Source organism: Oncorhynchus keta, chromosome 35, assembly GCF_023373465.1.
Source record: "Oncorhynchus keta strain PuntledgeMale-10-30-2019 chromosome 35, Oket_V2, whole genome shotgun sequence".
Lineage (NCBI taxonomy): Eukaryota > Metazoa > Chordata > Actinopteri > Salmoniformes > Salmonidae > Oncorhynchus > Oncorhynchus keta.
In genome coordinates, this window is record NC_068455.1 from 65,294,530 (window position 1) to 65,364,027 (window position 69,498).

The window sequence follows — 69,498 nt, forward strand, 5'->3', positions numbered from 1 at the left end:
TGTTGTCTCATGTCTGAGCCGTTGAATTGCAACTCTACTTTGTCTCTGTACTGACGTTTTGCCTGTTTGATTGTCTTACGGAGGGAATAACTACACTGTTTGTATTCAAACATATTCCTAGTCACCTTTCCGTGGTTAAATGCGGTGGTTTGCGCTTTCAGTTTTGCGAATGCTGCCATCTAACCACAGTTTTTGGTTTGGGTAGGTTTAATTAGTCACAGTGAAAACAACATCCCCTGTACACTTACTGATGAACTCAGCCACCGTGTCTATGCGCATGTCAATGTTATTCTCAGAGGCAACCCGGAACATATCCAAGTCCGCGTGATCAAAACAAAACTTAAAGTTTTCCGATTGGTCTAACAGTAACTGATACAGACCTTTTAATATGGGAATAAACCACACACAAGGGGGCCGTTTCCTGGACACATTAAGCGTGAAAGAATGACAAACTGAATTGCTTTTATGGAGGACTGGCTTGAATTGTGTGATGACCACACAATGTACTTCAATCATGAGCTAAATCTATTGGTTTTCTACCCAAAGTTGCAAAGGAAATGTTGTGATATATATAATACACACAAGAGACCAGCCAAATGGATAAAAGAGTGTGGCGGTATTGTTGCAACAGAGGCATCTAGTGGTCAACACCAGATACTTTTACATTACTTTATGTCAAATAAAGCAAGTCATTTCAGTGACAAATGTATCTTTACAGGGGGAAAACAACTCCACATTCACAGGGAATACATTACATAGTATGGAGAAGCAATACTCCAAGCCACAGCTTCATACTACTTGTCAAGCATAAATAACTGATACTATATACTGATTGTTGTGGTATGATTGGTATAGGGTTTGAGGGGTCTGTGGTTGGCATTTGGTTTGGTACAAATCGGATGTTGGGTACTACTTTTTATCAAATATCATCTGGATCCCACAAATTAAAATGGATCATTTGGGTGGAATCATTTATATTGATTTCTCTGAGATCAAATTACATTTCAACAAATAATGTTTCAGGAATGATAATCTTACCTTTTCCTAACTAGATAAACTATTTCAGAACAATCTGGTGGGTGTCATGGCTTGCTGAAATGACATGGAATGACTATTCGACTACTCCTCTGTCTACTCCCAGCCTCTTCTCTCTCTGTCTGTTCCAGCCTATCTGACATGACAGTACCAGCTGGGCGGCTGGCAGAGAGAGGGAAGGAGGGAGGAGAAAATGGGTAGAGGAGAGGTGAGGGGTTGAGAAGGTAGGGCGGACGTGCTTATTTTATGTTATAACGTCTGTTCCCTGCGAGATCTGAGTCACGCCTGAGTGATACTTTTTTGGGGGTGAGGTTGAGAGTTATATTTTATTTCTATGAAGACAGCTGTCAACGCTATGTGCTAGGAGCTTTCTGGCTGTTGCAATAGTGGCTGACTCATTGGACACAATTAATGCCCCTTTTTTGGGAAGTGTGTGTGTGTGTGTGTGTGTGTGTGTGTGTGTGTGTGTGTGTGTGTGTGTGTGTGTGTGTGTGTGTGTGTGTGTGTGTGTGTGTGTGTGTGTGTGTGTATACACACCTGAGTATGTGGACGTGTGCACATCTGTGTTTGTTGGAACATGGTTTATGAACACTGATATAAAAAGAAAGAAAAACACTCAGTACCCCACTCCCCTCTCCCAACACACACACACACACACACACACACACACACACACACACACACACACACACACACACACACACACACACACACACACACACACACACACACACACACACACACACACACACACACACACACACACACACACACACACACACACACACGGTTAGCTTTGTCCACTTGTACAGGCCTGCAGGAAACATTTGAGACGTACAGCAGATGTGTCTGTGATTTCAGCACCACTAAACAAGCTCTCCCTTTCCCCCTTCTCTACCCTCTCTTGGACCAGCTCTTTGGCAAGCCAGAGCAGACACACCAGAGCTCCTGGTCTTCAGGTTTGGCTGAAAGAAGACAACCTGGGAGGCGGGCCCACTACACATCAGCCACTAGGAGGTATTGAATCGTTGACTCTGTCCAGATAGATGTGTAAAACTAGACACTGTTGTTTCTATATGGGCAGCTGCTGACAGACAGACAGATGGACAAACACCCACACACACTGTGACACACTCCAAAAAGCCGCCTATGAGCCTCAGGAGTAAGGGGTGGAGGGAGGAGTGGAGAGGGGAGCAGAGGGAGAGAGAGAGAGGGATGGTGGTGTAGGGATTTCTTTTATGTATTCATAAGGAAAGTCAATTAAGTTTTATGGCGAAGGTCTTTTACTTGCTTTATGTCTCGTGTCGCTGGCACGTGGCTACGCTGGATTATGAGATTGGATTTGCCACCAAGAAAGAGAGAGAGAAAAAAGATGGAATGAGAGAAATGGAGGGAGTAGTGGAGGGTCCCTGTAGCTTGGGCGGAGGTCAGAGAGAACTAGACTTTAGGTGCACTGAGATGGAGTGACGGAGGGACAACGGAATGGGGGGAGGTGGTGGACAAGGTGATGAGAGATGGGGCTAGACTGTAAGGGAGGAATGGACAAACAGATTCACTGGAGAAAGATGACAGCGGGAAGTTGGAGAGAATGGTTGTGTTTTCTACAGAGACAGAGAGAGAGGGAGGGAGAAATGGAGAGAATGGTTGTGTTTTCTACAGAGAGGGAGAGAGAGGGAGGGAGAAATGGAGAGAATGGTTGTGTTTTCTACAGAGAGGGAGAGAGAGGGAGGGAGAAATGGAGAGAATGGTTGTGTTTTCTACAGAGAGGGAGAGAGAGGGAGGGAGAAATGGAGAGAATGGTTGTGTTTTCTACAGAGAGGGAGAGAGAGGGAGGGAGAAATGGAGAGAATGGTTGTGTTTTCTACAGAGAGGGAGAGAGAGGGAGGGAGAAATGGAGAGAATGGTTGTGTTTTCTACAGAGAGGGAGAGAGAGGGAGGGAGAAATTGAGAGAATGGTTGTGTGCTCTACAGAGACGGAGAGAGAGGGAGGGAGAAATGGAGAGATGAAAGGAGAGAGAAATAGAGAGCGCAAGAAGAGAGAGGGAGGGAGAAATAGAGAGCGCAAGAAGAGAGAGGGAGGGAGAAATAGAGAGCACAAGAAGAGAGCGGGAGGGAGAAATAGAGAGCACAAGAAGAGAGAGGGAGGGAGAAATAGAGAGCACAAGAAGAGAGAGGGAGGGAGAAATAGAGAGCACAAGAAGAGAGAGGGAGGGAGAAATAGAGAGCACAAGAAGAGAGCGGGAGGGAGAAATAGAGAGCACAAGAAGAGAGAGGGAGGGAGAAATAGAGAGCACAAGAAGAGAGAGGGAGGGAGAAATAGAGAGCACAAGAAGGAGAGAAAGAAATAGAAAGAAGAAGGCAGAGGGAGGGAGAAATAGAGCACAAGAAGTCCTAGGGAGGGAGAAATAGAGAGCACAAGAAGAGACGTCATTCTGAGGGAGATTTAGATTCACAAGAAGAGAGGGGAGGGAGCTATAGCTCCATTTAACCCCAGGGAGGGAGAAATAGAGAGCACAAGAAGGGTAGGGAGGGAGAAATAGAGAGCACAAGAAGTGAGAGGGAGGGAGAAATAGAGAGCACAAGAAGGGAGAGGGAGGGAGAAATAGAGTCCATCAAAAGAGAGCGGAGGGAGAAATAGACACCTCGTAGAGGGAGGGAGAAATAGGCTGAAGGCAGAGGGAGGGAGACAGACACAAGAAGACAGGGGAGGGAGAAATAGAGATAGGTGAAGGGGAGGAGGGAGCACAAGAAGGTTTAGGGAGAAATATGCAAGAAGGGGAGAGGGAGGGAGAAAGGGAAGTCAGAGGGAGGGAGAAATAGAGAGCACAAGAAGGGGAGGGGAGGGAGAAATAGAGAGCACATGAAGGGAGAGGGAGGGAAATAGAGTAACAAGAAGACAGGGAGAACAGGGTGAAGAAGAGAGAGGGAGGGAGAAATAGAGCATATGCACAAAAAGGGAGAGGGAGGGAGAAATAGGACAGCAGAGAAGGGAGAAGGGAGAAATAGGAGCGCAAGAAGAGAGAGGGAGGGATATGCAGTACAAGAAGAGAGCGGGAGGGGAAATAGAGAGAGCAAGAAGAGAGAGGTAGGGAGAAATAGAGAGCGAAGAAGGGAGAATGTTTAGAGATATGCAGAAGAAAGGGAGGGAGTCAGAAATGGACAGCAAGAGAGAGAAAAAGAAAGAAAGGAGAAAGGCACGGAGGGGTACTACAGCTAAAGTCCTAGTTGACATTACCAGTAATAGACGTCATTCTGACGTGGAGATTTACATTCTACCAATTGTGGCCCTCAGCTATAGCTCCATTTAACCCCAGTTACAGCCAAGAACGGTATACTTAACAGCCTTCTAAATGTGAAGAGAGAGCTGTCCATCTCCCCAAAGAGTAACACCTCGTAGGGGAAGACCAAGGCTGGAGGCAATGGGAGACAGACACATGGACAGGAGTGTATAGGGTGAAGGGGAGAGGGGAGAGTGTTTAGAGCATATGCAGTAAGAAAGGCATAGTCAGAGTAATGGACAGGAGAGTACAGGGTGAAGGGGAGAGGGGAGAGTGTTTAGAGCATATGCAGTAAAAAAGGGATAGTCAGAGTAGTGGACAGGAGAGTACAGGGTGAAGGGGAGAGGGGAGAGTGTTTAGAGCATATGCAGTAAGAAAGGGATAGTCAGAGTAATGGACAGGAGTGTATAGGGCGGAGTGTGCGCTAAAGGTGGGCATGAAGATACACTGGTGGTCAAAGTGTAACCCCCTATAGGGCTCTAAAGGATGTCAACGCCTGATCTTTAGTTCCCGCTGACTGACTCTCGGGTTTCCATCTGTGTTTCCCTGGGGACTCGTTTTAGCTTGGCGTGGCCTGACCCTTTATGAATCACCTGGTGTTCAAATGTGCGTCGGCGCTCATTATGAACATTGCTGACCGTGATCCGCTGTGAGGTCCCCAGGCACCGCTGGATGGTCCCCAAGGGCGTGTTAAGACCTCTCATGTTACACTCATCCCACCCGCGGCCTGCGGCTTCTCTCTCACACACAAACCATCTTCCGCCCCACAGGGTGGGCTCATCATCATTAGGGTGTTGATGTTCTGTGTGTGTGTTTGTGTCTGTGTGGTCATGCAGTGTAAGCAGCAGTACGTTTGGATGATATCTTGCCTTGTGTGTGCCTGTGAGGCTGTAAGTAAGGTGACACTAAACCATCCTAGACGTGCGAGGAGATTCTAGATCTATAAATTGTAGCGGTAGTTTATCTTCAAGTAACAATACGTGCCTGCGGTCGGATCTGATATAGATGTGAGTGTGCTCCAGAGGGTTTGTACACGTGTATTCTAGTGTGAGTGTGTGGTATAGTGATTGTGCTGCTGATGGCTATCTCGGGGAGTGCTCTATTGATTAGACAGAGGTAAATAATTGGCTGGGTTCTACAGGCTGTCATGTCCAGGCTGATTGCTCTGCCATGGTTGTCAACAGGCAGGCAGCTCTGCTGTTATCACTATCATCCACCATCTCCATGCCCCTCAACCACTTCTCTCCTTCTTAGACCATCTCTAGATCTATCGATTTTACACCTATATTTGTAGCCTACATCCATTTATCAATTTACTGTTTGACTACAAGCTATGGTTACTATGTCGTCTCCATATTGACGGATACAAGTCAAATCTATGTACCCGTGTTTTCCTTGCTGTCTGGCGTTTTACAGTGGTAAGAACAAGGAAACCGAGGCCAGTGGGGGGAAAAAAGAGAGTTAAGAAAATACAGAAGGACGAGGTTTGGGAGGTCGGGCTGGAACAGCACTATAAAACAGTGCTTGGGTTTCTCGGCAGGCAGATGTAGACATGGGCGCATGGGGCCACTTAAGTGAGACAAAGCAGAAAAGGCCGTTAGCGACCCCGCACGACTGGGACCGGAACTGCAGCTCCAGCTGTGTTCGAACTTGGGAGACCCATTGGGAATTTATCGTAGGCTATGGATTTAATTGTATTAATCTACTTCAATAAAGTTGACTGTATCCTGTATGCTTTGAAATTAGTTAGATAGTTGTTCTGCAGATATGTGCAATAGAAATGCATAAGAACACAGAATATGTTATTTTTCTTTTACCAGTCAAAGGTTTGGACACACCTACTCATTCAAGGATTTTCTTTATTTTGACTATGTTCTACATTGTAGAATAATAGTGAAGACATCAAAACTATGAAATAACACATATGGGATCATGTTGTAACCAAAAAAAGTGTTAAACAAATCAAAAGATATTTTATATTTGAGATTGGTCGAAGTAGCCACCCTTTGCCTTGATGACAGCTTTGCACACTCCTCATGAGGTAGTCACCTGGAATGCATTTCAACGATCAGGTGTGCCTTGTTAAAAGTTCATTTGTGGAATTTCTTTCCTTCTTAATGCGTTCAAGCCCATCAGTTGTGTTGTGACAAGGTAGGGGTGGTATACAGAAGATAGCCCTATTTGGTAAAAGACAAAGTCCATATAATGCCAAGAACAGCTCAAATAAGCAAAGAGAAATGACAGTCCATCATTACTTTAAGACATCAAGGTCAGTCAATCTGGAAAATTTAAAGCGGAGTACAAACTTTGCAAGTTTCTTCAAGTGCAGTCGCAAAAACCATCAAGCGCTATGATGAAACTGGCTCTCATGAGGACCTCCACAGGAAAGAAAGACCCAGAGTTACCTCTGCTGCAGAGGATCAGTTCATTGAGTTACCAGCCTCAGATTGCAGCCCAAATAAATGTTTCACAGAGTTCAAGTAACACATCTCAATATCAGCTATTCAGATGAGACAGCGTGAAATCAGGCGTTCACGGTTGGTTTGCTGCAAAGAAACCACTGCTAAAAGGACGCCAATGAGAAGAGACTTGCTTGGGCCAAGAAACATGAGCAATGGATATTAGACCAGTGGAAATGTGTCCTTTGGTTTGATGAGTCCAAATTTGAGATTTTTGGTTCCAACCACCACGTCTTTTGAGAACGGATGATCTCCGCACGTGTGGTTCCCACTGTGAAGCATGGAGGAGAAGGTGTGGTGATTTATTTAGAATTCAAGGCACACTTAACCAGCTTGGCTACCACAGTGATGCACCACCCCATCTAGTTTGGGCTTAGTGGGACTATCATTTGTTTTTCAACAGGACAATGACTCGACACACCTCCAGGCTGTGTAAGGTCAATTTGACCAAGAAGGAGAGTGATGGAGTGTTGTCATCAAGGCAAAGGGTGGCTACTTTGAAATCTAAAATATATTTTGATTTGTTTTACACTTTTTTTGGTTACTTTTTTTGGTTATTCTACAGCGTAGAAAATAGTCAAAATAAAGATAAACCCTTGAATGAGAAGGTGTGTCCAAACTTTTGACTGGTGCTGTATATGTTTTATGATATGGGCTACATTTATAGCCTACAGACAGACATAACTTCCCAAACCGTGAAACAATTGTTGATTGTTTGCTTGAGGCTTCATTGCCATGCCACTGTGGAATGTGAGACATTACTGGAAAAGGGAAAGCGCCTGGACTTGAGTGTGCTGCTCTGGGTTGGAAACAAGCTATCCAAATGACGGACAGACAGACTTCCAGAACTCTCCTTGCCATGTCTGAGCAAAGAGAAAAAGCCACAGTTATACAAGCCAGAGGAAAGTGGTGGAGAGAGACCTAAAGAAACTAATTAATTTGCTGTAAAAATCAAACAAATTACTTTTCACTTTCGCCCTTCAATTCACATCAGCATAGACAAACAGATGTTGCCGTCATTCTTTTATCTACTCCGTAGGCTGATAATGAACTGTGGTTTTGTGTTGGAAGAAAAGGAGCGCTTTCTCAATAAAAGATGTTCGTAAGAAAGCTAATTAAACAGATTTTAGAAATTGCATAATCACAGGTTAATGTCAATCCAATTTGTCTTGGTCACAATCGCAGAATACAACAGGTGTAGAATTTACCGTTAAATGCTTACTTACGAGCCTATTCCCAACAATGCAGAGTTAAAAAGTAAGAGAAATATTTCCCTCCACAAAAACAAAACAGCAATGAACAGCCGGTACCACTTGCCGTGCGGCAGCACAGAAAACCGTATATGAATTAGGTGACTGGTGTCTTTACTATTTGTAGGTCTTTCCTCTGACACCCCCTTGTATAGAGGTCTTGGATGGCAGGGAGTTCAGCTCCAGTGATGTACTGGGCCGTACGCACTACCCTCTGTAGCGCCTTGCCGTCAGATGCCAATCAGTTATCATAACAAGAGGGGATGCAGCCAGTCAAGGTACTCTCAATAGTGCAGCTGCATAACATTGAGGATCTGAGGGCCCAAGCCAAATCTTTTCAGCCTAGGAGGGAAGTGGGGTAAAAGGAGCGTGTGTGCCCTCTTCACAACTGTGCTGGTGAGTTAGGACGATGATAGGTTCTTAGTGATGTGGACACCGGGGGAACTTGAAGTTCTCGTGGCGGATGCGTTGTTGCCTACCCTCACCAACTGGGATGGCCCGTCAGGAAGTCCAGGATTCAGTTGTAGACGGTGTTGTTCAGTCCAAGGGTCCTTAGCGGAGTGATGAGCTTGGATGGCACTATGGTGTTGAACGCTGAGCTGTAGTCAATGGACATCGTTCTCACATAGGTGTTCCTTTTGTCCAGGTGGGAAAGGGCAGTGTGGCGTACAATAGGAAATGCATCATCTATGGACCTGTTGCGGCAGTATGTGAATTTGAGTGGTTCCAGGGTTTCTGGGTGTTGATGTGAGACATGATCAGCCTTTTAAAGCATTTCATGGCTACAGATGTGAGTGCTATGTGGCGATAGCCATTTAGACAGGTTACCTTTGCACTCTTGGGCACAGGGACTATGGTGGTTTGCTTGAAACATGTAGGTATTACAGATGGGGTCAGGGAGAGGTTGAAAATGTCAGTGAAAACACTTGCCAGCTGGTCAGCTCATGCTCGGCGTACGATTCCTGGTAATCCGTCTGACCCTGCGGCCTTGTGAATGTTAACCTGTTTAAAAGGTCTTACTCATGTCAGCTATGGAGAGCGAGATCACACAGTTGTCCGGAACAACTGGTGTCCTCACGCATGGTTCAGTGTTGCTTGCCTCGAAGCAAGCATAGAAGGCGTTTAGATCGTCTGGTAGGCTCGTGTCACTGGGCAGCTCTCAGCAAGCCCTGCCACATCAGAGGAGCATCAGAGCTGTTGTAGTTGGACTCGATCTTCATCCTGTTGTGACACTTTGCCTGTTTGATGGGATTTCTTATGTGTCCGAATTAGTGTCCCGCTCCTTGAACACAGCAGCTCTAGCCTTTAGGTCTGTGTGGATGTTGCCTGTAATCAATGGTTTCTGTTTGGGATATGTACTGTACGTACGATCACTGTGGGAATGATGTCATCAATGCACTTATTAATGAACCCGGTGACTGATGTGGTCATACAATCGGATGAATCCCAGAACATATTCCAGTCTGCACTAACGAAACCGTCCTGTAGCTTAGTATCAGCTTCATCGCACTTCCGTATTGAGCACATCACTGGTACTTTCTGTTTGAGCTTTTGTTTGTCTTCTATATACACCACAGAAATATAGTAATTCAATGTATCGAATGAGATATGCCTCTTGCATGTGTGTAGATCTTTGTTTCAGTCGCACTGTCATCTACTTCCATGTCGCATAGAAATGTCTAGTTCCAGCAAAGATGCTGGGAAATTCTAGATGTGCTGCAGCTAAGATGAAGAACCTCCTCATGCGGTACAAAACATGGATTTACTGTCTGAGTTCTCTCTGGGTTTGTAGAACCACCTGCAACCAACATTTATAAGATAAGTATTTTTTTCAGAATCAAGAATGAAGAGAGTATCGCCAATACCAGGTTAGTTGAATAATCTATGGTAGCGTTTTGTCTGCCTCCAAACCTGTAACATCCAGTAATGGACACCAGCAATCTTTGTCTATATCACATTATTAGTTGTACAAACTGTAGCTAGGCCAAGGGGGGCATTGGCAGGAACACTGCTGGAGGGTGACATTCAGGCTAAAGGTCTGATCCTAACCAACGCCCTACACTTTAAAGGTGCTGAAGAAATTATAATATGGAGATATCATTCATTATTGGGGTAGTAACCATGGTAATAGTGGTTAATTCATAATAAATGGAGATGGATTGAGATTTAAATTAGGTTTGTGTGGGGCATCATTTAGAATCACACTGGATCTGCCAAACGATCATTTATATTGGTACACTCGCAAACCTGCTGGAGGTCTTTAGATTGGGTAAACCATGTGGTTGGTTGTCCATGACAACATTTGATTATAATTTATGATTATTTGCGTTTATGTGTGTGTGTGCGTGCCAGCATGGCCACCTGTGAGTGTGTGTGAGCATGAGCATGCATGTTTCAGAGTGTGTGTTCGCGAACCAGTGTGTGTGAGAGAAAGCTGGTGGTCGCAGCAGATAAAGGATGATTCTTTGGTTCATCACTGAGAGCTTATTTATGTACCGGTTGGTGGTGATGTCATCCTAAATAATTGAGTAACAAGAAACCAGTCCCAGTGTGTGTATCTCAGATTATGCAGTGGAGAAGCACTGGCTAGGTCTCAACACCTAGGATTCACACTCGACACTGGTACCTCTCTCTTACTCTATATACAGTGCATTTGGAAATTATTCAGACTCCTTGACTTTTCCACATTGTGACAATACAGTCTTATTAAAAGCAATACACACACATACACACACACACACACACAAAACCCCATAATGACAAAGCAAAAACAAGTTTAGAAAAGTGTGCACGTGTATTAAATAGAAAACTGAAATATCACATTTACATAAGTATTCAGACCCTTTACTCAGTACTTGGTTGAATCACCTTTGGCAGCAACTACAGCGTCGAGTCTTTTGGGGTTTGACGCTATAAGCTTGGCACACCTGTATTTGGAGAGTTTCTCCCATTCTTCTCTGCAGATCCTCTCAAGCTCTGTCAGGTTGGATGGGGAATGTCGCTGCAGAGCCATTTTCAGGTCTCTCCAGAGTTTTTCGATTGGGTCAACTCCAGGCTCTGGCTGGGCAACTCAAGGACATTCAGAGACTTGTCCCGAAGCCAATCCTATGTTGACTTGTCTATGTGTTTAGGGTTGTGCTTCTGTCCCAGTCTGAGGTCCTGAGTGCTCTGGAGCAGGTTTTCATTAAGGATCTCTCTGTACTTTGCTCTGTTAATCTTTCCCTCAATCCTGACTAGTCTCTGGGTCCCTGCCACAGAAAAACATCCCCCACAGCATGCTGCCACCACCACCCAGCTTCACCATAGGGATGGTGCCAGGTTTCCTCCAGACATGATGCTTGGCGTTCAGGCCAAAGAGTTTAATCTTGGTTTCATCAGACCAGAGAATCTTGTTTCTCATGGTTCGAGAGTCCTTTAGGTGCCTTTTGGTAAACTCCAAGCGGGCTGTTATATGCCTTTTACTGAAGAGAGGCTTCCGTCTGGCTACTCTACCATAAAGTCCTGATTGGTGGAGTGTTGCAGAGATGGTTGTCCTTCTGGAAGGTTCGCCCATCTCCACAGAATAACTCTGAATAACTCTGAGTGACCATCAGGTTCTTGGTCACCTCCCTCACCAAGGCCCTTCTCCCCTGATTGCTCAGTTGGCCGGGCGGCTAGCTCTAGGAAGAGTCTTGGTGGATCCAAACTTCTTCCATTTAAGAACGATAGAGGCCACAGTATTCTTGGGGACCTTCAATGCTGAATAAATTTTTTTGGTACCCTTCCCCAGATCTGTGCCTCGACACAATCCTGTCTCGGAGCTCCAAGGACAACTCCTTTCGGCCTCATGGCTTGGTTTTTGACAGGTGTGTGTCATCCCAAATCATGTCCAATCAATTGCATTTACCACTGGTGGACTCCAATCAAGTTGTAGAAACATCTCAAGGATGATCAATGGAAACAGGATTCACCTGAGCCCAATTTATAGTCTGATATCAAAGGGTCTGAATACTTATGTAAATATGGTATGTTTTTTTATTTAATACTAAAATGTTTAAAAACCTATTTAATACTAAAATGTGTAAAAACCTGTTTTCACTTTGTCATTATTGTGTATTGTGTGTAGATTGATTAAATAAACACAATAATCATCAGCAATTTTCGAATAAGGCGTGTACGCACTTTATATGCCTACTCGGTCTCATTCAAGTTGCCTCTCACGCTTTCCATCTCTTCCCCCTTTCTCTCTTCCTCCTCCTCCACTTTCTCGCTAAGTTATTGTCTTTTTCAGGTGAGGGGAGAAGGGGGGCTGTTTGAAAAAAAGGGCTTATAGACAGCCTACCGTCAGAAAAACACATTCATGACTGACGGTAGATTGATAAGCAATCTAATTAATTTTCTTTGTTTGATGTTTTGACTTCATTACGAAATTCGTTTTTATGTTAATCCCTCGTTGGTTAGTTCATTAATTTGGGGGATGAAATACACAAATTAGATTAGACAATTGATAACAGCAAATCAATTAGATTACGCAAATTGGATTCTTAGTTTTGATTTATAATTTGAAAAGTAGTCAATGTTTTTTTGTGCTGGCCACTGTTTTGTTCTTGTTCTTTAGTAATTCATTTATTTGTCTGTAATTTTCTGGCCCGGGGCTTTTCTTACCGTCTGGTAATGTAATGGTCTCCAAAACAGTTCCTCTGTCATTGTTGCAGGAGGAATCCGTTGGCGTGGCATCAGCATCTGCTTGTATCTCCCTTGTTTTTGTTAGTTTCCATTTGGTTCCTTTTAGTTAATTATTGAAAGCACTTCCGGCAGCCCTCCCTCTCTGTTCTGTACAAGAGAGAGAGAGAGACCTGAACGAGGGGGAGAAAGAGATGGGGAAAGGAGGGAGGGAGGGAGAGGGGCAATTAGTGGGAGAGGGCAAAGAGAACACAGAGAGGAGTAAGGAGTTAGGGAAATGTAGAGAGGGATGATGGGTTTGTAGGGGGGGTAGAGAAAGAAGAGAGGGAACTGTAAAAAGAGAAGGCACAAGGAAGTGAGGGAGTGAGAAAAGTACATTAAGTGGAAAAAGTGGTGGCCTGCTTAGAGAAAAAGAGAGAAAATAGAGAGATTGAGCGACATGGTGGAGAGATGTAAAAGGTCTACCTAGGGAGATCCAGTCCACACATGTTAATTCAGCCTTTGTTCCTGACATTAAACAAACGAGAGAGAGAGGTGGGTGGGTGGGGTGGGAGAGAGGGTGAAAAAAATCTGATCTCAAAACAGCCACACAAAAAACCCACATACATGTACACAGATAAGGCAACAAAAGGAAGCGAGAAAAAAACAAAAAAACAAATGAACATTTGACCTCTATTAATATATTCTGGAATAGAAAACCACAACGACCTGTCATCACATAGCTGGGTTTATGTTGCTGGGAAGAGGAAGATGGCTTCATTGATTTAATTGATTCTCAGTTTCACTCGGATGTTTTGGCTATGAATCAGAAGGAACCGACTGGTTTTCACTGCTGCACACTTGTCTCGTTTTTATCATTGATATGAATGGCTGGTTATAAACTGTGTGTGTATAGACATAGGATAATTCCATCTAAGTTCAGAGGAGGACTACTTGTCTTGACACACACGTACAGATTCACTCACATCTCAGTCTCCTCCCTAGGTTTGTCTGATAACACTGATGACACACACGGCATGCAGGCACACACACAGGCAAACAAATGCGCACACACATACACACTCATTGGGGAATTCACCCATAACACCATGATACTGTCATTCCATAGACCTGTGCCACCCCAGGTGTCCACACCACAATTTGTTTTTGAACTCCACCATGATCAGATAGATGTCTTTCACCATGAGTGACATAACCCTGAGTCATTACCTTGTTTATTTTCTGGAGAACAGAGCTCCCCTCTATCAAATAACAGCCTCTATGGAAAGGGGCAGGAAGGTCTCGTTATATCATATATAGTGTAGTTTATTACTGTGGTGGTGCAATGCTAGTTCTGGTCTGTTCTAAATTGACAGCAGTGAGGTGAGCTGAATGGTGTGTGTTTGTGAGTTGGTGAGATGAGAGAAGGTGAGGTAAGGGGAGCTGGATAGAATGAATGAGAAGTGTAAGTGATGGGAGCCTGACCTTCTGAACTCTATAACAGACTCTCCGCTGTGTCCCAAATGGCACCCTATTCCTTAATTAGTGCACTAAACACTCTTGGCTGTCACCATAAGATATTCATTTTAGATTCCAGGTAGAACCCTTTTGAGAAGCAAAAAGGGTTTTTCAAAGGGTTCTTCTATGGGGACAGCCAAATAACCCTTTTAGGTTCTAGATAGCATCTTTTTTGACAAAGGCCTCTGATCAAAAGTAGTGCACTATATAGGGAATAGGGTGCAATTTGACATGTAGACTCAATGGCTCTGAGATGTGAGCAAATGACACTGCTGTGATGAGGAGAGCCAGGAGGTTTTCAATGGACCATGGATCAATGGTTTGACTCTTTGTGTCTAGGGTTTAGTCTTGACTCAATATTTTGGGACTCCACAGTGCATTGTTTGCATATTTGAGGATTTTTGTGTGTGTGCAAATCCTTATAAAAATACATTACAATGTAGTAAGCATGCTCTGCTCCGTAGGACTGTGGGAAGGACACTTCATAGAAGAGGCAGCTGGCCTACACAGCTTCCCTGCAACTAAGCACACCAAGTAGTCCAAGTTGCACCACGTAGGTGCATTGTCCACACTACTAACTCATCAATACACACAAGCTCACAACCACTTCTCCATTCTACTTCCATTTATTCAATGTGCCATTTAAAATGAAGTTCATGGTAATTCACTTTCCTGAACGGACAAAATCAAAATACAATTAACCCCTAACTTGCTTATAAGCCATTCTCTCACAACCCATTATTATGTGCCCACACTCCTATTCCTTTCATTTACTAATTTATCCACCCACCCATCCATTCTCTCCTCCCTAGGTGTGTACAATTACCATGAGGACATGGTGAACATGTTGCAGGTGTTGGAGCTGGGACTGTGGGGAGGCAGGGCCAGTAGAGTGTTGGAGCTGGGACTGTGGGGAGGCAGGGCCAGTAGAGTGTTGGAGCTGGGACTGTGGGGAGGCAGGGCCAGTATAGTGTTGGAGCTGGGACTGTGGGGAGGCAGGGCCAGTAGAGTGTTGGAGCTGGGACTGTGGGGAGGCAGGGCCAGTAGAGTGTTGGAGCTGGGACTGTGGGGAGGCAGGGCCAGTACAGTGTTGGAGCTGGGACTGTGGAGAGGCAGGGCCAGTAGAGTGTTGGAGCTGGGACTGTGGGGAGGCAGGGCCAGTAGAGTGTTGGAGCTGGGACTGTGGGGAGGCAGGGCCAGTAGAGTGTTGGAGCTGGGACTGTGGGGAGGCAGGGCCAGTACAGTGTTGGAGCTGGGACTGTGGGGAGGCAGGGCCAGTACAGTGTTGGAGCTGGGACTGTGGGGAGGCAGGGCCAGTACAGTGTTGGAGCTGGGACTGTGGGGAGGCAGGGCCAGTACAGTGTTGGAGCTGGGACTGTGGGGAGGCAGGGCCAGTACAGTGTTGGAGCTGGGACTGTGGGGAGGCAGGGCCAGTACAGTGTTGGAGCTGGGACTGTGGGGAGGCAGGGCCAGTGTTGAGCTGTTGGGAGGCGGGCCAGCTGGGACTGTGGAGAGGCAGGGCCAGTACAGTGTTGGAGCTGGGACTGTGGGGAGGCAGGGCCAGTACAGTGTTGAGCTGGGACTGTGGGGAGGCAGGGCCAGTACAGTGTTGGAGCTGGGACTGTGGGGAGGCAGGGCCAGTACAGTGTTCGAGCTGGGACTGTGGAGAGGCAGGGCCAGTACAGTGTTCGAGCTGGGACTGTGGGGAGGCAGGGCCAGTACAGTGTTGGAGCTGGGACTGTGGGGAGGCAGGGCCAGTACAGTGTTCGAGCTGGGACTGTGGGGAGGCAGGGCCAGTACAGTGTTGGAGCTGGGACTGTGGAGAGGCAGGGCCAGTACAGTGTTGGAGCTGGGACTGTGGAGAGGCAGGGCCAGTACAGTGTTGGAGCTGGGACTGTGGAGAGGCAGGGCCAGTACAGTGTTGGAGCTGGGACTGTGGGGAGGCAGGGCCAGTATAGTGTTGGAGCTGGGACTGTGGAGAGGCAGGGCCAGTATAGTGCTGGAGCTGGGACTGTGGGGAAGCAGGGCCAGTACAGTGTTGGAGCTGGGACTGTGGGGAGGCAGGGCCAGTACAGTGTTGGAGCTGGGACTGTGGAGAGGCAGGGCCAGTACAGTGTTGGAGCTGGGACTGTGGGAGGCAGGGCCAGTACAGTGTTGGAGCTGGGACTGTGGGGAGGCAGGGCCAGTACAGTGTTGGAGCTGGGACTGTGGAGAGGCAGGGCCAGTACAGTGTTGGAGCTGGGACTGTGGAGAGGCAGGGCCAGTACAGTGCTGGAGCTGGGACTGTGGAGAGGCAGGGCCAGTACAGTGTGGGACTGTGGAGAGGCAGGGCCAGTACAGTGTTGGAGCTGGGACTGTGGAGAGGCAGGGCCAGTATAGTGCTGGAGCTGGGACTGTGGGGAAGCAGGGCCAGTACAGTGTTGGAGCTGGGACTGTGGGGAGGCAGGGCCAGTACAGTGTTGGAGCTGGGACTGTGGAGAGGCAGGGCCAGTACAGTGTTGGAGCTGGGACTGTGGGGAGGCAGGGCCAGTACAGTGTTGGAGCTGGGACTGTGGGGAGGCAGGGCCAGTACAGTGTTGGAGCTGGAACTGTGGAGAGGCAGGGCCAGTACAGTGTTGGAGCTGGGACTGTGGAGAGGCAGGGCCAGTACAGTGCTGGAGCTGGGACTGTGGAGAGGCAGGGCCAGTACAGTGTTGGAGCTGGGACTGTGGAGAGGCAGGGCCAGTACAGTGTTGGAGCTGGGACTGTGGGGAGGCAGGGCCAGTATAGTGTTGGAGCTGGGACTGTGGAGAGGCAGGGCCAGTATAGTGTTGGAGCTGGGACTGTGGGGAAGCAGGGCCAGTACAGTGTTGGAGCTGGGACTGTGGGGAGGCAGGGCCAGTACAGTGTTGGAGCTGGGACTGTGGGGAGGCAGGGCCAGTACAGTGTTGGAGCTGGGACTGTGGAGAGGCAGGGCCAGTACAGTGTTGGAGCTGGGACTGTGGAGAGGCAGGGCCAGTACAGTGTTGGAGCTGGGACTGTGGAGAGGCAGGGCCAGTACAGTGTTGGAGCTGGGACTGTGGAGAGGCAGGGCCAGTACAGTGTTGGAGCTGGGACTGTGGGGAGGCAGGGCCAGTACAGTGTTGGAGCTGGGACTGTGGAGAGGCAGGGCCAGTATAGTGTTGGAGCTGGGACTGTGGGGAGGCAGGGCCAGTACAGTGTTGGAGCTGGGACTGTGGAGAGGCAGGGCCAGTACAGTGTTGGAGCTGGGACTGTGGGGAGGCAGGGCCAGTACAGTGTTGGAGCTGGGACTGTGGGGAGGCAGGGCCAGTAGAGTGTTGGAGCTGGGACTGTGGGGAAGAAGGGCCAGTACAGTGTTGGAGTTGGGACTGTGGGGAGGCAGGGCCAGTACAGTGTTGGAGCTGGGACTGTGGGGAGGCAGGGCCAGTACAGTGTTGGAGCTGGGACTGTGGAGAGGCAGGGCCAGTACAGTGTTGGAGCTGGGACTGTGGAGAGGCAGGGCCAGTACAGTGTTGGAGCTGGGACTGTGGGGAAGCAGGGCCAGTACAGTGTTGGAGCTGGGACTGTGGAGAGGCAGGGCCAGTACAGTGTTGGAGCTGGGACTGTGGGGAAGCAGGGCCAGTACAGTGTTGGAGCTGGGACTGTGGAGAGGCAGGGCCAGTACAGTGTTGGAGCTGGGACTGTGGGGAGGCAGGGCCAGTACAGTGTTGGAGCTGGGACTGTGGGGAGGCAGGGCCAGTAGAGTTTGGAGCTGGGACTTTGGGGAGGCAGGGCCAGTACAGTGTTGGAGCTGGGACTGTGGAGAGGCAGGGCCAGTACAGTGTTGGAGCTGGGACTGTGGAGAGGCAGGGCCAGTACAGTGTTGGAGCTGGGACTGTGGAGAGGCAGGGCCAGTACAGTGTTGGAGCTGGGACTGTGGGGAGGCAGGGCCAGTACAGTGTTGGAGCTGGGACTGTGGGGAGGCAGGGCCAGTACAGTGTTGGAGCTGGGACTGTGGAGAGGCAGGGCCAGTACAGTGTTGGAGCTGGGACTGTGGAGAGGCAGGGCCAGTATAGTGTTGGAGCTGGGACTGTGGGGAGGCAGGGCCAGTATAGTGTTGGAGCTGGGACTGTGGAGAGGCAGGGCCAGTACAGTGTTGGAGCTGGGACTGTGGAGAGGCAGGGGCAGTACAGTGTTGGAGCTGGGACTGTGGGGAGGCAGGGCCAGTATAGTGTTGGAGCTGGGACTGTGGAGAGGCAGGGCCAGTATAGTGTTGGAGCTGGGACTGTGGGGAAGCAGGGCCAGTACAGTGTTGGAGCTGGGACTGTGGGGAGGCAGGGCCAGTAGTGTTGGAGCTGGGACTGTGGAGAGGCAGGGCCAGTATAGTGTTGGAGCTGGGACTGTGGGGAGGCAGGGCCAGTATAGTGTTGGAGCTGGGACTGTGGGGAGGCAGGGCCAGTATAGTGTTGGAGCTGGGACTGTGGGGAGGCAGGGCCAGTACAGTGTTGGAGCTGGGACTGTGGAGAGGCAGGGCCAGTACAGTGTTCGAGCTGGGACTGTGGGGAAGTAGGGCCAGTACAGTGTTGGAGCTGGGACTGTGGGGAGGCAGGGCCAGTACAGTGTTCGAGCTGGGACTGTGGGGAGGCAGGGCCAGTACAGTGTTGGAGCTGGGACTGTGGAGAGGCAGGGCCAGTACAGTGTTGGAGCTGGGACTGTGGAGAGGCAGGGCCAGTACAGTGTTGGAGCTGGGACTGTGGGGAGGCAGGGCCAGTACAGTGTTGGAGCTGGGACTGTGGAGAGGCAGGGCCAGTACAGTGTTGGAGCTGGGACTGTGGAGAGGCAGGGCCAGTATAGTGTTGGAGCTGGGACTGTGGGGAAGCAGGGCCAGTACAGTGTTGGAGCTGGGACTGTGGGGAGGCAGGGCCAGTACAGTGTTGGAGCTGGGACTGTGGGGAGGCAGGGCCAGTATAGTGTTGGAGCTGGGACTGTGGGGAAGCAGGGCCAGTACAGTGTTGGAGCTGGGACTGTGGGGAGGCAGGGCCAGTACAGTGTTGGAGCTGGGACTGTGGGGAGGCAGGGCCAGTACAGTGTTGGAGCTGGGACTGTGGAGAGGCAGGGCCAGTACAGTGTTGGAGCTGGGACTGTGGAGAGGCAGGGCCAGTACAGTGTTGGAGCTGGGACTGTGGGGAGGCAGGGCCAGTATAGTGTTGGAGCTGGGACTGTGGAGAGGCAGGGCCAGTACAGTGTTGGAGCTGGGACTGTGGAGAGGCAGGGCCAGTACAGTGTTGGAGCTGGGACTGTGGAGAGGCAGGGCCAGTACAGTGTTGGAGCTGGGACTGTGGGGAGGCAGGGCCAGTACAGTGTTGGAGCTGGGACTGTGGGGAAGCAGGGCCAGTACAGTGTTGGAGCTGGGACTGTGGAGAGGCAGGGCCAGTACAGTGTTGGAGCTGGGACTGTGGAGAGGCAGGGCCAGTACAGTGTTGGAGCTGGGACTGTGGGGAGGCAGGGCCAGTATAGTGTTGGAGCTGGGACTGTGGAGAGGCAGGGCCAGTACAGTGTTGGAGCTGGGACTGTGGGGAGGCAGGGCCAGTACAGTGTTGGAGCTGGGACTGTGGAGAGGCAGGGCCAGTACAGTGTTGGAGCTGGGACTGTGGAGAGGCAGGGCCAGTACAGTGTTGGAGCTGGGACTGTGGAGAGGCAGGGCCAGTACAGTGTTGGAGCTGGGACTGTGGGGAGGCAGGGCCAGTACAGTGTTGGAGCTGGGACTGTGGGGAGGCAGGGCCAGCATGGTGCTCCTACTGCCAATAATGACCAGCATGCACAGCCTACAGGTAAATACTGGAGATCTAACACATACATTTATGCTGTAGTTATGGAGTATAGTTATGGTCTAGATGTTGATCAAGTCAGTAGTGTTTTACCATTAATGGTTCAGTGATTCAGGTTAGGATTGGTGAGAGAATAAGCTGATACTGGATCTTTGCCTACTTCTACCCAGAGCCTCAGTTAGGACAATACAATGTGTTAACCTACACAATATAATGTGTTAAACTAAACAATTTCATATGAGCTAAACCAGGTTTCTTTACATTTGTTTATTGGTCAATCTAAACTTCAATCATCTACTTCTCAATCCCTGAAGAAGTCTTGTATGTGGAGTGTCTATGGAGGCAGTGAAGGGAGCCATGCCTGTTCTGTGGTAACTGGGAAGAAGATTTTGGTCTTGTCCTCCTCCGTCGCTATCTGGCTCAGGAGTTCAGTGAGGACAGCTAGTGAGGCCTTTGTAGCTTTCTCTATGGCACTAGCCTTACACCCTAGCCTGTCCAACACACCTCGATACGCTCCCTTGGTCCCGTCCATTTTGCCCTTCCATCGCCGTTTGTATCCTCTCAGCACGGCCAGTTCCGCAGGGGTCCCTCCATTCTCTCCCAGGGCTTTGACTGGCTCCAGCAGGGCCTGGGCGAAGGCATGAACGGCCAGCTGCTCCATGCCCACCAGGGTTAACCCATTCTGGGTCAGCCCCGCGGCCAAGCCCACTTCAGAGGCTCCAGCCCCGGGGACCACCCGGGGCTCTGCTAGGAGGGAGCAGTAAACCTGCAGGGAGGCACGTAAAGCAGCCTCTGCGCTAATCAGCAGGGCCTGGTTTGGGCTACGGACAGTCACTGTGACCTTACAGCAGGCCTCCTCGTCCAGGGGCTCCTCCACCACTACGCTGGCCCATAGAGGGATACTGGTGGGGGTTTTCCTGGGTGACTGGCGGGTCTTTTTGCGTGAGTGGTGGTGGTGGGTTGTTGGGCTTGTCAGATGCCCTTTAGGCCTGTGTAGTCGTCGCCTGCGTTGGGCAGAGCGAACCGAGGTGATATGCTTGTAAATCTGTCTCTGAGTGGAGCAGTGGGAAATGAGCTTGGCAAAGCTGCCATGGATCAAGACCTCATACAGACCTCCTCTTCTGTCACTTCTGTTCCTCTCCTCTCCTCTGCCCTTCTGAACCTCTGGCTCCACTGTCTCTCCCTCTCTCCATACCTCCCCTTCTCCTTCTGACCTCCCTCTCCATATCTCCAGGCCCAGATCCACCCAGTCGTCAGACGCATTTTCTTCCTTACCTTCATCATCCTCCGTTTCTTCATCATCCATTTGTTTCATAGCATCCTCCATTTTCTGACATATTCTCCGCTTAACTGGGTTCTCTACCTCTTCCTCTCTTTCTTCCTCTCTGAGTGACTCATTATTGTTGGTCTCGTTTTCTCCCTCCTCCACTTCACTAGCCTCTGCAGTCCTTTCACTCTCCATCTCTTTCCCCTCCTCCTTCATCATCTGAACTTCTTCAACTCCAGTCCTCTCCTCCCCCTCTCCCTTGGTCTGTATCAGCTCCTCTCCATCTGTTTCTATCTGTCTATCCTCGGTCTCTGAACCCTGGTCTGGTATAGCCTTCTCTAGCACCGTACACACTCTGACACAGCTGGGGTCAAAGGTAACTCCTTCCCACACCTCTCCTCGGTCACCAGAAGTTATGGGTCTCCAGCTGTGAACACAGCACCGGGCCACCACCCCCGACAGCAGGGCTTCGAACCCTGGCTGCCAGGAGGAGAGGAAGGGTCCCAGGATGGCCCTCACATCCAGCTCCTCCCTGGGGTCCTTTAGGGCCCCACAGGCCATCCCCTCTAACAGAGCCAGGGCCCTGCCACACGCCTGGCGGTAGCCCCCCTGGATCTCAGCCCCAGTCACCCCCAGGGTTAGTAGGTCCTTGGCCTGGGTCAGGAGAGAGGCGGCCAGGAGGAGGACCATCCCTGCCCCATCACCGTGCTCTCTGGCCTGGGTAGAGGCTGCGGAGGCCAGGGTGAGGGCAGAGGGGTCCTCCAGAGCCATGTGGGTTAGGACGGAGAGGGTGTCAGGGCTGGTGACTGGGGAGCTGGAGAAGCCATGGGGGAAGCGGAAGAGAAGGGATTTTACTAAGCCCCTGGGACCGTAGCATGGGCGGAGACGCTGGCCCAGGGCCACAAAGGGCTCTACATGGAGGGCCTCCTGGGGACGTTGCTTTGGGATCCCGGGCCAACTGGGGATCTTAGGGATTTTGGGAGTGTCTGTTGCTGGGGTGTGGTCGTCAATTATCATGTTGAGTCTGTAAAGAGGGACAGAGAGCGAGAGGTTAGCAGGCATTTTATTACAGTTCTCCACTTTGCCATTAAAAATATTCAACTTCAACTCACCAGGCAGAGAGAAAGAAGAGTTGGTAGGAAGTATACAGATGGATTTGAAGTTAGAGAGAGGGGAGGAGAATGATCATGTTGTGAGAGGGGGGGGGGTCTAAAGAGATAGAGAGGGAGGTTAGTTTGACATGACAGTTAGAGAAAACCGAATAAAAAACATTTTCCCTTGAGTGAACTGGTAGTGGATCCCATCATGACGACGGTGGTGTAGCGTAGCGCTGTGACGGAGGAGTGAACCCTAAAGCTCTCACAGGCCATCCACTCCACACACAATCACACGCAAACCCCCCAGTCTAACATATGTCCACAGAACGTGGCTGCCATGTACCTCTGCTCAGCTCTGCCTGGAGGAACAAGGGTTTGACATTAACATGGAGTGGAAGGGCTCTCTGACAGACAGGCACAGGAGAGGAGGCTGTCCTAGACTGCGTCCCATAACACCCTATTCCCTGTATAATGTTCTACTCTGACCAAGGCTCAAAAGTAGTCTGGCCAAAAGTAGTGCACTAATCACGACTTCAATACCATCATTAAGTTTACCGATGACACAACAGTGGTAGGCCTGATCCCCGACAACGACGAGACAGCTTATAGGGAGGAGGTCAGAGACCTGGCCGTGAGGTGCCAAGACAACAACCTCTCCCTCAATGTGATCAAGACAAAGATGATGATTTTGGACTACAGGAAAAAAGGAGGGCCGAGCACACCACTGTTCTCGTCAACGGGGCTGTAGTGAAGTAGGTTGAGAGCTTCAAGTTCCTTGGTGTCCACATCAAACTAACATGGTCCATGCACACCAAGACAGTCGTGGAGAGGTCACGACAAAACCTATTCCCCTTCAGGAGAATGAAAAGACTTGGCATGGGTCCTCAGATCCTCAAAAGGTTCTACAGCTGCACCATCGAGAGCATACTGGCTGGTTGCATCACTGGCTGGTAATGGCAACTGCTCAGCCTCTGACCCGCAAGGCACCTGAGAGGGTGGTGCGTGTGGCCCAATACATCACTGGGGCCAAGCTTTCTGCCATCCAGGACCTCTCCATACCAGGCGGTGTCAGAGGAAGGCTCTCAAAATTGTCTAAGACTCCAGCCACCCTAGACTGTTCTCTCTCCTACCGCACGGCAAGCGGTACCGGAGTGCCAAGTCTAGGTCCAAGAGGCCTCTAAACAGCTTCTACCTCCAAGCCATAAGACTCCTGAACATCTAATCAAATGGCTACCCAGACTATTTGCATTGCACCCCCACCCTCTCCACTGCTACTCTGTTATTATCTATGCATAGTCAGTGGGTACCGGTACAGAGTCAATGTGCGGGGGTACCAGTTAGTCAAGTTAATATGTACATGTAGGTAGAGTTATTAAAGGTACTATTAGTCAATTTAATAACTCTACCTACATGTCATAACTCTACTCACATACAATTTGATATGGGAAGTAGGGTGCCACTTACCCTCCGCAATTTCGGAGGTTGTCCTAGACTAAAGACCAGAACATCTCTCTGGGACCATGGCTATTTGGATAGGAATAGGAAGCCAACAGAGAAGGCTACACATTGCTTTGGGGCTAGGATTTCACGCAATGCAAATACGCTACATATTGCCTATGGTACAGTGCATTCCGAAAGTATTCAGACCCCTTGAATTTTTCCACATTTTGTTACGTTACAGTCCTTATTCTAAAATTGATTAAATTGTTGTTGTTGTCTTTTTACCTCAATCTACAAACACAAAACCCCATGACAAAGCGAAAACAGGTGTTTAGACATTTTATGAAAATACCTTATTTACATAAGCATTCAGACCGTTTCCTATAAGACTCGAAATTGGATGTCAGGTGCATCCTGCTTCGATCGATCATTCTTGAGATGTTTCTACAACTTGACTTCGAGTCCACCTGTGGTAAATTCAATTGATTGGACATGATGATGATTGGACATTGGAAAGGCACAAACCTGTCTATATAAAAAGGTCCCACGTTTGACAGTACATGTCAGAGCAAAAACAAAGCCATGAGGTCAAAAGGAATTGTCCGTAGAGCTGTGAAATAGGATTTTGTCAAGGCACAGATCTGGGGAAGGGTACCAAAAAATGTCTACCACATTGAAGGTCCCCAAGAACACTGTGGCCTCCATTATTCTTAAATGGAAGAAGTTTGGAACCACCAAGACTCTTCCTAGAGCTGGCCGCACTGCAAAACTGAGCAATCAGGGGAGAAGGGCCTTGGTCAGGGAGGTGACCAAGAACCTGATGGTCACTCTGACAGAACTCTGTAGAGATGGGAGAACCTTCCAGAAGGACAACCATGTCTGCAGCACGTCACCAATCAGGCCTTTATGATAAAGAGTGGCCAGACGGAAGTCTGTAAAAGGCACATGACAGCCCGCGTGGAGGTTGCCAAAAGGCATCTAAAGGACTCAGACTTGATCTAATGAAACCAAGATTGCCAAGCGTCACCTCTGGAGGAAACCTTGCATTGAGGGAAAATGAAAGGAGCAAAGGATCCTTGATGAAAACCTGCTCCAGAGTGCTCAGGACCACAGACTGGGGCGAAGGTTCACCTTCCAACAGGACAACCACCCTAAGCACACAGCCAAGACAAATGCAGAAACTTCCCAAATACAGGTGTGCCAAGCCTGTAGCATCATACCCAAGAAGACTATAGGCTGTAATAACTACCAAAGGTGCTTCAACAATGTACTGAGTAAAAGGTCTGAATACTTACTTACTTATTTTTAATACATTTGCTTTGTCATTATGGGTTATTTTTTGTATATGCTTTTTTCCCCTCAATTTAATCTTAGAATAAGGCTGTAACAAAACAAAATACTTTCCAAATGCACTGTGTATTTCCTACCTTCAGGTTAATGAAGTTGACCCCCCCCCAATCCAATTGGGTCGAGCAAGTATTGCTCATCACACCGCATTAATACTGTTCATCTCTCCGCCTGTCATCAGTCAGGACAGCCCCAGATTCTAAGAGGGGGAGGAGAGAGGAGCGGGAGAACATCAGGAAACAAAAACAGTGACATTTTCTATGATCAGACTCAGAGAGCTGATTCGTTCACTGTCATTCTGTCACTAGTCTAGTAGCGTAAGTTAGATGTTGTGTTCTAGCATTCCCTCTGCATCATTATAGGAAGAGAACCCATACTGATGCAGGGGGTAGCCTGTCACTGACTAACCATTCAGGCCTAAGGCGCCATACACACACACACACACACACACATGTACACACACACACACACACACACACACACACACACACACACACACACACACACACACACACACACACACACACACACACACACACACACACACACACACACACACACACACACACACACACACACACACACACACACACACACACACACGTCTCCTGACTCATGTATGATTCTTTCTGGCCCATCATCCCATCCCCAGCCTGTGTAGTCATCCTTATCTCTTGATAAGGATGAGTCCTCCTAGTCCTGTCCCGGTCGGGGCTCCCATCACATGACACGTGTGCTAATGTGGCATCGCTCAGCGGCCTGCCTACCGCCCAAGTGAGGGCCCTGCTGACCTAAATAGGAGTGACATTCAGCAGGCAAGGGGATAGAAGGTGAAGGGAGAGAAGGATGGAGAAGAGGGAGGAGTGCTGGGTCGAGCACTGGGGGACAAGCGACTAAAAATAACTATTGGTTCTCTCTCCTGGTGGAGAGCACACTGTGATGGAGGAGCCATGGCAAAGTGGTGGAGGCCACAGAGAGAGAGAGAGAATCCTCTCTGATGAGCCTGGCCTAGAGGTCACTGACACACATTCCCCAGTGTACCAGTCTGAGCTACACTCCATAATGAAGACATATGAGTAGACACAGGAGAGCCCAGTCATGTCTAATGAGGTCAAAAGGTCATCAAATATTTACAGCACCACACTCTGCTGTGTACAGTATCACAACCACTGGAGCGCTCCCTGTACCTTTTACCATAGGTCAAGCATTAATCCATATGAATTAATTAGGTGGAGAGGGGAGGTGGAGGGCCATGTAAAGAAGACATTATTGGTGGAGGGAGGGAGGGAGGCGCAGGCAGCTGATTAGATGTGGAGTAACTTTGAGGCTTTCAGGGTGTTCTGAAGTGAGCTTTGACTTTACAGGGTTGACTTAAACATCTCTCTCTGTAGGCTGAGACATAACATAGACAACAGTGATACACGTTCTATAACTTTGTATTCCCACACACTCCACCATTACAGACGTACATAACACAGGATGTGTGTGTGTTGCACTGCTCTCTTTCATGCAAAATGCAACTTTTTGTTTTATATTTTTCGTTTGATGCCATTGTTATTTATGCTGTTAAAAACCTCTTGGTGTTAGGGGGCGGTATTTTCATTTTTGGAAAAAAAACGTTCCCGTTTTAAATGGGATATTTTGTCAGGAAAAGATGCTAGAATATGCATATAATTGACAGCTTTGGATAGAAAACACTCTAACGTTTCCAAAACTGTAAAGATATTGTCTGTGAGTATAACAGAACTGATGTTGCAGGCGAAAGCCAGAGAAAAATCCAATCCAGAAGTGCCCCAGGTTTTGAAAGCGCTGTGTTCCAATGACTCCCTATTCACCTGTGAATGTACCATCAACGAGTTTACGCTTTCTAGGTATTCCCCAAGGTGTCTACAGCATTGTGACGTAGTTTTACGCATTTCTGTTGAAGAAAAGCCATAGGCGGCCACATTGCATAAGTGGTCACATTGTGGCTCCGAGAGAGATTCTCGCGTAAAATATAGAGGTAGCCATTATTCCAATCGGTCCTAGGTGAAAAACGAATTGTCCCAACGGATATATTATCGAATAGATATTAGAAAAACACCTTGAGGATGGATTCTAAACAACGTTTGCCATGTTTCTGTCGATATTATGGGGCTAATTTGGAATATTTTTCGGAGTTGTGGTGACCGCAATTTCGGGCGATTTCTCAGCCAAATGTGAAGAACAAATGGAGCTATTTCTCCTAAAAAATTATATTTTGGGAAAAAATGAACTTTGGCTGTCTACACACACACACACACACACACACCCACACACACCTCTGAAGAGATTCAGCATGCCACCCCCGGTCCTCTCCAAATACTACTAATGCCTCACCATCGAGAGCGTCCTGACCAGTTACGTCACGGCCCCCGGTGTGGGGGGGGCGGCGAAGATTTCCCAGTATATACCACTGGGACCATGCTCCCATGCTCCCACCCATACAGGGCATATACTAGAAGAGATGCAGAGGGAGGCACACAGCATCAACAAGGACCCCACACACCTCAGCCACGAGCTGTTCTCTCCCTTAACGTCGGGCAGAGGGTATCGGAGCACGAGGTCTGACACCAACAGGCTCAGAGGCAGTTTCTATCTACAAGCCATCAGACTGCTGAACACTTAAACTAGACTGACCACCTGCACTGACACTCCACAGCTTAGCATAGGCACCCAGTCATGCACACACCCACACAGACAATGACAAATAACGGCACACACAAACATACCCATTCATGCTACGGCACGCACGCACGCACGCACGCACGCACGCACGCACGCACACACACACACACACACACACACACACACACACACACACACACACACACACACTACCAGACTCTCATTAGTGCTCAATTTATACACTTGCCCACCAATCCTCCCTTTCTCTGATACACGTGTAAATATTTGACTGCAATACATACTTATGCTAAAATGTTGATTCTATTCTACTGAGACATTTACTTTGTTTTGTATTCTTATCTTTTATTATTTTTTAACTCTGTTTGTTCAGTTTTACACACACGACAACACAAAAAACAACAAACAAACAATAAATAATATACTCAACTAGAAAAACTACAAATAATACAATTTTAAAAAATGATTAGCTTTAAAGATACCGCACTTTAGACAAGTTAAACACACCGGGCAATCTACAGAGCAAACACCTCACCATTGTTCCTGTAAACAGTCAAGGGATAGGGGTGGAGAAATGCAACCACTCACAGACAGACATGGCCACAGACCGACCATCCACTGGACCAAAAATAAAGTTTACAATGCTTTAAAAGAAAAAAAATGTTAATAACAATTTTATGTAAGCGTGAACAAAGTGTAAAAAACAAACATAAAACAGGGCAAAACAAGCTCACATTTTAGTCTCTGACCGGACAAGATGAACAAGGCATCCGCAGGTCATAATCAATAAGCACATCAACCTCAATGTCCCCCCAAAATAAAAACCACAAAGAAATGCTTATCCAACCCTTAAGTACATACTTTTGTTTTAATATGAATGCCATCAGAGGATGGACTGTTTAAAGTGAGACCGGAATGGAGCCCAAGCCTCATAAAACAGTTTGGGGTTCCCACGTGTATTCAATTTAATTTGTTCTAGTTTCAGAGAGCACAATACATCTCTCACCCAATATTTATAAGATGGGGGAGCTGCCATCTTCCAGTTCTGTAGTATTAGCCGTCTAGCTAAAAGAGTTGTATAAGCAACAGTGTCCGACTGGATTCTTGATAGGGGGGTACCTATGGGCAGTACTCCAAAAACGGCTGAAAGGGGAGACTGATCTATAACAGTGTCATATATATCAGAGAAACACTTAAATATTAATTCCCAGAAACCTGACAGTTTATGACAGCCCCAAAACATATGCAACAGTGTGGCTGGTTCCATTTTACATCTGACACAGGTAGGATCAAAATCAGAGAATATTCTTCCAAGTTTGGCCCACAACCAGTGGATACGGTGAACCACCTTGAATTGAATGAGGCTGTGTCTAGTGCTAAAAGAGGACGAGTGCATCCTGTGCAGCACAGCTTCCCAGGTGTCTTCCACAAGTTCCTCCCCCAAATCCCTTTCTCATCGAGTCTTTAAAGGCACCAAAGAAGGGTTCTGTAAGTCATTAATGATTGCATATACATCTGAAATTGCGCCCCTAGGAAGCTTGTTCAGCTCAAAGATGCTCTCTATAGCTGTATTCACAGGCCTATGGGGAAATTAAGGTGTGTTAGCTTTGACAAAGTTCCTAGTCTGGAAAAAGTGGGATTGGAGGAGGTTGAACTTTTCCTTTAGCTGAGCAAAAGAGGCAAATGTATCATCATAAAATAATTGGGCTAGTAGAGGCCTAGTGAGTGCCAGATGGCAAAAGCCCCATAATTCAAAGATGGAGGAAATAAAATGTTCTGATTGATTGGGCCTGATAGAGAAAAGCCTCAGAAGCTAAAGGCTAAACGGAACTGATTCCAAATTTTAAGAGACTGCTTTACAATTGGGTTGACACACCTTTTGCCTTGGGACACTGGGAGAGACGAGCACAACACAGAAGAAAGTGCAGCAGGATTACACGATTCAGACTCCATCTGGATCCAGAGTGGTCTACGGAAGGGCTCTGAAATTTGCAGCCCAATAGAATGTCTGAAAATTTGGTAGAGCTAAACCACCCAATCCCCTGCCATTCCAAATAAAATACATGAATGTTTGATCCAGTGAATTAAAAAAAGACTTTCTAATAAAAATGGGTAAACATTGAAATAAATATACAAATTTGGGCAACACATTCATTTTAATGACATTAATCCTTCCGATAAGAGAGAGGCAGAGAATTCCAAAAAGTAAAAGATTGTTTCAAACTGTCTGCTAGAGCAACAAAGTTTTCCTGAAACAAATTGTAATATTTCCTTGTCACTTTAACTCCCAAGTAGGTGAATTGATCCCGGACAATCCTAAACTGAGAACTTGTAAAAGAGCACTTTAAAGCAGCCTTGTTTACAGGAAAAAGCTCACTCTTGCCTAGATTCAGCTTGTACCCTGAGATTGATCCAAACTTTTTAAGAACAGATAAGGCACGTGGCAATGAGGTAACAGGGTTGGAGATAAACAGAAGGAGGTTGTCAGCATATAGAGAGACTTTCTGCTCTAAGCCCGTCCTGATTATACCTTGAATGGCATCATTAGAGCGTAGTGCAATGGCGAGAGGCTCGATTGCCAAAGTAAACAACAAGGGTGAGAGTAGACAACACTGTCTGGATCTGCAGTGCAAGGGAAAATAGTCAGAGGACAAGTTGTTAGTCCGTACCGAAGCTATGGAAGAAAAATAAAGAATCTTTATCCACGCAATGAATTTGGGGCCAAAGCCAAATCTGTAAAGGGCAGCTGTTAGGTAATCCCACTCAACGCGGCCAAAAGCTTATTCCGACGCTGGGGAGTACAGTATATTCATAAGGTGCCTAATATTGAAAAATAAATACCTATTTCTCACAAAGCCAGTCTGGTCAGAGTGTATTACTTGGTGCAGCGAACCTTCCATACGGATGGCTAAAAGCTTGGCTAGGATTTTGTAATCACAGTTTAAAAGCGAGATGGGGCGATAGGATCCACATTCCAGGGTGTCTTTGTTTTTCTTTAATAGTAATGAAATTGAAGCCTGATAAAGACTAGGTGGTAGCTTTGAGATATTAAGCCACTCTGCAGATAATCGAGACAAGAATGGGCAAAGCAGACCAGAAAACGTCCTGTAAAATTTGGTTGGAAAATCGTCCGGACCCGGTGATTTACCATTTTTCATTGCGGACACTGCTGTCGCAATCTCCTCAAGTGTAAATTATTCTGCTAGACAGTCATGGGAGTCTGCATCAATTGAAGGCATATCCAAGCAATTAAAGAATGAATCAATCAGCAAAGGGTCTTGAGGAGATTCAGAGGTGTATAACGCAGAGTAAAACTGTTTGAATTGATCATCGATCTCTTTATGTATTACTGTGGTGGCACCAGACGGGGTCCTTATTTGTGGGATTATACGTGAGGCCTCAGATTTACGGATCTGATGTGCAAGGAGTTTACTGGCCTTGTCGCCCTGTTCATACACTCTGTATCAAGCTCGCAAGAGTAACTGTTCAGCTTGCCTGGTAGAAAGCTCATCAAATTCAGATTGGAGTAGTTGGCACTCTTTATTTATTTTCACCTTTATTTAACCAGGTAGGCAAGTTGAGAACAAGTTCTCATTTACAATTGCGACCTGGCCAAGATAAAGCAAAGCAGTTTGACAGATACAACGACACAGAGTTACACATGGAGTAAAACAAGCATACAGTCAATAATACAGTATAAACAAGTCTATATACAATGTGAGCAAATTAGGTGAGAAGGGAGATAAAGGCAAAAAAGGCCATGGTGGCAAAGTAAATACAATATAGCAAGTAAAACACTGGAATGGTAGTTTTGCAATGGAAGAATGTGCAAAGTAGAAATAAAAATAATGGGGTGCAAAGGAGCAAAATAAATAAATTAATTAAATACAGTTGGGAAAGAGATAGTTGTTTGGGCTAAATTATAGGTGGGCTATGTACAGGTGCAGTAATCTGTAAGATGCTCTGACAGTTGGTGCTTAAAGCTAGTGAGGGAGATAAGTGTTTCCAGTTTCAGAGATTTTTGTAGTTTGTTCCAGTCATTGGCAGCAGAGAACTGGAAGGAGAGGCGGCCAAAGAAAAAAATTGGTTTTGGGGGTGACTAGAGAGATATACCTGCTGGAGCGTGTGCTGAGATAAGGGGGGACTTTACCTAGCAGGGTCCTGTAGATGACATGGAGCCAGTGGGTTTGGTGACGAGTATGAAGCGAGGACCAGCCAACGAGAGCGTACAGGTCGCAATGGTGGGTAGTATATGGGGCTTTGGTGACAAAACGGATTGCACTGTGATAGACTGCATCCAATTTGTTGAGTAGGGTATTGGAGGCTATTTTGTAAATGACATCGCCAAAGTCGAGGATTGGTAGGATGGTCAGTTTTACAAGGGTATGTTTGGCAGCATGAGTGAAGGATGCTTTGTTGTGAAATAGGAAGCCAATTCTAGATTTAACTTTGGATTGGAGATGTTTGATATGGGTCTGGAAGGAGAGTTTACAGTCTAACCAGACACACAAGTATTTGTAGTTGTCCACGTATTCTAAGTCAGAGCCGTCCAGAGTAGTGATGTTGGACAGGCGGGTAGGTGCAGGTAGCGATCGGTTGAAGAGCATGCATTTAGTTTTACTTGTATTTAAGAGCAATTGGAGGCCACGGAAGGAGAGTTGTATGGCATTGAAGCTTGCCTGGAGGGTTGTTAACACAGTGTCCAAAGAAGGGCCGGAAGTATACAGAATGGTGTCGTCTGCGTAGAGGTGGATCAGGGACTCACCAGCAGCAAGAGCGATGCAGATCAGAGGAAGGATCCGTAGCATACTTCTCATCCAATGTGGTTGAGAGCAAGCTGAGTCGCTGAGAGCAAGCTTTGTTTTGGTTGGCTGTATAAGAAATAATTTGGCCACGTAGGTATGCTTTGAGAGACTCCCATATGGTAGAGTAGGACATACCTGGTGTTGAATTAGTTTATAGGAATAAGGTGATTTCAGAAGAAATGAAATTGACAAACTCCTTATCTGAGAGTAAAATGGGGTTGAGGTGCCATTGATAACACATAGGAGGTCGCTGGGGAAACTCTAGTTCAAGCACTAATAGTGATTGGTCAGAAATAACAATACTCTCATAAGTACACCGCTGAAGGTTAGGCAGAAGTTTTTTGTCCAAAAAGAAGTAATCAATGCGGGAGTATGTTTGATGAACATGAGAATAAAAGAAATACTGTCTATCTGTAGGGTGTAGGAAACGCCAGGCCTCACACATAGCATATTTCTGAAGAAAAGATTGAAAAAGTAGGGCACATTTAAATGGGCCTGTAGTTCTTCGTGAGGACTTGTCAAGAACTGGGGACATTTTACAGTTGAAATCCCCCCCTAAAATCAACAAATATAATCTAAATTGGGAATAGCAGACAGAAAGGAAGAAATGAAACTTGTGTCTTCCCAATTGGGAGCATAGACAATAGCCAAAACAAGAGGGGTAGAAAACAGTTTACCTGTTACTATGACGTATCGTCCCTTAGGATCAGCAATAACCGCAGAAGCTACAAAGGGAGTAGATTTATAAGTCGCTCTGGATAAGAGCGTCTGCTAAATGACTTAAATGTAATGTAAATGTAATTTATCAACCAAATTGCAGCACCTCTTGATTTACTATGAAAGTTAGAGTGTAACACTTGACCAACCAAGTCCCTACTCATCCTAAAATGCTCACCAGTCCTCAAGTGAGTCTCTTGTAGAAATGCAACATTTGCATTCAAACCCTTTGTGTGTCAACACCCTCTTATGCTTCACAGGGTTGTTAACACCTTTGATGTTCCACAAAATGGACTTGATCGTATTATTTTGGCCACCCCGAGCACTCCCATTACACAACCCTGTCATTAGAGCATAGATTGGAAAAGCAATGAGTACCCAAAAACCCCAGAATAACTTGTCTCAAGAGTAATAATGTACGGTGCAAGATATTTGGAAAAAGTACAGGAAAAAAAAAACTAAAAAGACAGAATGACAATACTTGAACTGAACAATTCAACTTCAACCCCCCCCCATCCCAGACAGTACCTCCCCAAACAAGGTACAAGCCTAAATAGAACATGTTCTCTTAGCACAGTATGTCTGTGAGAGTGCAGTGTTAAACCTAAACCCTCAGTCCTGCTCTTTAAAGCTGCGTTTTGTGTTAGTGGATCAAGCAGCAAAAAGAGATAAAAATAAAAAATAAAAGTGAATCCCTTGTGCAAACGAAATTACAAAAGCATGTATATGTATATAATTATATTCCCAGTCTTATAACAGGCATTGACAGAGAAAATAAATCAAATGTATAAAGGCTCTCATCCAAAAACCTAATTTGAAGTAAGAAAATCGTAGTAAGATAATCAAAAAATAATAATAGTCTAGTTTGACGCTAAGACAACTTACAGCCAAGACCAAAAAACTATGTGTGCGCAACATTGAACGTTTGCTGGGCATAAATGACGTACAAAACCTTTAAAATTGAAGTGAAGACCCCCAAAAATGTGTAGTCTCAGAACATTTACTGTTTACTGGGTCGGTACAAACGGATGCAGTAAACAAATAACCCTAAATATTTTGAGTCACTGAGACACTATGTAAACAAACCGAATAGGTGAATCAGACAGCCTAGAAAAAAAGGAGTTAAGTAAAACTTTAATACAATGAAATTAAAATGACTGAATGCTTGTAAGACCAAGCACACGAGATGATCATAACATTAGATCACATCAAATAAGCCTGAATGGGTTCGCCAACTCTCCTATACAAGACTAGTATGTTATAACTAAACATAATTGTACCACAGGTGGGCTACTTACTATCCACAGTTCGCAAGCAACAGTTGCTGATCTATGAGCAAGTTCAAGACTTCTTGATGTGACGTTGAATGTGAGCCATAGCCTCATCCGGAGACTCAAATGTGTAGTCTTTACCATCATGAGATAAACGGGCCGGGAATCGCAGTCCATACTTCACACCTGGATAGTAGTCATTTGGCCCGAAATCTGCGTGCTGCCTGGAAACGGGGGAGTCGTCCTGGTAGACGAAGAAGCTCTGTCCTTGAAAGCTCAGAGTGGTATTGCGGGCTCTTCGGAGAATTTCCATCTTCTCATGGAAAAAGTGCACTCGAAGAATTATGTCAAGAATTATTATGGCCTCTCACCATCCCGGGGCTTTGGGCGCAGCGACCGGTAGGCACGATCAATCAGGGGCTTCTCATCCAAGGCAAGAACATCCTTCAGCAGCCAAGAAAGAAATCCGTGACGCAAGGCATTTCTGCTGACTCTGGGACCGATACAAGTCTCAGGTTATTGGCAGCGAGAGAATCCCTCTAAACTCACACAGCTCTCCTGCACCTTTTTCAAATACGCAGCCAGGGGTTTCACGTCAGCCTCCAGGGATGTAGTTATGTCGGAGACATTAGTAGCGGAGGTCTCCAGTGCTGCAATCGTTGTAGTGTGTGACGCAGTTGTTGTTTTGAGTGATGTGATTGCTGGCACCGTCTCGTTCTGCAGAATGGTTAGACCGGCTTTTAAAGTATCAAAAACCTCCTGTATTCGGGCCTCAATCGTTGCAACTACCTCCGTTTTCATTTCAACTATCTCAGAGCGTAGTAGTTTGATGGCCACAAAAATGTTCATTCAGCGCCGCCAGGCCAAGCCGCACCCCTGGGTAAAGTGTGAGTCCCCGGGCCCTCAGACTCAGGAGAGGGCAGTGATGAGAGTGGGTCTTGTAGGCCGGGTTTTCTAAAAGTCATGTTTTTGCCCTTATGTTTCGGCGACATTCTGACATTCGAAAGGAAAGTTGTCTTGGTTTTTACGGGAAGAAATCACCAAACTAATATTTGAAAATAAATACGGTTCTGCTGCGAAATTCACATAAACTTCAAGAATACTGCGGGAGCAAACAGGAAACACGTCAGTCGCACATTGCGTCCCTCCAACCCAGCCCTTTTATTATTTCTTATTGTCGTTGCATTGTCGAGAACCATGTGTATCCTGTACATACGACAACTTGAAACACCAGAAGACAATGGGCATGGGATGTTCCCAGCAGACCAACTCATGGACACCTCCAGTACATTAGTTGTACATTAAAGTGAAGAAAAGTCAGGGAAAGATCCACAGAACTCCAGTTCTGTAGTGTGCTACACCTCCCTATAACCTGCCTGCTGCAGCCCAGCCCTGGGCCACCAGTGTCGCGGTTACATTTTTAAACATGTGATTGTTTTTAAAATATTAACAACATACAGAGCCCCCTAGCTCGGAGCTTGTCTTCCACATGAATTAGCTTTTGCACCATAGACGACGGAGGGATGAAAATGGAGAAAGTGATGTTATATTCATATGGTAGTTACAATGGAGGTTAGAAGTTGCCTGCTAATGTCACAGTGTGACTGTAATTTCTGGTGACAGTACGGCTGTGGTGAAACACGGTACCATGTTAGCACCTGCCGTGGTAACAGGCTGCTTAAGGTCAACAAGGACCAACTGACTTCCTCCTCAGAGAGAGAACTTCACATGCAGCTTGGAAGGAGGAGAGGTAGGCTGTCTTGCCAATGGCTGACAATGACCATAGGAGTTGGCAAAACAGCACAAACAGGCTAAAGAACGCTGACGCTGTTAAGGCTGTTTTTCTTTCTCCTAGAAGAGTGGCTATTCATGAAGTTTAAGTCTATTTCTGTTTACTGGAAGATAGGGCACCAGAAAACCTGGAAATGATTGTCAGTGGAGATAGAAAGGGAGAGAGAGTAATGTATTCAAGGGAGCGCACGTCCAAAAAGAGAAGGATGAGCTGAGGAGGGGAAAAAGAGTGAGTGAGAAATGGAGGGAGCGAGACAGAGGAGGAGAAAATATAGAGAGGCGCCAGGGGCAGATGAGGATGCCATGGAGGTGGCAGAGCAGCGGAGAGAGACAGTGATGAAGTGACGGAGAGCGGAAGAGAGGGAAAGAAGGAGGAATAATAGATGACAATAGAAGTGCATTAGAGAGCAGGGGGGAAGGGGGCTGCGGGCATTTCCGTGCGTGCGTCCTCAGACTACCATGAGAGGACAGGAGACAGGGAACAGGGGGACACGCAGTGCAAAGTGGAAGCAGTGGATCCAGTTGTATCATGTTAAAGCACGTGACAAACTGCCATGGTCCCCGTCCTACAAATAACTAGCCCTCTCTCTTTCTATTGAAAAACTAACTAACTAACTAACTAACTAGCCCTCGGAGTGTGGTGTCAGGAAAATAACCTCACACTCAACGTCAACAAAACTAAGGAGATGATTGTGGACTTCAGGAAACAGCAGAGGGAACACCCCCCTATCCACATCGATGGAACAGTAGTGGAGAGGGTAGCAAGTTTTAAGTTCCTCGGCATACACATCACAGACGAACTGAATTGGTCCACTCACACTGACAGCGTCGTGAAGAAGGCGCAGCAGCGCCTCTTCAACCTCAGGAGGCTGAAGAAATTTGGCTTGTCACCAAAAGCACTCACAAACTTCTACAGATGCACAATCGAGAGCATCCTGGCGGGCTGTATCACCGCCTGGTACGGCAACTGCTCCGCCCTCAACCGTAAGGCTCTCCAGAGGGTAGTGAGGTCTGCACAACGCATCACCGGGGGCAAACTACCTGCCCTCCAGGACACCTACACCACCCGATGTTACAGGAAGGCCATAAAGATCATCAAAACAATGCTACCTTATATAATGTTACTTACCCTACATTATTCATCTCATATGCATACGTATATACTGTACTCTATATCATCGACTGCATCCTTATGTAATACATGTATCACTAACCACTTTAACTATGCCACTTTGTTTACTTTGTCTACATACTCATCTCATATGTATATACTGTACTCGATACCATCTACTGTATGCTGCCCTGTACCATCACTCATTCATATATCCTTATGTACATATTCTTTATCCCCTTACACTGTGTATAAGACAGTAGTTTTGGAATTGTTAGTTAGATTACTTGTTGGTTATCACTGCATTGTCGGAACTAGAAGCACAAGCATTTCGCTACACTCGCATTACCATCTGCTAACCATGTGTATGTGACAAATAAAATTTGATTTGATTTGATTTGGTACATCTATCTTATATGGAACAGCCTCATTTCTATTGAAAAACTAACTAACTAACTAACTAACTAACTAACTAACTAACTAACTAACTAACTAACTAACTAACTAACTACTAAAAGTCATGTCTGAAGTGCCTTAAGTGAATAATATCGAATAGTCTGTGCTGTCAGACGGGAAAAGATTAGATAGCAAATCATTATCAACAAAGGTGGCCTCATTCACACCACAGGCTACCTAGTAAAAATGCACTTAAACAAGACAGCGTCATCACTCACTTCTCAGTCGTCGCCCTCCCTCGGCTTGTACCCCCTGCCCTCTGCCTCCCTCCTACACGCGTCTGCCTCGCTCCACCTCCTTCCCTCCCCTCTGCCTCCCCAGCTACCCTCTGAAGTAGGCTGTCATGTGGAGTGTGAGTGGTCTTCTCCTCTGCCATACGCGTGGAGTGTAAGAGTATAAACTAGCTGTCACCACAGCGATGCTGCTTCTTCCTGTTGGAATTCATATCAGACACAACAAAGGAGGTGGCTGCATGGCGAGGTCACGGGCCACAACCATCCTTCCTACATTATTCATGGACCACTTCCCTGTCCGCCACACACACACACAGCAGCTGAGTTTGTACCGTCACGTCGCAACAAGGTCACCTGTCAGCATTTGATTGAATTTGGGAGACAATATTTTGAAAATTACTTTTGAAATGTTATTGATAGACTGACTGTAGGTTTAGTTTTGCTTATATTTGAGTTGATAATTTGCGAGTTTCTCCACTCCCTGAATGTCATCGCATCATGAAATTTTAAAATTTGCCTTCCCCTGTCCCATTGTTTGTACTTCTTTGCTTGCATAATTAAGCAGCGAGGGAGGCAGACGCCCTAGATGGTGTCTCCTGACATGGGACGTGTGCTCGAGGAGAGCTGGGAGGTTGTGGCTGGGGAATTTAATTGAGTTTGTGTCTGTCCATGTCCAAAGTACTGGCTGTCTTCGTCTCTTGTTCATGCTGGACACAGAACCACCTGTCTGCGCTGGGCCTGACTGACGCCTGGGACCAAAAGACAGACAATTTCTTCAGCGTCCAAGGGGCTCCACCTAAGGACCGTCCACCACTGGGCCTCCTTGGAGCTGGGCTCCGAGGCTGGGGAGGGGGCGACTGAGCTGTGGGACAAGAAGGTGGAGAAGCCCAAGTCGTTCTACACCGACTACTCCTTCATTGTCCTGGTGAGGGATAACACTACAGGGGCCCTGCTACTGTTGAGGCTCTGGACCAGGCTGGGGGGGGGGGCCTGCCTTGCATGATGTGCTGTAGTGGGACCACCCCACTGGAGACTAGACATTCACATTGACTCTCTCTATGACACACATTTACGAAACCTAGCGGACTAGCAGACAGTTAGACATTGTGTTTCGTAGGCTGACTAACTGGCCCACTGAGACTGGCACTGCCACTCACTATGACACACTGTCAGACTGCCACATCTCTACACTGACAATAACACCCCCCCCCCCCCTGCTCTGACACTGGCACGCTCACACAGACTGTCTGACACTTACGACACACATGAATGGAAGTATAATACATTACCATACATGACAGAAACACTGAAACGCTAAGTGAGAGGGACTGACACACACAGGTCCTCTCTTGGCACTGGCGCGAGAGTCAACAGCAGTAACAAAATGACAAACAAACTTGCACACCGACAAACACTAACGCTCTGACAAACCAATCTGGCACCAGTTGACAAAACGTGAACAAAAACAAGACTAACAGTCACGGACGGAGACACAGACACCGAGTCATTCCAGGAGACATGCGGAGGTAGGCAGTGATGTGACGTGGCGGGCAGATGAAGGGTGCTCTCTGTGGGACTGATAAGCTGGCTAGAGGCCCCCCTTCCCCTGGCCCCCTGGGTGTCTACTGAAGGAACGATCGCTGTGTGTGTGTGTGCTGCATGCTTGCGCTCCTCTGTGTGTGTGTGTGTGTGTGTGTGTGTGTGTGTGTGTGTGTGTGTGTGTGTGTGTGTGTGTGTGTGTGTGTGTGTGTGTGTGTGTGTGTGTGTGTGTGTGTGTGTCTCCTGAGAAGAGCAATCGCTAAATCAAGTAGTTATTGATGAGACTGGCTTAATGTTAATGTCCCAGAACAACACATACGGACCAGGTACCTTGTAATTCCACCAGGGATCAATGAGGCCAGGGCCTTTGTGTTGTGCCACTTACAAAGCTGTAACTAATCTACGGCACCCGACTGGACACATTGACTTTAATGTAGCTCATTTCATTATTATGGGCTATCAATGTCAATGTTATGGATTCACATTTGCCTTAAGATGTATTACAATGCTGGAGGGATCAGTTGGTGTATGACTGAATAGTACCAACCTCTGAAAATGACTGATCACTGTATGCAATTGAAGTGGGAGGTTAAATTTTTTATAGCATGATATGAAACATTGCTGCACTATATTGTAAGCCTTTTGATGGTTTGTTTTTTCAATGCTTCAGCGAGACATCTACTTATTTTCCATGTCAACGAAGCTGTTCTTTTTACATTTTGCGTTGCATTTCTCAATCCATTCACTGACATTTGGTGACGCTAGAGTAGATAACTGAGAGAACACAGACAGATTATTGCCAATTCAGTTGAGACCACAATAACTGTCCACCCTTGACAGCAGTCAGCAGTGATAAAGACAGAGCACTGCTTTTTTAATACTTCCTCCTCGCACTAAAATGGATCGTCTGGATCCTCAGAGGTCTATGAAACTAGATTTAGATGCCAGAACACACATCAAGATATTGAGCTTTGAGTCTTGACAAATTGCACACTGATGGGGGCCTAGCAGGACCCACAGGCCCCATGACAGTTATGACTGACGCCTGCCCTAAAAGTTACCCAACAAAACTTTCTGTCCAGAAGGCTACAAAACAAGAAAGACTGGAAATATGACCGTTTCTTCTCCACAAATGAATAATTGAGAAATAAAATGGGGGGGGTCGCTCTTTGCCATTAATCTTAAAAAAGAATAAGTGTCCCTGTGTAGGCATGTTTTATTCAAACGTTTTAGTCTCTAGTTTTTTTTTGCTGATTCCAATGGATGCCTTCTTAGTGCTTTGCTAGTCACACAGACATCCAGATATCATAACTTTTGCAGCGCCTGCAATGTTTGTGACCAAAATAGAAATATGTTACAGTTTCATAGGGGGTTAAAGTGTAAATGGGTAGCAACATCTGTCCTGTTAGGAACTATGGAATATCCTGCCCAGAGACAAGCCTGTAGACTGCTAATGCACATTCTTGAAGTCTCTGATATTGTACCAACTATCACAACACTATTTATTATGATTATTTAATACAGCATTGCTACTAAAACACTAATCCCAAAGTACAGGACTACACAGTACTAGATCAGCTAGTAAACTAAGTAACACTATGGTGTTGTTCTGGCTGTGTGTGAACTGACTAAGCCATACTGCTGTAGTAATGTACAGTATAAGGTATGAAGAGTAGTGGCTGAGTAAACAGAAAGCCCCATTGACAGCAGGCTGATGAGCATGCAGGCTGTTGCTGTTCTGTGTGTGCATACATCAGTCTTGCTCACAGCATCAGCCCTCCTGCTGACTCACATTCACTTTCTATTTAGCTCAAAAGCAGCCAGCAGAGAGCAGTTGCACCAACACACACACACACACACACACACACACACGCACACACACACACACACACACACACACACACACACACACACACACACACACACACACACACACACACACACACACACACACACACACACACACACACACACACACACACACACACACACACACACACACAGAGAGAGAACCTAAAAACTGAGGAATATAGCTTTGCAAAAGAGCGTATTTACTTTCCTTCTGAGATGCAGTCAAACCTCAAGACAGAGTGAAATACAAACACAGCTCTAAATGTTTCTCTATATCATTCTGTTTAGGTCGACGTGTCTTGAGATTTTACTCTACCATTTCCTCTGGTCCTAGGCTACACAACTATTAACCAATAGATACATTACACACTCAAGAATATTTTGTGTAGATGTTTACAAGATGGCATGAAGAGTAAAGTTGACTCTCTCTGTCGGTCAATGTGCATGTGCGCGCACACACACGCACACAGTATGTCTATGGAATAGACAGGTAATTGAGTTGAATACATTATGGGGACTAGGGGTTGAATGACAGAGCGACAATGACAGAGCGACATTATCACAGCCAAAAGCTTCCAATATAGCTTCCACCATATAAAGGGGTTAAGGGAATCTCTGGTTGCATCTCTGTTTTTGAAAAATAAAAGTTTATAAAAAGATGGCCTTGAACTAAATCTCCCCTGCTGCCTTTTGTCAAGGTTCAGCTCTGAGCGGCCTGTGCCATCTGATGCACAACAGAGAGTTGAAAGAGTGCACTCTCTCCTCTCCTAGTCGAGAGGAATCCTAGCCTCTGTACTTACCCTTTTGAGTAAAAAGGCCAATTGCTCACTATGGTTGTGTGATCCTCAAGGGTCATCGGGCAGATAGGAATCTTACAGGTGCCTGTCCATTTTCGCCTTGTCTCTTTTAAAAGCATGAGATGGGGAAATTGTGAAAAGCGAAAGAGATTTGTTAGGTTAGAAAATGTTTGATGTTTCAAAATAGTTTCAGCATCTTAGGCAAGTTGAGGTGTGAGGGACCTCTGTAGGTAACGTTTGGCCTTGTTTATGCTCCGTCATCCTCGATAGATCATCTGGAGGAGAGCTAACAGAGGGGTGCAATAATGAATTGGCTTACTAAGGATGCATTTTGTTCTATTTAAATTAGTAAATGCAAAATTGTCCCATGGCCTAGATGTTCTCGAGTTTGTTAAGTGTTTACTAATGACATGTCCAGTTTAGTTTCACATTCATAATGCGAACGTTTCATTGACCTAAGCGTACTCATCCAGGCTAGTCAGGGACGCTCTTTTAAATCCATATTTTTTTATTTTTATAATTAAGGTATTTTTCAGCGGTAATGTAAAATGTCAATTTCAGTGCAGAATGTGTGACACGTCATTATAATGTTCGCAATATCAATGACTTTGTTGACTTACCGTAGTCCTCGGTTAAGAATGATTTAGTAAATGGTGTAGATGACAGTTGGTTGTATTCGCTCAAACCCGGCACGCGCACTCAACGGCCCAGCTGTGCGGCTCGCGCTGCGTTTCTGACTACTTTTTCTTGTTGCGTTGTTTATATGGAATTTATAACTTACAGCTAGGGAACTTCATTTAATTTATTCATTTAACCATTATTTAACCAGGTAGGCAAGTTGAGAACAAGTTCTCATTTACAATTGCGACCTGGCCAAGATAATGAATGCATCAATGTGGGAGTGTAAAATGTGTATGCACATGACAAATGTGTCAACCTGCTTCCAGCTTTTCTTTTCTTTTCAGGAACTTTTCTTCCCCCTGCATCAAAATCGGGGTGGCCTAATTTTCGTAATTGGCAATCAGTCTGTGTGCTTTATGAGCGAATTAGGACATAAACGCTCACATTATTGTGGACACGGCTTGCCTTCTCGTGGGCCCCGAGTGCAACCGAGAAAGGGAGTTGAAAATGGTTGCAAGCGCCGTTTGCATGGAAACGTGTCTTTACAAGCGTGCCTCTACAAAGCCCGATAGTGGGGGCAACAACACCGAGAAGAAACTGTTGGCAAGCCAGTTTGTTCAAATCATTGTATATCTAGTGGTTTTAGAGTATGTAAGAATAAACGGATAAATCATTACAAACGTGGATTTGCCAACAGTATTATTACTTTGCGAAAGGTAACGTGGTTGTCAACTAGTTCAAGTTCTATTGTTACATGCACAAGTACAGTACAGTACAATGCTTAACTTGCATGCTAGTCAGCTCATATATTTGGTCTGCAGCTACCAGTAGCTAGCTAACGTTAGTTAGACCAAGGTGGGTTGCTAAGTACCGCTGGTGTATAAATATACCGTTTTGGAAAGGAAATTATGCACTCCTTCAGAGGCGTTATAATGCCAAACTTTTAACGAAAAGAGGTGTAATTACATTAGCTAGCTACTGTATGTTAAATTACTTTATAAGTGAAAATGTGTATCACGTTAGCTAGCTATGTTCAATAATTGATGAGCCTTTAAAAAATATATATTATTCCCACTTCACTCCAACTGGAACAATTATTGGTGGCTATCCTCTGCAAAAACAAAACGTCCGACATTAAAAGCAAGTGTCCCTCTAACAGTTAATGAATCTCTGCCTGAAGCAGACTGATCTCCAGACCATATTTATGTTATTGGTCACTGTCAACCTGCTGCCTCCCATCTCTGATCTAAAGTGAGGGTGCATTTCAAAGGGTTTTCTTTGAACTTTCTCATTATTACTCCCTTTCCTTAATAACATGTCTCCTTTATTACATACAATCCTTATAAATGGACAACATGGGAAGTAAATTAACGTTTCAATAGAGCAGGGTCCCCCTGCCAGCTTTGACAGGTGAGGTGGCTGACGAGCAGATATCAGCCTGAGATAAACAAAAAAAGAATGATAATAATAGTTCACGAACCTGTTGCCTTTTTGATTTTATAACTTTTCTTTGCAGATATGTCCTCCAGACATCAGGACTGTCACACTAATTTGCAAGCATTTATTCCCTGGGCTACCAGACTTTCCTGTGGAATAAGGTATGGAGGTGACTAAAGGCTTAGTAATGGAGTTGGCATGATAGCACAAACAGATCTGGGACCAGGCTAACATAAGCAAACCTTAGCTCTAAATACTGTCACACCACCAGGGTATGTGTTCAGGCCTTATTAATGTTCTGATAGTTGCAGATAGAAATATTATGTATAGAGCTGACATGCCTCCTTTACTCTTCATGATCTGGAAGCCTGCCTGTTCCCCATAATGTATTTCTATCTGATAAGCTCATGTCCCGCTGAACATGTCATGACCCAGCAAACCTCACCCTGAGACTGACATCATTCAGCTTATTTTCTTCCAAGTTCAAATGACTAAATTAGCTTTTTATACTCTTTTTGATTCCGTTGCCAAAAAGCTATTCAAATGACAAGGCATAAATTAGACTTTATGAAAGTTACTTTTATCCAAAATGTCTAAATTATGTAATTAAGTTATTACACGAGCAGACGTTTGACAAATAGCCCTACCCATGGGCTCTCTAGGGACTGGAGTTTCCAGTCCTTTTGTAACTTCATAGCATTCGGTGGTACTCAGCATAATTATATCATATCAGCATTGAACTCATAACCACTGCGGAAAGCAATGACGACCCCCCCCCCCGCTCTCACAAAATGACAGAAAAGAGAATGGCAGAGATTATCTTGACAACGCAGTGAATAAGATGTAATTATGAACATTTTACTGTCTGTCACTGTAATTATTAATACTTTTTGTGTGTGTGTGTGTGTGTGCGTGTGTGACTCACAGTGGAGATTCAAGAGGAAAGCAGCCGAGGAATGCCCATGATGATAGAAGAGGTGGGCGCGTACACCATAGGCCTGGTAAAAATATCATGATATTTCCCTATAGCGGAAGTCTTGTCAACAGTAATTCATTGATTGTCAAACTCAATATACCACCAGCAGACATACAAATGATGGGATCAAATTACACTGTATCTCCATTGCAGATGAACACACAATCAACACTCCAGAAAATGTCAAAAGCCCATTTTCTGTTCTATCCATAATCCAAGTAGAAAACTTTTGGACACAATGGTCTAAACGTGAAGAGCAGGAGGGAGGATACAATGGTCTAAACGTGGAGAGCAGGAGGGAGGACACAATGGTCTAAACGTGGAGAGCAGGAGGGAGGATACAATGGTCTAAACGTGGAGAGCAGGAGGGAGGACATAATGGTCTAAACGTGGAGAGCAGGAGGGAGGATACAATGGTCTAAACATGGAGGGCAGGAGGGAGGATACAATGGTCTAAACGTGGAGGGCAGGAGGGAGGATACAATGGTCTAAACGTGGAGAGCAGGAGGGAGGACACAATGGTCTAAACGTGGAGGGCAGGAGGGAGGATACAATGGTCTAAACGTGGAGAGCAGGAGGGAGGACACAATGGTCTAAACGTGGAGAGCAGGAGGGAGGATACAATGGTCTAAACGTGGAGAGCAGGAGGGAGGACACAATGGTCTAAACGTGGAGAGCAGGAGGGAGGATACAATGGTCTAAACGTGGAGGGCAGGAGGGAGGATACAATGGTCTAAACGTGGAGAGCAGGAGGGAGGACACAATGGTCTAAACGTGGAGAGCAGGAGGGAGGATACAATGGTCTAAACGTGGAGAGCAGGAGGGAGGACACAATGGTCTAAACGTGGAGAGCAGGAGGGAGGACACAATGGTCTAAACGTGGAGAGCAGGAGGGAGGATACAATGGTCTAAACGTGGAGAGCAGGAGGGAGGATACAATGGTCTAAACGTGGAGAGCAGGAGGGAGGACACAATGGTCTAAACGTGGAGAGCAGGAGGGAGGATACAATGGTCTAAACATGGAGAGCAGGAGGGAGGATACAATGGTCTAAACGTGGAGAGCAGGAGGGAGGACACAATGGTCTAAACATGGAGAGCAGGAGGGAGGATACAATGGTCTAAACGTGGAGGGCAGGAGGGAGGATACAATGGTCTAAACGTGGAGAGCAGGAGGGAGGACACAATGGTCTAAACGTGGAGAGCAGGAGGGAGGATACAATGGTCTAAACGTGGAGAGCAGGAGGGAGGACACAATGGTCTAAACGTGGAGGGCAGGAGGGAGGATACAATGGTCTAAACATGGAGGGCAGGAGGGAGGATACAATGGTCTAAACGTGGAGAGCAGGAGGGAGGACACAATGGTCTAAACGTGGAGAGCAGGAGGGAGGACACAATGGTCTAAACGTGGAGGGCAGGAGGGAGGATACAATGGTCTAAACATGGAGGGCAGGAGGGAGGATACAATGGTCTAAACGTGGAGAGCAGGAGGGAGGACACAATGGTCTAAACGTGGAGAGCAGGAGGGAGGATACAATGGTCTAAACGTGGAGAGCAGGAGGGAGGATACAATGGTCTAAACGTGGAGAGCAGGAGGGAGGACACAATGGTCTAAACGTGGAGGGCAGGAGGAGGTTATAGAGCGGCTGGTCAGTGTACCTGCGCACTCACTGTCCCTCTCATCAATTGAATTCATATAATTTATTACCACTCTGAAGCCCAGGGAAGACCACAGCAGTAGCAACAACACACACACACACACACACACACACACACACACACACACACACACACACACACACACACACACACACACACACACACACACACACACACACACACACACACACACACACACACACACACAGACAGAGCTGGCATTTCCATGCAGTGACCCATACCCCCCACAGTGTCACCCTGTGGAAGATGGCAGCAGCTGCCGAGCAGAGCTGATGGTGGGTGGTGTAACTACAGTGTTTGTAATCAGACTCCCATCCGCTACACATTCTGCCTGCTAACATATTCTACATTACCAGACAGCAGAGCAGAGCAGAGCACCTCAGCCCTGTATATATCTGCATAGTAATATGACTAAGACATATCTGGGTAATAATAAACCCTTTATTCTCTGTCCTCCATAAAGAAATGGAGGTAGAATACTGTGTATTATCTGAAAGACTGAGTTTAGAATTGCATGTAAAGGGAGGCGGATGGGGGGATGGTATGTGGAATTAGTTAGTGCCTTTGTGACAACTGTTGATGTTCAAGTTGTATTATACTAACATACTGTATTAGTCAATACAAACAAAATAAACATGTAAAAAGGGCTAAAAGTTTTAATGTCAATGCTTTTCTTCTCCCATCGGCTCCAAACTCCCATCTGAGAGCATTTGATTGATTGATTTGCAGTCCCCCCCCCCATCCAGAGGGTGCTGTTAAAACGTTGTGTGGCTCTGACCGACATGTCTGAGCTGCCTTGGTCAGAAGAGAACGAGAAGGCATAAGTGTCCCACTCTTCCCTATGGTGGTAGACCAGCTGGCTTTTTTGGTCCGCTCTGATGGCGGTGAGGTGCTGTGTGAGAGCGTTGTGCAGTTTGCCATGGTGCGGGGCAGCACCACCGAGAAACTGTTGAGGATGATGAATGGTGTACAGGCCCACAGTTCACCCTCAGCACCGCCTGGCCCGACAGCATCAAGAACAGCTACTCTACTCGCATGCACTGCTTCCTTACCAACCTCGCAGTAACTGACATGTGGCTCCTCGGGACGTCACAGCGCCACCTAGTGCTAGCCTTACGTCCATTCTGCACCCCACCCCCACCCAGAATGGGTGCACAGTTCCTGCACTTCTTCCCCCCCAACTCAGCAGGAGTCCCTCTTTCTCACATCTTGTAAACTCTCCACTCCTCATCCCACCTCTCCTTCACCTCCACTTCCCATCTTCTTCATCCCCCTTTCCCTTCCCATGAGGTCCCATTTACTAACCACAACCCGTCATGAACAACCTCTTTGATATCAATTACACATAGCTGTCTAAAAAGCTGCCAGGCTCAGACCTGAAAAACTATTTTCAGAGAGAGAAACCCAAAAACAATGAAGGTTACACAGTTGACAAAACGACAGCTTTGACAGAAAACCATTGATCTGTTTCATGCTTCACTGTTGTTGAGGCTTTTGGAGAAAATTCTAGCAGCCTACACAGTGTTATTGTGCTATTCCTTCCCTCTTCTTCTCCTTTAAAAAGGTAGAAGTTCTCAGTAAAAGTGACCTTTGATGAGACACGTAGTGATAATCACGCAGTCAGTCACACACACACACACACACACACACACACACACACCAGTACTGTGCAGTCAATTGGTTCATTTATGCTAATTGCTCAATCACCACAGACTATGCCACTTTTTACACTCTGTTGGTAAACATAAACTACACAATCAGAACACACACACACACACACACACTCTCTTCACCTGAAGCAGCAGTTCAGTCAGACTCGTGGGATAATCAGCCAACGATTTGGGTAATTCTAAATAGTGACAGTAGCACTCTACATTCTTTGTTTCCCCCTCTCTTCCCGCTAACTCATTTTGTGGATCATATTCAGTCAATTATGTGCACGCCATCTAAGAAAAAAATAACATTTCAAGGATACAGAACTTTTTAAGAAAGGCACATCACCATGCCTCCAGGGTAAACTGAACAGCATTCTTCTTTCTGCGAGATTTTGAAACTTTATTCTGAACTCACTGTGGCAAAAACAATGAAGTCATTATACGTCCACTGTGACTTCAGTGTGTGTGTGTGAGGCCTTTACTACAGTGACTACATAAATGTGTAAGTAAGTTGCGAGCGGAGGGCAGGCAGCTCAGGTAATAGGGCCTCTGGTACACAGGTTTCACCCACGCCTGGCCTTCTGCAGTTGCAGTCGTGATCGATCCATTTGGCTGCAAGGCAAAGGTTTACCTCATCCACTGTTTATTCATCCATTCACTTCTAACTGCTCCCTGGATTCGCAAATACACACAAAGTACATACACATAAACGTACATATGTATAGATACTTATACAGAAAAGGTTTGCCCTCAAACACACGCATACGGATGCAAGCAGACACACGCACCTAAAACAACATTGCGCTTTGGCTGTTTTGCTCAGCTCTGCTGCTCTGAGTTGTCTCATTATCTCTCTTTCTGTCCTTGTGTTATTTCTCTTCCCATAAAGGTCAGAGTCTCTCTGTTGTGTCTCCCGTCTGGCTCTGTGTGTGTGTGTGTGTGTGTCTGTGTCTGTGTGTCTGTTTTTCTCTCTCCTCTGTCTTTCTCTCCTCTCTGTCTTTCTCTGTCTCTCTCTGTGTCACTATTTCACTCTCTCTCTTGCTCTGAGTGTGTGTGTGTTTGTGTGTGTGTGTCTCCTAACTAGCCTCCAAGTCAGAGGCAGTGCCACCAGAGTCTCTGGTTCTCACTGATACTCCGACCTTGTTCTCTTTCATCTCATCATTTCTCATCAGGCCAATACAGTGTTTGGATCTGCTTTTCCCCTTCCTCCTTCCACCTCTTCTTCTTCCATTCAAACCATTTCTCTTTCATGTTGCTCTGTATTATAGATTTCATTCCTGCACTTCTCACTCAAGTGGTGGGACATGTTTGAGATGAATGGTGCAGTAGGTTGGTGAGATGCTGAGAACTATTTTCACTCTGTGTTATTCAGTGGCCTACAGTAGAGTAGTGAACACTGGCTTCCCCTGGTGTGCATATAGTCAATATTATTGTATTTCGTCTGAATGGCGTAGGGGAATATGTTACACAAATCAGTCTTTACACATCTACCGTTGTTGAACAACTCAGTACATTTGGCTGTATTTGCAGTATAAAAAATAATATATAAAAGGAATAGTAAAAGCTTCATAATATGATGATGTGGTGTTTAATGTAGCCGTATGTGTGTGCATGCAGAAACCAGTTTCAAGCTGGTGGGAAACACAGTGCTGTATCCCTATGGAGGCCCTGCAGCACAGCCCGGAGGTGACCAGTAAGAACAAGGAGCTGGTGCAGAGACTGGGGAGTAAGCCTGGGGTGTGGGGGTGGGTGAAACTGCTGCCGGTGGGGGTCTATTGTCTTAAATATTGCAGCGTCTTCATGTTCTCATTCATGAGCCAAATCCACGTTACCCTAAAATGTTTCGTGACTCTGTTGTCTTCTGTTATCCCTGTTCATCTAACTGCCTTACTCTCTGCTGTCCTCTCCCACCCCACCCTCGCTCTCCCCCACTGCTACTCACCCATCCATCTATTGTGTCCCCTCCAGGACGGCTCTCTCCGAGCCCATCCTGACCTTCTTCTCCCTGCCGAGGGAGTCTTGTGCAGTGATGCCCTAGCTCGAGCCCAAAGGTGGCTCCCGAGCAGGCCCACATCCTCACTCTTATCCTCAACCTCATCTGCCTCATCTTGGTCAACTACTTGTCTTCTACAACACCCATGAGAAGCTCACTGCACTCTTCAGAAGGGTAGAGAACGTTTTCTTCCAGATTTTTTTGTATGGGACGGACCATCTCTCTGTCAGATTCACTCCGGTGAAAGGTTGGGGCCAATTTCATTTTGATTCAGTACATTTGGGAGTGGAATTGAAAGTTGAATTACAATGGGATAATTGCCATTGAAAATGAATGAATGCCACTTTTCAATTCTTGAGTCAATTGACTGACGGATTTAAATGGAATTGACCCTAACCCTGCTTCACTGAGCCAGCCACTCATATCACTCCCTATCAACTCAGCTCTTACCACTTACCTCTCCTTCTAAGAATGTATTTCCAACCAATCTTGTCTCCCCCTGCTAAATATTCAGCCTATCATCTGGCCCTCTCAGGTCTTCTTTCAGGTATCTCTGCACTCCAATCAGAGTGTACTACTGCTCCTCTGTTCCTCTGATAAGGCATCAGCTTGTAGTAACAGAGAGAGAGAGAGAGATCACAGCCACAACACCCCTTCCATGTTAGCTGAGCAGAGAGGACCACACTCGTTTTATTATCCAGTCGTTTTTATTTCAATCTCCTCGAGAGGCGAAGCCGGGAAAAGCGTTTAACCTCTCATAATTACGCTCTGACCTTCCCCTCTCTCGTCACTGGAATCGTTTGTTGCCGTCCCACCAACTGTATTCCTTTTCTAGTTCATTTTTTTCTCTCCCTTCTTTTCTTGTCTCTCTCTCCGGCCCTTTGATAATACATCAGGGAAAGAGACTGACTGGCACAAAACATTTGGTCTAATTGTTTCCTCTGGGTTAGTGGCGGTGTGGGGAGGGGAGCAACGTAACCCAGCTCAAAGGCCTTCCAGACACGGACTTTTCAAAGGAGATCCTTTCTATCTCTCCTCCCTCTCTCACTTCTTCCTTCATCCTTCAGCTCCTCGCACGCACGCAGGCACGCACACACACACACACACACACACACACACACACACACACACACACACACACACACACACACACACACACACACACACACACACACACACACACACACACACACACAGAGGGTCCAAAGACACCTTTAACCCGCTCAAAGGGTACTGCACTCGGGTCGGCTCAAGCTCCTTCATCCAACACCTCCGCAGCCTCAGCCAAAAGGACTGGATCTCTCTTGCTCTAATTCTCTCACTCCCTCGCCCTCGCTCTCTCCATTCATTATAGCTCCTGTCACGTCTGCTCAGAGAGAGTTAGAGAGAGTCCTGGAGAGAGAGACAGAGTAGGCCTTGGCTTATTCAACCCCAAGTCTGTTCTATTCTCACGGTTTCACCATCATGCAGCAGCTACTCTTCCTAGTGTTACAAAGCAGCCGTAGTGGACCTTCTGTTCAATCACTTTTGGGGAAATTAGTGGCTATTTTTCAATAGCAGTTTGTTTGACTAGCATTGTTCTCTGTTTGCTGTAGCATAATATGCTGAGGAACAGCATAACAGTCATCAGTCCATACACAGACCGGAGCAGTGCCTCTCTCCAAGCATCACAGTTGTGCTTTTATGTCCACGCGTCCTTCTGGCCTCTTGTCCCACTAGTTCTCTGTGATTTCACTGTGTGGCTTTTTATCTGCCCTCCAAGCCTCACTGTTTATTTTCCTGTTTATTATTCCTCTAAACACCTGTCAATGTATAGCAGGGTTTTTACAACTGCTTTGCTGCTCAGTGCTGACTGTACACTGTGCATAAAGGCACTCTGTGTAGAGCAGGAGTCTGAAGGCATCGTTTGTGACCAGTGACCTGGATCACACTACCTGGTTCACAGACCTGGCTCGGCAACCGCTCAGCAACCCCAACCGCCACTGTTGTAAATCGGCTGAGGAGGAACAGGGATGCTGTTTTATGCAGTGGAGAGCGACTGCCCCCTCTCATTGAAGCCATGGCAGTTCAAGGCCGACCGCGGTACTGCAGGCATGGTTAGCAGAAAACAGAATCTCCATTATAGTCAATGGAAAAATTGTAATCATCGTGTTAATTTAAAAAAATGTTTTGAAGACAAATCATGGTACTAGTTACTGCTTCTAATACAGCAGATGTATGTCCTTCAACCAATTATTTTTTAATCGCACACAGAAGAGGTTATAAGGATAAATGAGTTGCTAATGGCAACCTGCAGTCCTCAGGCGGTCTTCAACTTGACTTACTCAATGAGAGGGGGCTGCACTGAGCAAGTCTGCAACGTCACTTCCTGGAGTAGCTCATTTGTCTCATGCGTTATTGAATCTTCATATTATGAATTAATGGTGTCATGCGATTGATGGCTTCGTCCATTCATGTATACAGTCATTGGCTTTATGTAACTCCAATGGCCACCAGAGAGTGTGTGTGTGTGTGTGTGTGTGTGTGTGTGTGTGTGTGTGTGTGTGTGTGTGTGTGTGTGTGTGTGTGTGTGTGTGTGTGTGTGTGTGTGTGTGTGTGCGTGCGTGCGTGCGTGCGTGCGTGCGTGCGTGCGTGCGTGTGTGTGTGTGTGTGTGTGTGTGTTGCTACTACTTTGTCCACCACAACTCTCAGTACATTTTCTCTGGTCTCATAGTTGAGAGGCTTTTCTCCCTCCAGTGGCGTAAAATAATAAAAAAAAAAAGAAACATCTTGTGTTTATTTTGGTAAGAGAAGGATTCAAGATTCAATCTGTTCTTTTTCTCTCTCTGAAAGCTGGAGCAGAACCAGCTCTGTCTAATGTGGTTTCCGCTGTGTGTGATTTTTGGGCCAATCATTTCTAATCAGAGTCCATTTGATTCACGGTAGCAGCAGCAGTGTGTGTGTGTGTGTGTGTGTGTGTGTGTGTGTGTGTGTGTGTGTGTGTGTGTGTGTGTGTGTGTGTGTGTGTGTGTGTGTGTGTGTGTGTGTGTGTGTGTGCGTGCGTGCGTGCTGTGTGTGTGTGCGTGCGTGCGTGTGTGTGTGCTTGTGTGCACGTCTATGTGTGTGTGTACGTGCGCTTGTGCACACATTACTTTTGTGTGTGTGTGTGTGTGTCTACCATTGCAGGGACCTAACCAGCCATTTGTTTTGGCTTTTATTTGCTTCGTGCTGGAGAGAGAACACAACACAACAACTTGTTTAATATCATTTTCCAATCAAACAGACCCTGTTCCAGCCAATGCCCAGAGCGAAAAAATAAAATAACAATAACCCCCTTAATATAGCCGAGTGATAATAATGTGGAAGGGAAAGGGGATACCTTGTCAGTTGTACAACAGAATGCTTTCAACTGAAATGTGTCTTCCGCATTTAACCCAACCCCTCTGAATCAGAGCGGTGCGGGGAGCTGTTGTTGTTGAATATACACATTCTCATGATTTACCAGTATTTACAATGCATCCCAATGGACACAGGTCAAGTAGTACACTAGCGAACAGGTTGCCATTTTGCCATGTTTATTTTACCAAAAAAAGAGTTGGCCCTAGTGATAATGATCATTGTCCCTGGTATGTAGTGGTATGTCTCCAGTGAACAGAACATGGCAACTGTTAGAACTTGCTCTATGCAACCTTTTCTTACCTTTTCAACTGGGGCGGCAGGTAGTCCAGCTGTTAGAGAGGCGAGCCAGCCACCGGAGGGTTGCCCGTTCGAATCCCAGGTCTGACGGGGAAAAGTGGTGGGAGTCGTTACAGAACCTTGGTTCAAATCAAATCACATTTTATTTGTCACATACACATGGTTAGCAGATGTTAATGGAAGTGTAGCAAAATGCTTGTGCTTCTAGTTCCGACAATGCAGTAATAACCAACGAGTAATCTAACCTAACAATACCACAACTACTAACTTATACACACAAGTGTAAAGGAATGAAGAATATGTACATAAAAATATATGAATGAGTGATGGTACAGAACGGCATAGGCAAGATGCAGTAGATGGTATCGAGTACAGTATATACATATGAGATGAGTAATGTAGGGTATGTAAACATGATATGAAGTGGTATTGTTTAAAGTGGCTAGTGATACATTTTTCATACATTTGTACATTATTAAAGTGGCTGGAGTTGAGTCAGTATGTTGGCAGCAGCCACTCATTGTTAGTGATGACTGTTTAACAGTCTGATGGCCTTGAGATAGAAGCTGTTTTTCAGTCTCTCTGTCCCAGCTTTGATGTACCTGTACTGACCTCGCCTTCTGGATGATAGCGGGGTGAACAGGCAGTGGCTCGGGTGGCTGTTGTCCTTGATGATCTTTTTGGCCTTCCTGTGACATCGGGTGGTGTAGGTGTCCTGGAGGGCAGGTAGTTTGCCCCCGGTGATGCGTTGTGTAGACCTCACTACTCTCTGGAGAGCCATGCGGTTGTGGGCAGAGCAGTTGCCGTACCAGGCGGTGATACAGCCCGACAGGATGCTGTCAATTGTGCATCTGTAAAAGTTTGTGAGTGCTTTTGGTGGCAAGCCAAATTTCTTCAGCCTCCTGAGGTTGAAGAGGCGCTGCTGTTCCTTCTTCACAACGCTGTCTGTGTGGGTGGACCAATTCAGTTTGTCCGTGATGTGTACGCCGAGGAACTTAAAACTTTTCACCTTCTCCACTACAGTTCCATCGATGTGGATGGAGGGCGTACTCCCTCTGCTGTTTCCTGAAGTCCACGATTATCTCCTTTGTTTTGTTGATTTTCCTGACACCACACTCTGAGGGCCCTCACCTCCTCCCTGTAGGCCGTCTCGTCGTTGTTGGTAATCAGGCCTACCACTGTAGTGTCGTCTGCAACTTGATGATTGAGTTGGAGGCGTGCATGGCCACGCAGTCGTGGGTGAACAGGGAGTACAGGAGAGGGCTCAGAACGCACCCTTGTGGGGCCCCAGTGTTGAGGATCAGCGGGGAGGAGATGTTGTAGGTATTCCTTTTGTCCAGATGGGTTAGGGCAGTGTGCAGTGTGGTTGCAATTGCGTCGTCTGTGGACCTATTGGGGCGGTAAGCAAATTGGAGTGGGTCTAGGGTGTCAGGTAGGGTGGAGGTGATATGGTCCTTGACTAGTCTCTCAAAGCACTTGATGACGGAAGTGAGTGCACACGTCGGTAGTTGTCACAACGTGCACTTCTATTCAAGCCCTTTAGCAGCAGCTGTTGTCTTCTGTCGACCTACTCTGCAATGTTATATGGTACATAGAGATACACTGTTTCAACAAGCTGTCGGACACTGTCCAACACAAACTACAACGCTCAGTCTCTCTCTCCGTCCATCCCAGATATTCAACACCATCTGGTGTATTTCACAAAGCTTCCCAGTCTCTGTCTGTCTGGAAGACAGAAGAAAAGGCCAGTGGATTTTACTCTTAAGTCAAGACGTGCCTCTCCGTCTCAGCGCCGCGCCGGGGGTTTGAAGAGCTGCAGATTCTCAGGAAACTGCCTGATTACACAAGAACTCAGGAAATCAGTTAAGATTCAGGAGACATATGTTGTATTCATCTTTCTTCTTCTTCTCAGAGAGAGAGAGAGAGATGTTGTATGTATTAACTCATAAGCTGGTTAATGCTGTAGCACTCTCCACCTTCAGCCCAAATGCGAATTTCTGTCATTTACATATCAATTAAATGTCCTGTGTTTTTCTCTCTATCCCCCTCCTTCATTAAAAGCGGCATTTGCTTGGCTGTGTAATCAGCCTGTAGAACACTTTTTGGTGGTGCCGTGGGCACTCGAGCACACACACACACACACACACACACACACACACACACACACACACACACACACACACACACACACACACACACACACACACATACACACACACGCACTTATCTTGCGCACACACATACATTTGCACGCACAGACACACACACACACACACACAAAACAAGGAAGAAGAGGTAGAGAGGCACACACACATATGAGTGAGGCAGAGCAGGGCGGCTCAGCTCCCCAGCCTGCTGTTCCTCTGTCAGGATTAAACCACTGATCAGAGGAATGAAAGGGAAGCTGTCATTTCACATATCCCACTATATACATGACATCATCCCCAATAATGACACGGTCCTCCCTTTGACTCGCTCTGTCTCTATATTTCTCTCTCTCTTTCTCCTGTTTCTTATCTCCCTCTCCTCTCCCTCTCTCTCTCCCTCTATCCTACCTGTGTTTATCTGTGTGACAGACAGGATGGCGATGGTCGACTGACACCCTGCCATTACATGTCATTATATAGGGGGATTTATTAAAAATTAAAATGTGAGCCTGGTTGAATTATACTCTACCCCTCTAAAGCCTCGGGAATTCTTCTCTCTCTCTGCTTGGTTATAATGCCAACCACACCTGCATCAGGAGTCTGAGGCTGAGTCCCAAATGGCACCCTATTCCCGATATAGTGCACTACTTTCAACCAGAGCCCTATGGCATTTAGGATGCAGACTGAACAGATGTAGATGTGCATACATCTGGTGTGATCCACCCCTGGAGGGGGATACCAGGGACTAAACACTTCAACCTGGCGTTTTAACATGATGAATATTAAAACCATACAATACATACACCAAGCAGAAGAAAATGTTACACTTGGACTGGAGGCTTGGAGTTGAAAGGGAGGGGAGGAGGGGGTGGGGGCTACATCTGTAGATTTTTTTAATCAATTCCACTGTTGAGCTTTTTGATGAAAAACATGAGGTGTGGGTTTTTCTTGACCAAATTACTTGACCAGGAATATATGTAGTCTACAACTCAGAGCCTTGAGGCTACATCATGGTAACTAGGGCCCAGAGTTTCACCTCGTGAGGCAACGTCATGGTAGTAGGGGCCCTGAGTTTCTACTGGTGAGGCTACGTCATGGTAACTAGGGCCCTGAGTTTCTCTTGGTGAGGCTACGTCATGGTAACTAGGGCTCCGAGTTTCTCCTGGTGAGGCTATGTCGTGGTAATAGGGGCCCTGAGTTTCTCCTGGTGAGGCTACGTCATGGTAACTAGGGCCCTGAGTTTCTCCTGGTAAGGCTCCCTGGTGAGGCTACGTCATGGTAACTAGGGCCCTAACTAGGGCCCTGAGTTTCTCCTGGTGAGGCTACGTCATGGTAACTAGGGCCCTGAGTTTCTCCTGGTGAGGCTATGGTAACTAGGGCATGGTAACTAGGGCCCTGAGTTTCTCCTGGTGAGGCTACATCATGGTAACTAGGGCCCTGAGTTTCTCTTGGTGAGGCTACGTCACGGTAGCTAGGGTCCCTAAGTTTCTCCTGGTGAGGCTACGTCATGGTAACTAGGGCCCTGAGTTTTTCCTGGTGAGGCTACGTCATGGTAACTAGGGCCCTGAGTTTCTCCTGGTGAGGCTACATCATGGTAACTAGGGCCCTGAGTTTCTCCTGGTGAGGCTACGTCATGGTAACTAGGGCCCCGAGTTTCTCCTGGTGAGGCTACGTCATGGTAACTAGGGCCCTGAGTTTCTCCTGGTGAGGCTACATCATGGTAACTAGGGCCCTGAGTTTCTCTTGGTGAGGCTACGTCACGGTAGCTAGGGTCCCTAAGTTTCTCCTGGTGAGGCTACGTCATGGTAACTAGGGCCCTCAGTTTTTTCCTGGTGAGGCTACGTCATGGTAACTAGGGCCCTCAGTTTTTTCCTGGTGAGGCTACGTCATGGTAACTAGGGCCCTGAGTTTCTCCTGGTGAGGCTACATCATGGTAACTAGGGCCCTGAGTTTCTCCTGGTGATGCTACGCCATGGTGTAGGGGCCCTGAGCTTTTCCTGGTGAGGCTACGTCATGGTGACTAGGGCCCTGAGTTTCTCCTGCTGAGGATACGTCATGGTATCTAGGGCACTGAGTTTCTCCTGGTGAGGCTACGTCATGGTAACTAGCTCCCCGAGTTTCTCTTGGTGAGGCTACTTCATTGTAGTAGGGGCCCTGAGTTTCTCTTGGTGAGGCTACTTCATTGTAGTAGGGGCCCTGAGTTTCTCTTGGTGAGGCTACTTCATTGTAGTAGGGGCCCTGAGTTTCTCTTGGTGAGGCTACTTCATTGTAGTAGGGGCCCTGAGTTTCTCTTGGTGAGGCTACTTCATTGTAGTAGGGGCCCTGAGTTTCTCTTGGTGAGGCTACTTCATTGTAGAAGGGGCCCTGAGTTTCTCTTGGTGAGGCTACTTCATTGTAGTAGGGGCCCTGAGTTTCTCTTGGTGAGCCTACTTCATTGTAGTAGGGGCCCTGAGTTTCTCTTGGTGAGGCTACTTCATTGTAGTAGGGGCCCTGAGTTTCTCTTGGTGAGGCTACTTCATTGTAGTAGGGGCCCTGTAGGTCTAGTAGTCACCTGACCAAGAGAGATCTGAAGTCCTGTGTACATAACACACGTGTACTCAGTACCATAGGGCGGCACACAATTTGGCCCAGCGTCGTCCCGGTTAGGGGAGGGTTTGGCCGGTGTAGGCCGTCATTGTAAATAAGAATTTGTTCTTAACTGACTTGCCTAGTTAAATAAAGGTTAAATAAATAAAACATATATCATTCAGTGCATTCGGAAAGTATTCAGACCCCAGTGTCTTTGTCCACATTTTGTTACATTACATTTTTGCAAAATAAAAAAACAGAAATACCTCATTTACATAAGTATTCAGACCCTTTGCTATGAGTCTCGAATTTAAGCTCAAGTGCATCCTGTTTCCATTGATCATCCTTGAGATGTTTCTTCAACTTGATTGGAGACCACCTGTGGTAAATTCTATTGATTGGACATGATTTGAAAAGGCACAAACCTGTCTATATAATGTCCCTCTGTTGACCGTGCATGTCAGAGCAAAAACCAAGCCATGAGGTGGAAGGAATTGTCCGTAGAGCTCCGAGGCAGGATTTTGTCAAGGAACAGATCTGGGGAAACATACCAAAACATTATTGCAGCATTGATTGTCCCCAAGATCACAGTGGCCTTCATCATTCTTAAATGGAAGAAGTTTAGAACCACCAAGACTCTTCCTAGAGCTGGCCACCCGGTCGAACTGAGCAATCGGGGGTGAAGGGCCTTGGTCAGGGAGGTGACCAAGAACCCGATGATCACTCTGACAGAGCTCCAGAGTTCCCCTGTGGAGATGGGAGAACCTTCCAGGAGGACAACCATCTCTGCAGCACTCCACCAATCATGGTAGAGCGGCCAGACGGAAGCCAATCCTCAGTAAAAGGCACATGACAGCCCGCCTGGAGTTTGCCAAATGGCACCTAAAGGACTCATACCAAGAGAAACAAGATTCTCTGGTCTGATGAAACCAAGAGTGAATTCTTTGGCCTGAATGCAAGTGTCAGGAAACCTGGCACCATCCCTACAGTGAATCATGGTGGAGCGGCCAGACGGAAGCCAATCCTCAGTAAAAGGCAGGAAACCTGGCACCATCTCTACAGTGAATGCAGCATCATGCTTTGGGGATGTTTTTCAGCAGCAGATACTGGGTGACTAGTCAGGGGGGAAAGAATAATGTGCAGATAGATCCTTGATGAAAATTGCTCTGGAGCAACGACCTGAGCACACAGCCAAGACAACGCAGGATTGTCTCTGAATGTCCTTGAGTGGCCCAGCCAGAGCCCAGACTTGAACCTGCTTCAACATCTCTGAGTGACCTGAAAATAGCTGTGCAGCAACGGTCCCCATCCAACCTGACAGAGCTTGATAGGATCTGCAGAGAAGAATGGGAGAAACTGCCCAAATACAGGTGTGCCAAGCTTAAAGCCAAGAAGAAGACTCAAGGTTGTAATTGCTGCCAAAGGTGCTTCAACAAAGTACTGAGCAAAGGGTCTGAATACTTATGTAAATGTGATATGTCTAAAAACCTGTTTTCCCTTTGTCATTATGGGGTATTGTGTGTAGATTGATTTAATCAATTTTAGAATAAGGCCGTAACGTAACAAACTGTTCCGAATGCACTATGTTACACAAGCCCTACTAGTAATGCGTTGTCTTGCATCTTTTCTCTGTTCTTGGTGTTGATATTTACTGTGTTATCGTTATGACTGATGAGCAATGAGACCATTCGGCTGTGCTGCCGAGAGATCTCCCTGGTCAGGATCTTCTAGTGATACGTGGTCTCCAGCAAGCAGACCCTCAACGACTGTATCCAGCGCTCTCTGGCCTGGAAGGAGCTTTTCCGGCATGCCTCACAGCTGCACCACGAGTAAGGAGTAGGACACACACACACACACCTCGGCTTGCTAGATATACTCATATACATTATGTCTACTTGCACGCATGCGCACACATACAGTTGAAGTCGGAAGTTCACATATACCTAGGTTGGAGTCATTAAAACTTGTTTTTCAACCACTCCTCAAATCTCTTGTTAACAAACTATAGTTTTGGCAAGTCTGTTAGGACATTTACTTTGTGAAGGACACAAGTAATGTTTCCAACAATTGTTTACAGTCTGGTTCATCCTTGGGATTAATTTCCAAATGCATGAAGGTACCATGTTCATCTGTACCATTTTTTTAACGCAAGTATAAACACCATGGGACCACGCAGCCGCCACACTGCTGAGGAAAGAGACGTGTTCTGTCTCCTAGAGATGAACGTACTTTGGTACGAAAAGGGCAAATCAATCCCAGAACAACAGCAAAGGTACTTGTGAAGATGCTGGAGGAAACGGGTACAAACGTATCCCATACCGACATAACTTGAAAACCCCCATTAAAAAGCCAGACTACGGTTTGCAACTGCACATGGGGACAAAGATCGTACTTTTTGGAGAAATGTCCTCTGGTCTGATGAAACAGAAATAGAACTGTTTGGCCAAAACGACCATTGTTATGTTTGGAGGAAAAAGGGGGAGGCTTGCAAACCGAAGAACACCCCCCAACCGTAAAGCACGGAGGTGGCAACATCAAATGGACTCGAAGTCAAGTTGTAGAAACATCTCAAGAATGATCGATCGAAGCAGGATGCACCTGACATCCAATTCCGAGTCTTATAGGAAACGGTCTGAATGCTTATGTAAATAAGGTATTTTCATAAAATGTCTAAACACCTGTTTTCGCTTTGTCATGGGGTTTTGTGTTTGTAGATTGAGGTAAAAAAACAACAACAACAATTTAATCAATTTTAGAATAGGACTGTAATGTAACAAAATGTGGAAAAATTCAAGGGGTCAAATCAAATCAAATTTTATTTGTCACATACACATGGTTAGCAGATGTTAATGCGAGTGTAGCGAAATGCTTGTGCTTCTAGTTCCGACAATGCAGTAATAACCAACAAGTAATCTAACTAACAATTCCAAAACTACCGTCTTATACACAGTGTACGGGGATAAAGAATATGTACATAAGGATATATGAATGAGTGATGGTACAGAGCAGCATAGGCAAGATACAGTAGATGGTATCGAGTACAGTATATACATATGAGATGGGTATGTAAACAAAGTGGCATAGTTAAAGTGGCTAGTGATACATGTACAGGCCCAAAACAAGCCACAGTTAGCCTTGAGCTAAGCCCACCTCCCGACTAGCCGAAGAGGCCCAACGATACCTCTTTTGCCAATTGGCCTGGACCCTTTACTGCCGACACGGAGCGCCGCCGATCCATCACGACTGGTCCGCCGACATAATCGTCCGAGGTGGTTTCAACAGGCTTTTTCGTTGCGACATCGCCAAAGATCCATCTGCTGGCCAAGGCCCGCGAAAACGCTGTGTCTCCAGCTCACCCAGCGCACTAGAGCTCCTGTAGCATAATCCTGGGCTACAATTACCCGGGCCCACGACCGGTCTGTCGATGTCACCGCAAGAAGAGGAATAAACAGACTCACCCCATCGCGACGTCCCCCAAAGGTTAGCTCTCTAGCCCTCGCTATCTCCCTACTTGCTATTCGGCCTGCTAACGGCTAGCTTGTCTAGCCCGGGCCTACGAACTGTTAGCTTGTTAGCACAGGCCTGCTAACCATCTGACTCACCTCATCCCAAACACTTCTGAACCCATTTACTTTCTATCTCTCTTTGATTTTTATTTGTTTATACCTTCCGGAAACCTGCCTCATCCACTGTGATACGGATTCGCTATCACTTTTAATTTTTATTTATTTTTATGACACACTCAAGAACCTCCAGACGCTAACCAGCTAACTAGCTACAAGCTATTTAGTCATTGTTAGTTTAAAAAAAAAAAAAAAAAAAAAAAACCTGGATAACACTCGCCAGCCCAGCTTCCCTGCCCATCCACCGCTGCCCCTGGACACTGATCTCTTGGCTACATAGCTGACGCACGCTGGACTGTCCATTAATCACGGTACCCCATTCTGCTTGTTTGTTTATCTGTCGGCCCAGTTGCCTAGTCAACGCCATTTTACCTGCTGTTTGTTGTGCTAGCTGATTAGCCTCGCCTACTGTTTTTAGCTAGCTTTCCCAATTCAACACCTGTGATTACTGTATGCCTCGCTGTATGTCTCTCCCAAATGTCAATATGCCTTGTATACTGTTGTTCAGGTTAGTTATCATTGTTTTAGTTCACAATGGAGCCCCTAGATCCACTCTGCATACCCCTGTTACCTCCTTTGTCCCACCCCCCACACATGCGGTGACCTCACCCATTACAACCAGCATGTCCAGAGATGCAACCTCTCTCATCATCACCCAGTGCCTGGGCTTACCTCCGCTGTACCCGCACCCCACCATACCCCTGTCTGCGCATTATGCCCTGAATATATTCTACCATGCCCAGAAACCTGCTCCTCTTATCCTCTGCCCCCAACGCTCTAGGCGACCAGTTTTGATAGCCTTTAGCCGCACCCTCATACTACTCCTTCTCTGTTCCGCGGGTGATGTGGAGGTAAACCCAGGCCCTGCATGCCCCCAGGTACCCTCATTTGTTGACTTCTGTGATCGAAAAAGTATTGGTTTTATGCATGTCAACATCAGAAGCCTCCTCCCTAAGTTTGTTTTACTCACTGCTTTAGCACACTCTGCTAACCCTGATGTCCTTGCCGTGTCTGAATCCTGGCTCAGGAAGGCCACCAAAATTCAGAGATTTCCATACCCAACTATAACATCTTCCGTCAAGATAGAACTGCCAAAGGGGGCGGAGTCGCAGTCTACTGCAGAGATAGCCTGCAAAGTAATGTCATACTTTCCAGGTCCATACCCAAACAGTTTGAACTACTAATTTTGAAAATTACTCTCTCCAGAAACAAGTCTATCACTGTTGCCGCCTGCTACCGACCCCGTCAGCTCCCAGCTGCGCCCTGGACACCATTTGTGAATTGATCGCCCCCATCTAGCTTCAGAGTTTGTTCTGTTAGGTGACCTAAACTGGGATATGCTTAACACCCCGGCAGTCCTACAATCTAAGCTAGATGCCCTCAATCTCACTCAAATCATCAAGGAACCCACCAGGTACAACCCTAACTCTGTAAACAAGGGCACCCTCATAGACGTCATCCTGACCAACTGGCCCTCCAAATATACCTCCGCTGTCTTCAACCAGGATCTCAGCGATCACTGCCTCATCGCCTGTATCCGCCACGGAGCCGCAGTCAAACGACCACCCCTCATCACTGTCAAACGCTCCCTAAAACACTTCTGTGAGCAGGCCTTTCTAATCGACCTGGCCCGTGTATCCTGAAAGGACATTGACCTCATCCCGTCAGTTGAGGATGCCTGGTCATTCTTTAAAAGTAACTTCCTCACCATTTTAGATAAGCATGCTCCGTTCAAAAATGCAGAACCAAGAACAGATACAGCCCTTGGTTCACTCCAGACCTGACTGCCCTCGACCAGCACAAAAACATCCTGTGGCGGACTGCAATAGCATCGAATAGCCCCGTGATATGCAACTGTTCAGGGAAGTCAGGAACCAATGTCAGGAAAGCTAAGGCCAGCTTCTTCAGGCAGAAGTTTGCATCCTGTAGCTCCAACTCCAAAAAGTTCTGGGACACTGTGAAGTCCATGGAGAACAAGAGCACCTGCTGCCCACTGCACTGAGGCTAGAAACACGGTCCCACCGATAAATCCATGATTATCGAAAACTTCAATAAGCACTTCAACGGCTGGCCATGCCTTCCGCCTGGCTACTCCAACCTCGGCCAACAGCTCCGCCCCGTAGTTCCTCACCCAAGCCTCTCCAGGTTCTCCTTACCCAAATCCAGATAGCAGATGTTCTGAAAGAGCTGCAAAACCTGGACCCGTACAAATCAGCTGGGCTTGACAATCTGGACCCGTATTTCTGGAAACTATCTGCCGCCATTGTCGCAACCCCTATTACCAGCCTGTTCAACCTCTCTTCATGTCTGAGATCCCCAAGGATTGAAAGCTGCCGCAGTCATCCCCTCTTCAAAGGGGGAGACACCCTGGACCCAAACTGCTATAGACCTATATCCATCCTGCCCTGCCTATCTAAGGTCTTAGCCAAGTCAACAAACAGGTCACTGACCATCTCGAATCCACCGTACCTTCTCCGCTGTGCAATCTGGTTTCCGAGTGGGTGCACTCAGCCACACTCAAGGTACTAAATGATATCATAACCGCCATCGATAAAAGACAGTACTGTGCAGCCGTAACACTCTGTCAATCACCAAATTCTTATCGGCAGACTCAACAGCCTCGGTTTTTCGGATGACTGCCTTGCCTGGTTCACCAATTACTTTGCAGACAGAGTTCAGTGTGTCAAATCAGAGGGCATGGGTCCTCTGGCAGTCTCTATGGGGTGCCAGGGTTCAATTCCACCGACTCAATATCAATGATGTTGCTCTTGCTGCGGGCGATTCCCTGATCCACCTCTACGCAGACGACACCATTCTATATACTTTCGGCCCGTCATTGGACACTGTGCTATCCAACCTCCAAACGAGCTTCAATGCCATACAGCACTCCTTCCGTGGCCTCCAACTGTCTTAAACGCGAGTAAACCAAATGCATGCTTTTCAACCGTGCCTGCACCCGCATGCCCGACTAGCATCACCACCCTGGATGGTTCCAACCTGAATATGTGGACATCTATGTACCTAGGTGTCTGGCTAGACTGCAAACTCTCCTTCCAGACTCACATCAAACATCTTCAAAAATCAAATGGAGTGACAAAGCCTCCTTCACTCACGCTGCCAACTAAAACTGACTATCCTACCGATCCTCGACTTCGGATGTCATCTACAAAATGGCTTCCAACTTACTCAGCAAACTGGATCAGTCTATCACAGTGCCATCCGTTTTGTCACTAAAGCACCTTATACCACCCACCACTGCGATGCTCTAGTCGGCTGGCCCTCACTACATATTCGGCCAGACCCACTGGCTCCAGGTCATCTACAAGTCCATGCTAGGTAAAGCTCCGCCTTATCTCAGTTCACTGGTCACGATGGCAACACCCATCCGTGCACGCGCTCCAGCAGCAGGTGTATTCACTGATCATCCCTAAAGCCAACACCTCATTTGGCCGCCTTCTGCTGCCTGTGACTGGAACGAATTGCAAAAATCGCTGAAGTTGGAGACTTTTATCTCCTCTCCAACTTCAAACATCAGCTATCCGAGCAGCTAACCGATCGCTGCAGCTGTACATAGTCTATAGGTAAATAGCTCACCCTTTTCACCTACCTCATTCCCATACTGTTTTTATACTGTTTTTATTTATTTACTTTTCTGCTCTTTTGCACACCAATATCTCTACCTGACATGGATCATTTATCACTCCAGTGTTAATCTGCAAAATTGTATTATTCGCCTACCTCCTCAAACACATTGTAGATAGACTGCCCATTTTTTCTACTGTGTTATTGACTTGTAATTGTTTACTCCATGTGTAACTCTGTGTTGTCTGTTCACACTGTATGCTTTATCTGGCACAGGAAGTTGCAAATGAGAACTTGTTCTCAACTAGCCTACCTGGTTAAATAAAGGTGAAATAAAAAAATAAAATAAAAATGTATTACATAAGGATGCAGTCGATGATATAGAGTACAGTGTATACGTATGCATATGAGATGAATAATGTAGGGTAAGTAACATTATATAAGGTAGCATTGTTTAAAGTGGCTAGTGATATATTTACATCATTTCCCATCAATTCCCATTATTAAAGTGGCTGGAGTTGAGTCAGTGTCAGTGTGTTGGCAGCAGCCACTCAATGTTAGTGGTGGCTGTTTAACAGTCTGATGGCCTTGAGATAGAAGCTGTTTTTCAGTCTCTCGGTCCCAGCTTTGATGCACCTGTACTGACCTCGCCTTCTGGATGATAGCCGGGTGAACAGGCAGTGGCTCGGGTGGTTGTTGTCCTTGATGATCTTTATGGCCTTCCTGTAACATCGGGTGGTGTAGGTGTCCTAGAGGGCAGGTAGTTTGCCCCCGGTGATGCGTTGTGCAGACCTCACTACCCTCTGGAGAGCCTTACGGTTGAGGGCGGAGCAGTTGCCGTACCAGGCGGTGATACAGCCCGCCAGGATGCTCTCGATTGTGCAGCTGTAGAAGTTTGTGAGTGCTTTTGGTGACAAGCCAAATTTCTTCAGCCTCCTGAGGTTGAAGAGGCGCTGCTGCGCCTTCTTCACGATGCTGTCTGTGTGAGTGGACCAATTCAGTTTGTCTGTGATGTGTATGCCGAGGAACTTAAAACTTGCTACCCTCTCCACTACTGTTCCATCGATGTGGATAGGGAGGTGTCCCCTCTGCTGTTTCCTGAAGTCCACAATCATCTCCTTAGTTTTGTTGACGTTGAGTGTGAGGTTATTTTCCTGACACCACACTCCGAGGGCCCTCACCTCCTCCCTGTAGGCCGTCTCGTCGTTGTTGGTAATCAAGCCTACCACTGTTGTGTCGTCCGCAAAGTTGATGATTGAGTTGGAGCGTGCGTGGCCACGCAGTCGTGGGTGAACAGGGAGTACAGGAGAGGGCTCAGAACGCACCCTTGTGGGGCCCCAGTGTTGAGGATCAGCGGGGAGGAGATGTTGTTGCCTACCCTCACCACCTGGGGCGGCCCGTCAGGAAGTCCAGTACCCAGTTGCACAGGGCGGGGTCGAGACCCAGGGTCTCGAGCTTGATGACGAGCTTGGAGGGTACTATGGTGTTGAATGCCAAGCTGTAGTCGATGAACAGCATTCTCACATAGGTATTCCTCTTGTCCAGATGGGTGAGGGCAGTGTGCAGTGTGGTTGAGATTGCATCGTCTGTGGACCTATTTGGGCGGTAAGCAAATTGGAGTGGGTCTAGGGTGTCAGGTAGGGTGGAGGTGATATGGTCCTTGACTAGTCTCTCAAAGCACTTCATGATGACGGAAGTGAGTGCTACGGGGCAGTAGTCGTTTAGCTCAGTTACCTTAGCTTTCTTGGGAACAGGAACAATGGTGGCCCTCTTGAAGCATGTGGGAACAGCAGACTGGTATAGGGATTGATTGAATATGTCCGTAAACACACCGGCCAGCTGGTCTGCGCATGCTCTGAGGGCGCGGCTGGGGATGCCGTCTGGGCCTGCAGCCTTGCGAGGGTTAACACGTGTAAATGTCTTAGTCACCTCGGCTGCAGTGAAGGAGAGACCGCATGTTTTCATTGCAGGCCGTGTCAGTGGCACTTTATTGTCCTCGAAGCGGGCAAAAAAGTTATTTAGTCTGCCTGGGAGCAAGACATCCTGGTCCGTGACGGGGCTGGATTTCTTCCTGTAGTCCGTGATTGACTGTAGACCCTGCCACATGCCTCTTGTGTCTGAGCCGTTGAATTGAGATTCTACTTTGTCTCTGTACTGATGCTTAGCTTGTTTGATAGCCTTGCGGAGGGAATAGCTGCACTGTTTGTATTCGGTCATGTTACCAGACACCTTGCCCTGATTAAAAGCAGTGGTTCGCGCTTTCAGTTTCACGCGAATGCGGTTTCTGGTTAGGGAATGTTTTAATCGTTGCTATGGGAACGACATCTTCAACGCACGTTCTAATGAACTCGCACACCGAATCAGCGAATTCGTCAATATTGTTAACTGACGCAATACGAAACATATCCCAGTCCACGTGATGGAAGCAGTCTTGGAGTGTGGAGTCAGCTTGGTCGGACCAGCGTTGGACAGACCTCAGCGTGGGAGCCTCTTGTTTTAGTTTCTGTCTGTAGGCAGGGATCAACAAAATGGAGTCGTGGTCAGCTTTTCCAAAAGGGGTGCGGGGCAGGGCCTTATATGCGTCGCGGAAGTTAGAGTAACAATGATCCAAGGTTTTTCCACACCTGGTTGCGCAATCGATATGCTGATAAAATTTAGGGAGTCTTGTTTTCAGATTAGCCTTGTTAAAATCCCCAGCCACAATGAATGCAGCGTCCGGATAAATGGTTTCCAGTTTGCAAAGAGTTAAATAAAGTTTGTTCAGAGCTATCGATGTGTCTGCTTGGGGGGGATATATATACGGCTGTGATTATAATCAAAGAGAATTCTCTTGGTAGGTAATGCGGTCTACATTTGATTGTGAGGAATTCTAAATCAGGTGAACAGAAGGATTTGAGTTCCTGTATGTTTCTTTCATCACACCATGTCTCGTTAGCCATAAGGCATACGCCCCCGCCCTTCTTCTTACCAGAAAGATGTCTGTTTCTGTCGGCGCGATGCGTGGAGAAACCCGTTGGCTGCACCGCATCGGATAGCGTCTCTCCAGTGAGCCATGTTTCCGTGAAGCAAAGAATGTTACAGTCTCTGATGTTCCTCTGGAATGCTACCCTTGCTCGGATTTCATCAACCTTGTTGTCAAGAGACTGGACATTGGCAAGAAGAATGCTAGG

At 46.7% G+C, this 69,498-nt stretch overlaps 1 protein-coding gene and 1 long non-coding RNA gene across 2 annotated transcripts; one reads left to right on the plus strand and one right to left on the minus strand.

Annotated features, from left to right (window-relative positions):
- Positions 1-20,015: 20,015 nt before the first annotated feature.
- LOC118373380 (T-complex protein 1 subunit theta-like) lies at positions 20,016-43,072 on the minus strand. The gene is made up of 3 exons (XM_035759491.2): positions 42,995-43,072; positions 42,378-42,480; positions 20,016-22,279 (listed from the first exon to the last, which is right to left on the minus strand). The coding sequence occupies exons 2-3, from the start codon at positions 42,431-42,433 to the stop codon at positions 20,323-20,325; spliced, it is 2,013 nt and encodes a 670-aa protein (XP_035615384.1). The 5' UTR covers positions 42,434-42,480; positions 42,995-43,072; the 3' UTR covers positions 20,016-20,322.
- A 211-nt stretch (positions 43,073-43,283) lies between these two features.
- LOC127915587 (uncharacterized) lies at positions 43,284-45,819 on the plus strand. The gene is made up of 4 exons (XR_008091383.1): positions 43,284-43,711; positions 44,512-44,593; positions 45,360-45,433; positions 45,562-45,819. It is a non-coding gene; the product is annotated as an uncharacterized LOC127915587 (long non-coding RNA).
- The last annotated feature ends 23,679 nt before the right edge of the window (positions 45,820-69,498 follow it).

Excerpts from the sequence above, each read along its gene's own strand:
- LOC118373380 (XM_035759491.2), bottom strand. The coding sequence starts at position 42,433 with ATGACCCTTGAGGATCACACAACCATAGTGAGCAATTGGCCTTTTTAC. Across the intron at positions 22,280-42,377 it reads TGGCCTTTTTACTCAAAAGG|ACTCAACATGATAATTGACG; the intron begins GTAAGTACAGAG and ends CCCTCTTTACAG.